The sequence below is a fragment of the Arachis ipaensis genome, chromosome B10 (genome assembly GCF_059453495.1).
Source record: "Arachis ipaensis isolate K30076 ecotype BB chromosome B10, ASM5945349v1, whole genome shotgun sequence".
Classification (NCBI taxonomy): domain Eukaryota; kingdom Viridiplantae; phylum Streptophyta; class Magnoliopsida; order Fabales; family Fabaceae; genus Arachis; species Arachis ipaensis.
In genome coordinates this window covers 131,129,835-131,201,718 of record NC_142435.1, presented here as the reverse complement: position 1 = coordinate 131,201,718, position 71,884 = coordinate 131,129,835, and the positions used below count along the sequence as shown (strand labels likewise).

The 71,884-nt window shown below is 35.7% G+C and overlaps 5 protein-coding genes, 1 long non-coding RNA gene and 1 pseudogene across 12 annotated transcripts; 2 read left to right on the top strand and 5 right to left on the bottom strand.

Moving 5' to 3' along the window:
- Positions 1-638: 638 nt before the first annotated feature.
- LOC107621084 (peroxidase 47-like) lies at positions 639-3,475 on the bottom strand. Its single transcript, XM_016323131.3, has 4 exons — positions 3,227-3,475; positions 2,270-2,458; positions 2,036-2,198; positions 639-1,000 (listed from the first exon to the last, which is right to left on the bottom strand). The coding sequence occupies exons 1-4, from the start codon at positions 3,473-3,475 to the stop codon at positions 639-641; spliced, it is 963 nt and encodes a 320-aa protein (XP_016178617.1).
- Positions 3,476-5,375: 1,900 nt separating this feature from the next.
- On the top strand, positions 5,376-7,637 carry LOC148581745 (uncharacterized). Of its 2 annotated transcripts, none has more exons than XR_015892130.1 (4): positions 5,376-5,554; positions 5,646-5,700; positions 5,789-5,917; positions 7,342-7,637. It is a non-coding gene; the product is annotated as an uncharacterized LOC148581745 (long non-coding RNA). The 2 variants fall into 2 exon arrangements; XR_015892134.1 differs by lacking the exon at positions 7,342-7,637 and adding an exon at positions 6,841-6,938 and having other exon boundaries at positions 5,379-5,554.
- A 524-nt stretch (positions 7,638-8,161) lies between these two features.
- On the top strand, positions 8,162-10,050 carry LOC148581744 (uncharacterized; annotated as a pseudogene).
- Positions 10,051-29,421: 19,371 nt separating this feature from the next.
- On the bottom strand, positions 29,422-29,877 carry LOC148581743 (uncharacterized). Its single transcript, XM_088493439.1, has one exon. It carries the CDS (start codon positions 29,875-29,877, stop codon positions 29,422-29,424), a length of 456 nt encoding a protein of 151 aa, XP_088349565.1.
- A 10,658-nt stretch (positions 29,878-40,535) lies between these two features.
- Positions 40,536-41,292, bottom strand: LOC107621085 (peroxidase 47-like). The gene is made up of 2 exons (XM_088493165.1): positions 41,171-41,292; positions 40,536-40,907 (listed from the first exon to the last, which is right to left on the bottom strand). The coding sequence occupies exons 1-2, from the start codon at positions 41,262-41,264 to the stop codon at positions 40,540-40,542; spliced, it is 462 nt and encodes a 153-aa protein (XP_088349291.1). The 5' UTR covers positions 41,265-41,292; the 3' UTR covers positions 40,536-40,539.
- An 18,076-nt stretch (positions 41,293-59,368) lies between these two features.
- LOC107623831 (protease Do-like 9) lies at positions 59,369-63,734 on the bottom strand. 6 transcript variants are annotated; one of them, XM_088483065.1, is made up of 9 exons: positions 63,594-63,734; positions 63,154-63,308; positions 63,010-63,060; positions 62,806-62,910; positions 61,719-61,808; positions 61,510-61,609; positions 61,348-61,386; positions 60,558-60,720; positions 60,052-60,216 (listed from the first exon to the last, which is right to left on the bottom strand). In XM_088483065.1, the coding sequence occupies exons 2-5, from the start codon at positions 63,193-63,195 to the stop codon at positions 61,779-61,781; spliced, it is 228 nt and encodes a 75-aa protein (XP_088339191.1). In that variant the 5' UTR covers positions 63,196-63,308; positions 63,594-63,734; the 3' UTR covers positions 60,052-60,216; positions 60,558-60,720; positions 61,348-61,386; positions 61,510-61,609; positions 61,719-61,778. The 6 variants fall into 6 exon arrangements, with proteins under 6 accessions (XP_088339185.1, XP_088339197.1, XP_088339194.1 ...); XM_088483059.1 differs by having other exon boundaries at positions 59,369-60,216; positions 60,558-61,386; positions 61,999-62,910; XM_088483071.1 differs by having other exon boundaries at positions 59,369-60,216; positions 60,558-61,386; positions 61,510-61,613.
- Positions 63,405-64,028, bottom strand: LOC148581742 (uncharacterized). Its single transcript, XM_088483052.1, has one exon. The coding sequence runs from the start codon at positions 63,878-63,880 to the stop codon at positions 63,551-63,553; it is 330 nt and encodes a 109-aa protein (XP_088339178.1). The 5' UTR covers positions 63,881-64,028; the 3' UTR covers positions 63,405-63,550.
- Positions 64,029-71,884: the final 7,856 nt, after the last annotated feature.

Below are 71,884 nucleotides of genomic sequence, written 5' to 3'. Positions count from 1 at the left end.
GATTGCATGGTGGCTCTTGAGATTATTCATGACGATGCCGGAGACTTCCCGGAATTCGCAGACATTGTGGAAGAAATTCATCAGTTCATGCTTCTTGAGTGGGATGTCACTATCTACCATGTCATGAGAGAAGCAAATTCGTGTGCTGATTTTTTGGCAAAGATTGGCTCTTCTTCGAGTTATGCGTTTTCTCTTATGAATAGGCCTCCGCCGGAACTCACACACCTTCTTCTTGCAGACTCCAAGGGTGTTCTTTATTCTAGAGCTTAATTGTACGAGGTTATAAAAATTCTTGAGCTCTTTTTTTATTATTCCTTAAATTATGCATGGTTGATGTACTCTTTTTCCTCTATTGGATTTTTTCCTAAGCTCCAGAGGTTTGGTTCATAGGGGTTTTTTAAGGAGGCATAACCTACATAGGCCAAGTATCCATATAGTCTATATCAATCTTGGTGGAACAATGTACTATTCAAATGTATCATATTCAACTTTAATGAAATTACAAAATTTCTGGAGAAATTATTGAATTCTATATTAATAATTGTCAATTATATTCATCATTGCAAATGTAATATTTATCAAACCATAGACATATAAATACATGGATCATATAATAAGGCATAGCTAGATCCTCCAATTCAGTTTATTTCATGACCCTTGGAACCTTCTTTAATATCAAGCAAGCTCATTTTGACTATGGCTTGTTGGAAATCCAAGAAGAACAAGGCTTGGTTCTGTGCATAAGAGTTGACAAAATTCCTAGTTCTTAGACTAGTGAACAATGTTTTATCAGATGCGAGAACCCCGTTGTTAGAGACCAAAGCGTCGATGTATAAGTTGTCGAAATCATCCCATGTTTCGTCGAAGGGCTGCTCAGCATTGTCACCATCACTGCATGTTCTGAACAGTGTCTTTGCAAATTCTGAGTTCAAATTTGGATCCACTTTTGTCAGCCTGTTCTTGAAAGAAGAACACCTAGCTACTCCTATTGTATGATCCCCTAAAAATTCAAAACCACAAAACAGCATTAAAAATGTTTCCTTGTTGCATAATCTCTATCAACTATTGTATTTGAAAATTATATGCATTTATAGTTTAGTATATAGGCATTTTTTAACAGAAGAATGACACAGTGAAAGCTAGTAATTATGAATTTAGAAGCCTTTGTCAAAAAGTTTCACTTAATTATGATATTCATTATTCGTCAACAAGCATGTATAGATAGAAATAGAAGCATAGGGACCAGTGGCGGAACTTGAAACAAAATTTTGGGGGGGCCAAATAGAAAATAATTGTCAAAATATTTTTTTATATAGATCTCATTTAAGATAAGCTCGTCTAATCTCATCTCTTTGATTTGGGTGATACTGTCAAATTTAAAGCCTTTTTTCAAGATTTCGTTCCAAAAAGTTAAAGTTAAAGTCAACAGATATAACTTTTTGAACTTTTGAAGGTTATATCTCACTTTTTTCGTGATTCATTAAAGTAGAAGAACTATCTACATGTGTTGATATTGTAAAAGTTATATGTTCTCCTTCTTAAATATTAGCCTTCCTCTTAAAAAATGTATCAATTCTTTGATTTTTCATTATTATTTTATATAAAAATTTGAATATATATCCTGTAAAATATATAAAGAAGAAGTTAGAAGGATAAATATTAAAATTTATAATATTTATTGAATTTTTTTATCAATTTATACAAATTCAATAATATTAATACTTATTGAATATTCTATTATTTTTTATCATATAAAAAATTAAATTAAATAAATAGTAAAATATAAAATAATATTAAATTAAATAAATAAAAGATATCTAATTTTTTATATTTGAACCTAAAGATAGAGAGAGTGTTGTTTATTGAACTTATTAGATACTTTAAATCATAGTAAAGTATTTAAGTCAAGTGAACTATTTTTTATCTTTTGAAAAAATACTACTAAATTTTTTATAAAAAATTTGGGGGGGCCATGGCCACCCCTTGTCTGAACTAAGCTCCACCACTGATAGGGACATATATGTATATTAATTACCAGAGAGAGCCACCATCTCTTGTGCTGAAAAGCCATGTTGGCCAAACATCTTGATGAGATGAGAAGCATTGAAGTTGGGAGATGGTAGATTCATGGTATCCTCAATTTTGGACCTTGTTCCATCTTTTCTTCCCTTTGGTATATCATAAACTGGCCCCCCTGCCTGCTCATTGTGCCATTCATTAGTATAAAATTAATGGTAAGTAGAAAAATATATAAGTAGGTTGATCTTACAAAAAAAACTGCACCTCTAGCAGCTAAAGCAAGAATATCAGCACATGAAACTACTCCAGGGCATTGTCTTTCAAGCTCTTCTTTGATGTCATCTATGATTTCATGGCCTCTCAAACTCAAATTTTCTGGTGAATCCTTTTCTGCCTTGTTACCCTCTGTGGAATCAATCAAAATTGATCCATCACATCCCTAGTAGCAGATCACACAACCATACATATTTGTTAGAATATTTATAATCTGCAATATATGCTCAATTTTATGGCGGAAAAATGGATATAACATGCATGACATTTTTTTAGTGAGTTACTTATTTACTATACCAATTAATAAGAATGACACTTTTTTTGTGCATTATGTATATAACTACCTCTATTCTTATCAGTTATCAGTACTTTTTTTATTTCTGCACTCTGTCTTTCATTGTTTTAGAACATTCAACTTCTTGTTCACTCATTCCATTCAATTCTCAAAGAAAATTAAAACATGTTAGTATATTAAGTTTCTCAATTAAAATGATAACATATGTTCGTTTTTTTTTTAAATATATAATTTATTGATCACTTACACTCACAAAAAAAGAAGCATGTTTGTTTTGGAGTAAAAAGCCCCCTCAAAAAACCATAATTTATATTGATATTGAGAAGGAAATATTTCTAATTTTTACAACACATTTGATATTTATTCCAAAATTATTTATAATTACTAAGTTATTAACGTTATTTTTCAACATTAAAAAAATAAAAAATTATAAATACTTTTAAAATAAAACGCACATTAAATATGTTTTAAAAACATGCAAGTATTTCATTCTCATTTAATATATTATTCACAGAAACTCCAAAACAAAATCTCCGAACATGATACTGACACCTACTCATCTGAATATTTTCGCCATACAACAACACGATCATTATTAATTACCAAAAACTTGATTAAAATATAAATGAAATTAAGAACCTGAATGAAACAATCATGGAAGTGCATTCTAAGAAGAGGAGCAGCAAGTGAAGGATCATCTTCCAATGCCCTATTGACAATGTCCTTAACAACAGATTCAACAAAAGGGCAACTAAACAAATAGTAGTTCATGTTCAAACCATCTGCTCCAATTCTGAAACCACTCACTATAATTCCCATCACAACAAACACTGTCACCAAATTAGCCATCACTATCTTCAAACACTTCAATGGCCTTTTGTACACCATATTAATCAATGATACAACACAACTACTATACAGATTGAAGTGGTATAGAGAGAAAATATAAATTCTTTTTATAGTTATTTTGTATTATTTTATTGTTATTCAAAATGTAGGTACTACCTTTATCAATATATCTTTCATCCTATTAAAGAAAACATCTGTAAACTTACATCTTTACCATATAATTCACCGATATATAAATATATATATGTGTGTAGCACTAAATTATAGAACACACTTTACTTAGTGGGAAAAAGCTGGCAGAACAATACATTCATTGTAGAATGGGGAAACTGCAATATGTATATGTGTGCTATATATAATGATTGAAAATATACAAAATAAGCACAAAATTAGATTAAGATAAGATTGAAAGGATAAAAAAATTAAATATCTGGATAGTGGTTTATCGTTTACTTTTGTTTTCTAAATTTCTTGAATCCTACGTAATCATATTGGTCAATATGAATGCTATATATGGATGCATGGTGATTGGATTTGCATGTAAGTTGACACGTAATAAGGGTGTTCACCTATGTATAATTTTATTGAGTTTAATTTTGATGTAAGTAAATAATTTTATAATTATTTAATTATAATAAAATTTATTTTGAAAATTGGTTATTTCGTTATAATTACTGTTATTGTGTGAGTTAGTATAGTGGTTATTCATAACTTTGAATTAGAATCTAGTTTATATATATGAGTAAGGATCAAATAACGTAATTTATTCAAGATATATGCATGATAATTAATATAATATATATATTCAAAATATAAATAAAACAAGAATTTTTTATTATATGCTTATTAATGTCTATTTCCATAAAATTTGGTATAAATATTATTCACCATATATTATTATGATTCAAGGGTTAGATATCTACTCATAAGTTTATGGTATAATTTTTTGGCATTTTTTCAAGGTGTCTAAATTGCGATGGTAATAAAAGAAAAATGAAGAACTGATTAATGTTAACTCCAATACAAAGCAAATATAAAATATATATATATATATATATATATATCACTTAACATTTTCTCAAATTTTATTTGAACTTTAAGTGCCATTATCCAACCAGAATAGAGATGTAAATTCCAAGATGGTCCCATCTTCAAATCATTGGCCAACAATTGTGTCAAGTGTCATTGTCATTCAAACATATGCATGTCGCATTTAAAAACAAGAACATACGACAAATTTAAAAAAGATTATCACTTCTATTATGTGTAAACATCATAAAAATCATTTGCGCTAAAAGTCACAATTATTGTTTTAGTTTCACACTTATTAAAGCATCAATGGATTTGTTCTTACATTCCAAGATCATCAAATTACATGTTATCCCAAGTTCTGTACATCCAGCTCATAATCCATAAATTTTGCCAAATAATGTCTCAGTGGAAACAACAAAATTTAACACTAAAAATGGATCTCCACAAATTCAACAAAAATGAATACAAAAATACATGCTAAGCACAACACTGATGTGCCTCCTCTTTATTGACATAAGCCTGCTTGCATTCACTATAGGAAACCCCCTCATATTTCATCACAAATTTTAAGATTCTTTGAATCAAAGAACTAATGGATACAAAAAATAAAGAAAAATCATAGACTTGATACAACAATTGTGCAAATCCAAGGTAAGGTTACAAGATGTACAATGTAAACCCCGGTTAAATTAGTTAATAAATTAGTTTTTAATAAGGAGGATTAGAAATGTAAATATTATATCAAAATAGGGTAGAGCTCATCAAAACGAGAATTTTGACACTAATTTTGAAGAAAACGGTCCAAAATTGGATCGAAAGGACCGAACCAGTTGAACCGGACCCGAACTGGGCTGTCGGTTCAACCGGACCAGCCCTATTAAATGAACCCAGCTTTGTCTTCTCCCTCATTACTGCAGCAACGAAGCTTTCAGCTTCCAGGGAGAAGAGAAACGAGAAACATTCCCGTAACCCTCACGTTAATTTCCGATCCCCGTAACTTCTCCGTCCGAGCTCCAATCGCCGCACCGTTTGCGGCCACGCATTCACCGCGTCGAGCTCTACATTTCTACCAGAACAATTTCATAGGTAACTTATTTAATCACTCTCAGCTTCATCTTCCCCCAATTTTTGAATTTTAAGTGGGAATATTGAATTTCTTTGATTTCTGATGTTTTAGGATCCAATTAGCTTGAGAAAAACGTTCACTCTTGCTTATGTGAAGCTTGGGTAAGGTGAGGATACGATAATTCTATTTTATTTTCATTAAATTTGAGCTTTGAGTATTAAATTGGGTATATATGTATTATGAATGTGTATTAGGTTGAAAATAAATAATTGGAGCTTGAAATTGTGAATACTGGAACTTGGAGGAAGCAGATTAGTTGAGTTTTGAGGGGTTGTCTTGGTTTTGAATAAATAGCTTTGGTCGTTACGTGGAAATCGGCTAAGGTATGGTTTATGTTTCTTGCATTTAATATATAATGTTCTGTGAAAACTTAGGCTAGACGGCCATAGGATAAGTTGGAATGCAGGTGTATGTTTAATGTTTAGTAATTTGTCGATGAATATATTTGGTTGAAGTTTATTGGATAATTAGTTATTAATCTTGGATGGTGAATGTTATTGTTGATGAACATGGTTGGTTTAGTGCTAATGATTTGGTGAATTATTGATTTGAGATATTTTGTGTTAGAAGCCTAGGATTAGTGAACTATGATCCTTAGTTGAATTTTGGTTGTTGGATTTGAATATTGTATGAATATAATTGTTAATCTGAAGTAGATTTATTGTGGTGACTGTTATGATGATGAGGAAGGGTATGTTGAATTGAAAAGAAAGCAGGTTTGGACCCGAAAAGGGTGGCAAAGTCCGAGTTTTAGAGGAGATGCTGCTGAAATTTTATAAAAAAAATTAGAGATTTTGTTTATATGATTATTTAAAAAGATTTATATTCAAAGGTTATATGGTTTGATTTTGAGTTATTAAGAAAATGAGCATGTTTTAAGTTTGATTCATTTAGAAAAGAATGAATTATGTTTTGAATTGGAACTATTGATGGACGGAATGGGAGGTGTGATAATGAAGGATAAGGATTGAATATGATTGATGTATGATGATGAATGAAATGTGATTGAGAATGATGTTGATGTTGATGAATTATAATTGAATTATTTATATGGCTTATGAATTTGAATAATCTGAGATACGAGATTCCCTGGATTAAGTGCCGTGGCTTGCCACCACGTGTACCAGGTTGAAAACTCGATACTCTGTTGACCCTACGACGTAAGTGTGACCGGGCACTATATAAATTCCCGGGAATGTTACCCCCATTGAGCAATATTGATTCTTTGAGAAAAATCTATGCATAGACTCTTGGGGATGCACGTCGGGGGACAGTCTAAGGACAATTCAGACTTGTCGGGTTGGCTGGATAACCGACAGATGAGCCTCATCAGCCATAGGACAGGTATGCATCATATGCATATTACTTGAATTTCTTGCTTGTGCTCTAATTGGGTGTGCCTACCTGTATTTGCCATGCTAAATGTGTATTTGTTACCTGCAGTAGTTGTAACCTTCTTGTGTTTGCCTTTATCTGTCTATTTGTCTATGAAAATGCATGATGGAGTTGGAGGTATGGAGGAATGGCAGTATAGGACTTAGATTTAAAGTTAAGTTAAGTTATAATTAAATATTTTTAGGAAACTACCTTTTATGGCTTCTGTTTAATACTTTAAGCTCTATAATCTGAGTGTCGGTGTTCTAGGATTGCCTCTGGCATTCCCAGGACCTTATATATTATGTGTGTGGCACCTTTATCATACTGAGAACCTCCGGTTCTCATTCCATACTATGTTGTTATTTTTCAGATGCAGGTCGAGAGGCATCTCGTTAGGCGTCTGGACTCTTGAAGCGGAGTGGTTACTGGGATATTTTGTTATGCTATGATGTATATATATGTACTTAGTTTTCTCTCCGCATGACTTATTCTTTTTTATCCTCTTAGAGGTTTATGGAGAGGCAGGATTGTGTATATGTACTTTTGGGTTTTGGATATGTATGTATATATGTGTAAATATTCTCCGGCCAGTCTTGACTTCGCAGGCTGAGTTAGGAGCTTGATATTTTGTATCTTTGGCACTCTATTCCCACTTCTGTTAGCTTATGTTTGATAGTTATGGTTTTCTTAGCACGTAAGTTAACTCGTTCCTTGAGCGTTGCGCCTTTATTGTGCAATTTTTATTTTCCCCTTTTCTTCAAGGCTCCTAGCATATTATAATTCTTCTGCTATTATATGTACTCATTTTATTTTAGAGGTTGTAATACCACACCACATTCGTTTTACAACTTAAGCGTAAAGCTTAGTGTGGTAGGGTGTTACATTATGGTATCAGAGCAGTTCGTTCCTATAGAGCCTGAAAGACGGACTGATTGTGCTTCTGTGCATTCTCTGTATATGTGTGTATGTGCTATTTGGATATCTGATTGATATATATGGCATAAACGTTTGTGAGCATGCATTTGGAACTTAAAGCATTAGACCTGCGATATTGAGACTGATCAACTTAATATCACTTGTTTGGTGTGTATAGGGACCAGATGTCGACTTGCGGACGCGGTCGCGGGCGAGGTAGAGGTAGGACAGGCACCGTTACTCCTGTACCCACAGGAACTGATCCAGTAGACTTTATGGCTGCCTTGGGAAATATGGCTGCAGCTATGCAGGCAACAGCTGAGGCACTGGGTAATCAGATAAATCAGGGTAATCATGGGAACAATAATGATGAGGACGGTCCTATGACACTTGCTACATTTCTGAAAGTTTGCCCTCCGACTTTTAGGGGAACCTCAAATCCCACTGATGCAGATAATTGGATTCAGGCTATGGAAAGGGCGTTACAGGCACAACAGGTTCCTGAAGAGCAATGGGTTGAATTTGGAACTTATCAGTTGCAAGGTGAAGCTCAGTATTGGTGGCAGGGAACACGACGTATCCTGCAGCCTGATGGTGCTGCGATTCCTTGGGAGGTTTTCCGGACAGAGTTCTATAAGAAATACTTTCCTAATTCAGCTAGAAATGCCAAGGAACTTGAATTAATGCAGTTAAAGCAGGGACAAATGACTGTTGCTGAGTATACCAGTAAATTTGAGAAGTTATGTCGCTTTTCTCGTATCTGTCAAGGTGCACCTGAAGATTTTGCTGAATAGAAGTGTATTAAATATGAGGGAGGTCTTCGGAGCGATATTCTGAGCTTCGTTGCCCCAATGGAGATCAGGGTGTTTTCTGAATTGGTGAATAAGAGTAGGGTGGCTGAGGATTGTGTGAGGAAGGCGGCAGCAGAGAAAGGGAGTTTGAGGATGCCTTTTCAGAGGCCTTCAGGGAGGAACTTTGCTCCGAGAGGTAGGAATTTCAAGCGTGGAGGCTTTGTTCCGCAGCAGACTCAGGGTCAGGGTAATTATAGAAGGCCGAATATTACTGCTAATCAAGGAAAAAGGTTTGGGAAGCAGCCACAGCAGGATCTGAATTGTCAGAAGTGTGGAAAATATCATCCTGGAGTTCCGTGTAGATTAGGACTTGGAGTGTGCTATTCCTGTGGACAGCCCGGGCATATAGCCAGTAATTGCCCTGAGAAGAAGAAGTATGAGACTGGTAGGGTGCAACAGCCGGGGAGAGTATACACTACTTCTACCATTGGTGCTGAGGGATCTGAGACACTTATTAGAGGTAATTGTGAAATGGCTGGTAAAATCTTAAATGCTTTATTTGATTCAGGTGCAAGTCATTCATTTATTACATTTGAAAAGGCCTATGAATTAGGATTGAGAATGGTGGTTTTAGGTTATGATTTGAAAGTATATAATGCTACTCATGAAGCTATGGTGACTAGGATAGGATGTCCACAAGTTCCCTTTCGAGTACAACAGCGTGAATTTGTGCATGATTTGATTTGTTTGCCTATGACTAGTCTTGATCTCATTTTGGGATTGGATTGGTTATCCAAGAATCATGTTTTGCTTGATTGTTCTGAGAAGTCAGTACAGTTTATGCCAGAAGGGTCAGAAGCACCGGTTGTGGTGAATAGTTACTATTTGAACTCTATGATAGTAAACTGTTTTGGAACCGAATGTCAGGGTATTATGTTATTAACTGCGGGAGTATCAGGTGATGATCAGATTTTAGAGCAAATTCTGGTTGTATGTGAATTTCCAGATGTGGTTTCGGATGATATTAATGAATTCCCACCTAACCGAGAGGTTGAATTTGCAATTGAGTTGGTACCTAGATCCGGTCCAATTTCAATTACTCCTTATAGGATGTCGCCTTTAGAAATGGCTGAACTGAAAGCTCAGCTGGAAGATCTGTTGGGTAAGCATTTTATCCGACCAAGTGTTTCTCCGTGGGGAGCGCCAGTGTTACTGGTAAAGAAGAAGGATGGGAGTATGCGGTGATGAGTTTGGAAAACTCTAAACTAAATTGATGATGATCAAACATTATTAACAACAAAATTATTAATCTAATCATGTGTTAATTAAGTCAATTTTGCTGTGCAGAATTTTTCTATTGGGCCGGAAAATAAAATTGTTGCAAGCCCAAATTAAAAATCAGCCGAGCTATATGTTTCCTATCAAATGGCTGAATTAATTATTGGGCCAAATTCAATGTTATTATAAGCCCATATCTAGTTTTGATAAATGCTTCCTATGCTTGATCCGCTACACAACTCATCAGGAAAGCAAATGTTAACCAAATGGGCCAGTTTTAATTTTAATGTTACAAGCCCAAATTCTATTAAGTGATGAATGGTTTCTACCTTGGTCCGAAACCAAAGAAAAGTGAAAGCAAAGTGCTTCCAACGGAACCAAGTCTTAACCATGTGATGGATTTCAAAATCTATTACATTGTTAATTAATGCATGGGGAACATGAGAGAGAAAAGTTCATCTGAATTGATTGATGGGTGTAATGACTACACGCCACTCTAAGCTAGGGAAGTAAAAGCAACTTTCACCAACTAATTGGTTTATTACAATTGAATTGCTTTTGCTTCAAGCTGTTTATTTTCTCTCATCTCTCTCTTCTTTTCGGTCAATATCCAGAAAACAAAGAAAGCCATGGAAGCTACATGGAGCTACCGAAATGAAGTTGCATGCATCAAGACCATCAAGCTAATGATGGCAAGAAAACATACTAAAATAAAAATGAGCTGTGGCTAAGATACTTACCAAATGTGGTCAGATTTGGTGAGGTTATCTTGAGCTTTGCATGCTCAAAAAGGAAGAAGAAGATCTCGGCCAGCAAGGGAGATTCTTGAAGCATGGCTTGTCTTTGATTCTGCTCAACCACCACAGGGAGTAGCTAGAGTGGCGAAGTGATGGTTGAAGGCAGAGATTGAAGCAGATGAAGTCATCATCATCATGAAGCATCAAGGGCCAGAATTCCATCTTGGAGAGCAAGCCAAGGATGGAGAGCTCGGATTGATGAAGGGTGATGATCAAGAAAGGACTAGAGGTAATTGCATGTTGGTTAATGCATGGTTATCTCTTCTCTCTCTTTGTGGCCGAACCGGTTTTGTTGAAGGAGGAAGAAGTTGGTTCGGTTTTGGCTTCAATAAGTGGAGGCTCCCCTCTTCTATATTAAGGGTGGACAGCCACTGTTTGAAGCAAGGAGAAAATTTGAGAGTGCAAGGCACAGTGTTCTCAGAGCTACCTGAGCTAACAGTTTTCTCTTCTCCTTCAAAGTATTCTGTTTTGTATTTTTCTATTTAATTTTGTCATGTCTTGAGTCTCATGGTAAAAGGCAAACAGTGAGGTTTGTAATGAAAAAGCCATAGAGCGGAAAAAGGCAGAGAGTGCAAAATTAAAAGAAAAAGCCATAGATGTCTTAGAGTTCCTTTGTTCATCTATGTTGTGTTTCATGATTCTGTGGAATCCCCTTGTAAGTTGGGTTAGCACTTTACAAGTTGTAATCAGATTGATTATAGTGAAATTCCATCATGTTTGTGATGGAGACTGGATGTAGGCTGCACTGCACTTAGCAGCTGAACCAGGATATATCTGGGTGTAATCTTCAACTCTTCTCTCCTGCATTTCTATTTCTACTGCACAGGAGAAAAAACTAATATTATCTCATGCCAAGTGACGAGACAAAAAGAAAAGTCTCGTGGCTAGAGACGAGACAAAACAAAATTGCTCGTGTCTAGTGACGAGCAAAAACAGAAAAGTCTCCTCTGAGTTCAGCAAGTGTTAGCAACGTAAAAAGGGGGCTAAGATTCAATCCCCCCTTCTCTTAGCCACTGAAACCATCAATTGGTATCAGAGCTTAGTCTCAAAGAGATCAAGCTTTGCAGCTTGGAGTAAAGATTCTCATGGCAGAAAACAGTGGCGCAAATGTGGTGTCCTATAATCTAACTGAAGGTCAATCAAGCAACAGACCTCCTCTTTTCAATGGGAAAAACTATACCTATTGGAAGGAGAGGATGAAGATATTCGTACAAGCAGTGGATTACAGACTTTGGAAGATTATTCTCGAAGGGCCTCAATTTCCAACTATCACAAGTGCAGAAGGAGTTGTTTCTCTCAAACCAGAAGCAAGATGGACCGAGGAAGATAGGAAGAAGGTGGAGTTAAATGCCAAGGCAATAAATCTGCTCAATTGTGCTATCAGCTTCGAGGAGTACCGACGGGTATCAAGATGCACAACGGCAAAGGAAATCTGGGACAAATTGCAAATCACCCATGAAGGAACCACCATTGTCAAGAAGACTCGGACAGATATGCTAAATAGAGAATATGAAATGTTTGCAATGAAGGAAGGAGAGTCCATTGATGAACTGTTCGAACGGTTCAATGCTATCATTGTTGGCTTAGATGCTCTGGGAATTACACATTCTGATTCTGTGCTAGTGAGAAGAGTGTTGAGATGTCTCACAAAAGAGTGGAAAACTAAGGCTTTAATTATTTCTGAGAGCAGTAGCTTAGACTCCATGACACTTGATGATTTGAGAGGAAATCTTCTTGCTTTTGAAAATACCTATTTGAAAAAAGATACAAAAAAGAAAGGAATTGCATTTTCTTCTGTGACTAACCCTCTGGATGATGAATCCAGTGATAACTCTTCTGAAAATGAGTTTGTTTTATTTGCAAAAAAATTCAGAAAAATGGCAAAGCTCAAAGGCAAAGGCAGCAGCTCAAGGAGGATGAAGAAAGACTTGAGCAAAGTAATTTGTTACAATTGCAAGGAAATGGGGCATTTCAAATCTGATTGTCCCAAGCTGAAAAAGGAGGAAAAGCCGAAAAGAGGAAAGAAGAAAGGACTGATGGCCACATGGGAAGACTTGGAGAATGACTCTGATGATGATGATGAAGAAACCGAGACCAAGTCACAAACATGTCTCATGGCAGACCACATAGATCAGGTAGTCTTTCATAACCCTAATACTGAAGATCTCCATCTTATGATAGACCACCTTTCTGAAAAAATAAGACGTTTTCTGCTGGAAAATCAAGAACTTGAACAGCAAATTACCATTCTTAAGGCCGAAAACAGTTTTCTAAAAGAAAAAGTGAGAGAGGCCGAAACTGCTTGTGATCTTGTTGAAGAAAATAAGCAGTTAAGAGCCCAAGTTAGGAGCTGTGAAAGTAACCATTGTGTTCTTGCATATGTGGACTGTTTTAAACAAAATGAAGAGTTGCTTAAAAAGGTTAAAAGACTTGAGGAAGACTTGGCCAAATTTACACAAAGTTCTGAAAGTTTAAATCACATCTTGGCTAGTCAAAAACCTCTTTATGATAAGGCTGGGTTGGGGTTTCATAAATCTGAAAATTCACACTTTGAAAATATTGCTTCATCTTCTAATGACACAAGATTTCAAGATCCCACCTACTTTAACAAAAAGGCAACTCCAAGGTTTTGTAGATTATGCAATCGGAATGGACACTTTCCCATTCAATGCTTTTTCGGTGAAAGAATGGTTGGTGACAAAGTTTATAAAATTGTTTTTGATTACAATGGCTTAGGACATAGAAGATGGTTTAACGTAAAAGGATCCAAAAAGATTTGGATACCTAAGGTTACTTAAGCATTGTTTTGTAGGTGTGCCTAGCATCCAAAAGGAAGGAAAATGTGTGGTATATGGACAGCGGATGCTCTAGGCATATGACCGGAAAGGCAAATTTCTTCATAAAGCTTGATGACTATGATGGAGGACTTGTCACTTTCGGTGATGATGCAAAAGGAAAAATTGTGGCTGTTGGGAAAGTTGGTAAAAACTTTTCTTCTTGTATAAATGATGTTCTCCTTGTACATGGCTTGAAACATAATTTGCTTAGTGTTAGTCAACTTTGTGATTTGGGTTTTGAAGTTATCTTTAAAAAATCTGTTTGTTTAGTTGTGTGTGAAAAAACTGGGAATGTTCTTCTTGAAGCTAAAAGATGCAACAATGTGTATGGATTAACTTTTGAGGATTTAAAGGAACAAAATGTAACATGCTTCACATCTTTTGAATCTGAAAAATGGCTTTGGCATAGAAAGTTGGGACATGCTAGCATGTATCAAATTTCTAAGCTAGTCAAAAGAAATTTGGTTAGAGGGATCCCAAACATCAAGTTTGATAAGGATCTTACTTGTGACGCTTGTCAATTAGGCAAACAAGTAAAATCCTCTTTTAAATCAAAAGATGGAATCTCTACCAAAAGGCCATTGGAAATGTTACATATTGATCTTTTTGGTCCTACTAGAACTCAAAGTTTAGGAGGTAAACGTTATGGTCTTGTGGTGGTAGATGATTACTCTAGATTTGGTTGGGTACTTTTCCTTGCTCATAAGAATGATGCTTTTCATGCTTTTTCCACCCTTTGTAAGAAAATTCAAAATGAAAAGGATTTGAAAATTGGCCATTTAAGAAGTGATCATGGAAGAGAATTTGAAAATCAAGATTTTGAAAAATTCTGTGATGACTTAGGGATTTCTCATAATTTTTCATGTCCTAGAACCCCCCAACAAAATGGGGTGGTTGAAAGAAGGAATAGAAGCCTTCAAGAAATGACTAGGGCTATGTTATGTGAGAGTGAAATTCCTAAATTCTTATGGGTTGAGGCTGTGAACACAGCATGTTATATTTTGAATAGAACAATCATTAGAAAAGGATTAAAGAAAACACCTTATGAGCTATGGAAAGGAACCCCTCCAAATCTTAAGTATTTTCATATTTTTGGATGCAAATGTTTTGTGCTTAATAATAAGGAAAACCTTGGAAAGTTTGATCCAAAATCATATGAAGGAATGTTTGTTGGATATTCCACCACAAGCAAGGCCTATAGAGTTTATCTCAAGGAGCATAGGACAATAGAGGAATCCATACATGTTACTTTTTGTGATTCTAACTTAATTCCCAGTATTGTGAAGGATATTGATTCAGATTGTGAAGAGGCTGCAACAAGTAAAGAAAATCCCAAATTTGTGCAAAATGAAGAATCTGTCAGCCCGATTTTATCTCGTCAGATTGTAGGAGAAACTTTCATTTTATCTCCTGAGCAGACACGAGAAACTGAAACAGTGAGACCACCAGAAGTTCATCAAAGTTCAACACCTGGCCGAAAACCTAGAGAATGGAAGTCTATGAGGGGTTATCCTCATGACTTCATCATTGGTGATCCCTCTCATGGTATAACAACAAGATCCTCCACCAAAAGGCAAACCGAACCTAGCAACTTTGCTCTCTTGTCACAAATGGAGCCCAACAATGTCAAACAAGCTCTTGAAGATCCATCATGGGTCAAGGCCATGCAAGAGGAGCTAGCTCAATTTGACAAGAATGAGGTTTGGACATTAGTACCTTATTCGGATGGTATGAAGGTAACGGATACTAAGTGGGTCTTTAAAAATAAACTTGGTGAGGATGGACAAGTTGTTCGTAACAAGGCTAGATTAGTGGCCCAAGGTTACGATCAAGAAGAGGGTATAGATTTTGATGAGTCTTTTGCTCCGGTAGCTAGAATGGAAGCAATTCGGTTGCTTCTTGCCTATGCCGCCCATAAAGGTTTCAAAATGTTTCAAATGGATGTTAAGTGTGCTTTTCTTAATGGCTTTATTGATAGAGAAGTGTATGTGGCACAACCCCCCGGTTTTGAACATAAAGAGTTTTCAAATCATGTTTTTAAATTATCTAAGGCTCTTTATGGGCTTAGACAAGCTCCAAGAGCTTGGTATGAAAGGCTTAGTGCCTTCTTGTTGGCAAATGAATTTCAAAGGGGTACCACCGACACTACTTTATTCATTAAAGCATCTAATGATGATATACTTCTTGTTCAAGTTTATGTTGATGACATTGTATTTGGTTCGGCCAACATTTCCTTGTGTGAAGAGTTTGGAAAACTCATGACTAGTGAGTTTGAAATGAGTTTAATGGGAGAGCTTACTTTCTTTCTTGGCCTCCAAATTAAACAAACTCCTAGTGGTACTTTTATTTACCAAGGAAAATATGCAAAAGAACTTATTAAAAAGTTTGGCCTAGAAAATTCCAAAGCAATGGGCACTCCAATGCATCCTAATACAAAACTTGAAAAAGATGACGATGGCCAAGATGTGGATGAAACAAGGTATAGAGGAATGATAGGTTCACTCATGTACCTTACCTCCTCTAGACCGGATATTGTTCAAAGTGTGGGTGTATGTTCAAGATTTCAATCTCACCCAAAAGAATCCCATCTTACGGCTGTTAAACGCATCATTAGATACATTAAGGGAACTTGTGATTATGGCTTGTGGTATCCTAAATCTGATGAATTTTGTGCAGTAGGGTTTTGTGATGCAGATTATGCGGGAGATAGAGTGGATAGAAGAAGCACATCCGGCATGTGTTGCTTCCTTGGAAGCTCACTCAACATGTGGTCAAGCAAGAAACAAGCCACAGTGGCTTTATCCACCGCTGAAGCAGAATATATTTCCGCATCTGCATGTTGCACTCAATTAATTTGGTTAAAAACACAATTGGAAGATTATAAATTAAAAATCAATAGTATACCCCTATTTTGTGATAATATGAGTGCACTAAATATTTCAAAAAATCTTGTTTTGCACTCAAGAACCAAGCACATTGAGATAAAGTATCATTTTATTAGGGAACATGTACAAAAGGGTACTATTGATATTCAATTTGTAAAATCAGAAGACCAAATTGCTGATATTTTTACAAAACCCCTCTGTGAAGACAGATTCTATACCTTGAGAAAAAGTTTGGGAATGTTTGATTTAAGTTTCATTGAAAATTTGTGAATATTTGACTCTGCTCAGTTTATGCTCGTAGGTTTGGACGAGAAACAATAAATGGCAGAATGGAAGAGCTATGGTCAAGGGGGAGGCAACGCAGAATTCGAATTTTATGGGCCCCACCAAAAATTCCTTGACCCCACCAAGACAGTTTTGTTAGTTTCATTTCTTTTGAAAAATTAAATCAACAAAATCCCTTGGTTGTCTCATCAAATCTTGTTGGAAGAAGCATGTTGTCAAATCAAATCTTTCCCTCCAACTAATCTCTTGATTTAGGGAAACCTCTTTTCAGTTTTTGAAATCCCCCATGGATAATAACCGCTCTCTTAATGGGTAATAACTTCTCTCATTCTCTCTCCAATTAAGCATTTAATGCTTCTCTAACCTCCCATCACTCACCTCACTATTCGGCCACCCTTTCATCTCCAACTTCCATCTCCATTGATCTCTTTCATTATGAAAAAGAAAACAGCCCCAAGGAAGAGTGAGAGAATTCGCCAATCTCAAAAACCTTTTACACCCCAATCACACACCCACATTCACATCCATTCCACCTCCTCCTCTTCTCTTTCACCCCCCTCCAAGAGAACCGAGACTATGAGGCGCAAAGTTATTGCTCAAAAATCTTCTGGAAGAAGGAAGAGCGAGAAGGCGAAGGAGCCCAGCATTGAAGAGGAAGTAGAGGAGTCTCATACCTCACCTTCTCCATCATCGCCGAAAAGAACTTCTCCACATGCATCCGGAAAGAGTTCCAAGAAGACGAAGGGTTTCGAGTTCCATGAGACTAGAGAACCCGCAAACCTTGGGTCAATGGAGTTCAAGAACAAGTTTCACAAACAACACTCACATTTCGATCCTTCCAGGTTCTCTACGTGTACTGCTTTTGAATTCCACAATGACGTCCTAGAGAAACGGCATTTGTGTCTCTCTTATCTAGTGAATCTAAAATCTCTGGTATCCAAAGGACTCGATTTACAGCCCATGTTTGAAGGTCTTAAATGGTCACCTCAGCTTCATATTCATAAAATGGTGTACCCAGGGCTGGTTAGGCAGTTCTATGCAAATCTAAGGTTTATTGATGACAGCCTTCACTCTTATGTGAAACGGGTTCAAATCATATTGGATTCTGAAATAATCTCTTCTGCCCTTGGATACATTGATGAAGGGCCAAAGGTTTATATGAGTGATAAATGGGACTCACATGTAGGAGTTACATACAAGCAAGTGATTCATCAAATCTGTGAAAATCTGTCTGGCCTAGATGGAACTGTTCCGACTCATAAGGCTTTGGGTCCAACTAACTCTCTGCTGCACCGCATCATAACTCACATTCTCACTCCTCAAAGTGGTTCTCACAACAGGGTAACTGTATCTGATTGTCTCATAATATTTGCTTTAGTTACTTCAACTCCTATTTCATTTAGCTATATTATGATTCGTCACATGTGGGAGTCTGTGAAAAGTACCAAAAAGGCCAATCTACCTTATGGAATGTTTCTTACATGCATTTTTGAGTACTTTAAGGTAGATTTAACCAATGAGGATGTAGAGAACCGTGTTTCCATGATTAGAGCAGGCGGAGCTGCAAAAAGAGGAAAGAAATCTGATGATGACTTTGAAGGCCGCCCAGAATCCTCAAAGACGATTGGTTCCCTCAAAGAGATTCTCACAGAATTCACCAATATGTCCGATCTCATGGTTCAATTTCACAAGTCTGCCCGCAAACTTGCTTATGAGAATGAATTGGCATGGAAGAAATGTCAAGAGAGGGTCGGTCTAATGTTGGAAAGCCTTGAAAAAGAAGCTGGCAGTGATGGCGCCGAGGAGGAACCTTACTTTAATCTTTTCGATGATTAACTCTCTGGTTACTATTTGATATTGGCACAATTTGGCTCAATTAGCTCTTTTGTTTTTTGTTAGGGTTGCAATTGACAATAGCTACCTAGGTGATACTTTGATGACACCATTTGGTTATGTTTTGGACTGTTATATGGCATATTCTGTTTTCTATAACAATGTTTTGTACAGGTGCCCCCATGATGACAAAAGGGGGAGGAATTTAAGGTTCCAAAATTGAAATTGGAACGAAACAGGGGCTGGAGGAAAACAGGGGAACAGGGGATGAAAATTTCAAAATTGAAAATTCATGATCACCCTTGTTCAAAGAATGCATGTTGTTATTGCATTCACTATGGTTGCTGCTTAGTTTATCATGATGCATTCACTATGGTCGCTGCTTAGTTTATCAGGATTAATTAATGATCATTTGGCATTTGGTTTATAATGATGGTTGAATTATGCCTGATTACTGATTCATCATTGATAAACTTTTTGGATTAAAAACTTATTTTTGGCAGTTCCTTTAAACTATGTAATAAAACTGCCCTGTTTGTTTGCTCAAATACTTTTCCATCATGTTGTTTTGCTCTGATATTTTTAACAGGAAAGGATTTGAAAAACTTTTTGATAATTTTTGTATGAAATCGTTTGAGCAGTAAATCAGTTTATGATATCAAATAAGTTTTTTGATTATCAATTAAAACTGCTCATAAATCAAGCATTTAGCATCATAAAATATGCTAAATAACATTACTACTTGAAGCTTGATTTAAAAATGTTACAGGTTGAGTGCTTCCCTTGGTAACATAAGCATACATCAAGGGGGAGCATTGTGACATTTTGAAAGGGGGAGAAATTCAAATCAAAGGGAGTATTCTTTACTCATTCTCTAAATTTTTTCCATTTCAATTTTAATAATGTTTGTCATCAAGGGGGAGATTGATGAGTTTGGAAAACTCTAAACTAAATTGATGATGATCAAACATTATTAACAGCAAAATTATTAATCTAATCATGTGTTAATTAAGTCAATTTTGCTGTGCAGGATTTTTCTATTGGGCCGGAAAATAAAATTGTTGCAAGCCCAAATTAAAAATCAGCCGAGCTATATGTTTCCTATCAAATGGCTGAATTAATTATTGGGCCAAATTCAATGTTATTATAAGCCCATATCTAGTTTTGATAAATGCTTCCTATGCTTGATCCGCTACACAACTCATCAGGAAAGCAAATGTTAACCAAATGAGCCAGTTTTAATTTTAATGTTACAAGCCCAAATTCTATTAAGTGATGAATGGTTTCTACCTTGGTCCGAAACCAAAGAAAAGTGAAAGCAAAGTGCTTCCAACGGAACCAAGTCTTAACCATGTGATGGATTTCAAAATCTATTACATTGTTAATTAATGCATGGGGAACATGAGAGAGAAAAGTTCATCTGAATTGATTGATGGGTGTAATGACTACACGCCACTCTAAGCTAGGGAAGTAAAAGCAACTTTCACCAACTAATTGGTTTATTACAATTGAATTGCTTTTGCTTCAAGCTGTTTATTTTCTCTCATCTCTCTCTTCTTTTCGGTCAATATCCAAAAAACAAAGAAAGCCATGGAAGCTACATGGAGCTACCGAAATGAAGTTGCATGCATCAAGACCATCAAGCTAATGATGGCAAGAAAACATACTAAAATAAAAATGAGCTGTGGCTAAGATACTTACCAAATGTGGTCAGATTTGGTGAGGTTATCTTGAGCTTTGCATGCTCAAAAAGGAAGAAGAAGATCTCGGCCAGCAAGGGAGATTCTTGAAGCATGGCTTGTCTTTGATTCTGCTCAACCACCACAGGGAGTAGCTAGAGTGGCGAAGTGATGGTTGAAGGCAGAGATTGAAGCAGATGAAGTCATCATCATCATGAAGCATCAAGGGCCAGAATTCCATCTTGGAGAGCAAGCCAAGGATGGAGAGCTCGGATTGATGAAGGGTGATGATCAAGAAAGGACTAGAGGTAATTGCATGTTGGTTAATGCATGGTTATCTCTTCTCTCTCTTTGTGGCCGAACTGGTTTTGTTGAAGGAGGAAGAAGTTGGTTCGGTTTTGGCTTCAATAAGTGGAGGCTCCCCTCTTCTATATTAAGGGTGGACAACCACTGTTTGAAGCAAGGAGAAAATTTGAGAGTGCAAGGCACAGTGTTCTCAGAGCTACCTGAGCTAACAGTTTTCTCTTCTCCTTCAAAGTATTCTGTTTTGTATTTTTCTGTTTAATTTTGTCATGTCTTGAGTCTCATGGTAAAAGGCAAACAGTGAGGTTTGTAATGAAAAAGCCATAGAGCGGAAAAAGGCAGAGAGTGCAAAATTAAAAGAAAAAGCTATAGATGTCTTAGAGTTCCTTTGTTCATCTATGTTGTGTTTCATGATTCTGTGGAATCCCCTTGTAAGTTGGGTTAGCACTTTACAAGTTGTAATCAGATTGATTATAGTGAAATTCCATCATGTTTGTGATGGAGACTGGATGTAGGCTGCACTGCACTTAGCAGCTGAACCAGGATATATCTGGGTGTAATCTTCAACTCTTCTCTCCTACATTTCTATTTCTACTGCACAGGAGCAAAAACTAATATTATCTCGTGCCAAGTGACGAGACAAAAAGAAAAGTCTCGTGGCTAGAGACGAGACAAAACAAAATTGCTCGTGTCCAGTGACGAGCAAAAACAGAAAAGTCTCCTCTGAGTTCAGCAAGTGTTAGCAACGTAAAAAGGGGGCTAAGATTCAACCCCCCCTTCTCTTAGCCACTGAAACCATCATGCGGCTGTGTGTCGATTATCGGCAATTGAATAAGATCACTGTGAAGAATAAATATCCGTTGCCTAGAATCGATGATCTAATGGATCAGTTACAGGGTGCCGGTGTGTTTTCTAAGATTGACCTGCGATCCGGATATCATCAGATAAGGGTTAGAGACGAGGATATTCCGAAAACTGCTTTCAGAACCCGTTATGGTCATTATGAGTATACAGTGATGTCTTTCGGGTTAACTAATGCCCCGGCAGTATTTATGGATTATATGAACAGGATTTTTCGACCGTATCTGGACAAGTTTGTTATTGTCTTCATTGATGACATTCTTGTTTATTCTAAGACTGAAGAGGAGCATGCTGATCACTTGCGAACTGTGCTGCAAATTCTGAGAGATAGGAAGTTATATGCTAAGTTATCTAAATGTGAGTTCTGGAAGAGTGAAGTAAAGTTTCTCGGCCACGTGGTGAGTAAGCAGGGGATAGCTGTGGATCCTGCTAAGGTGGAAGCAGTGATGAATTGGGAGCGACCAACTTCAATGACAGAGATCACGAGTTTCTTAGGTTTGGCGGGGTATTATCGCAGATTCATTAAGGGATTTTCACAGCTCGCCTTACCTTTAACTAAGTTGACTAGGAAGGATACACCTTTTATCTGGACTCCGGAATGTGAAGAGAGTTTCCAGGTATTGAAGCACAGGTTGACTACTGCACCTGTATTGGTATTACTTGAACCAAGTGAATCGTTTGAAGTGTATTGTGATGCATCTCTGAAAGGGTTGGGGTGTGTTTTGATGCAACACCAGAATGTTGTAGCATACGCCTCACGGCAGTTAAGGCCGCATGAGATGAACTACCTGACACATGATTTAGAACTTGCTGCTGTTGTGTTTGCTTTAAAGATTTGGAGGCACTACCTCTATGGCATTAAGTTTCATGTTTTCTCAGACCATAAGAGTTTGAAGTATCTTTTTGAGCAGAAAGAGTTGAATATGCGTCAGAGGAGGTGGATGGAGCTTCTGAAAGATTATGATTTTGAATTGAATTATCATCCAGGAAAAGCGAACGTTGTGGCGGACGCTTTGAGTCGAAAGTCTTTATATGCAGCTTGGATGATGCTACGGGAGGAAGAGTTACTGAAGGCATTCCAAGGTTTGAATTTGGGAGTTAGAGAAGAATCTGGAATCCTGTGTTTGAGTCAGTTACAAATTTTTAGTGATTTTAAATCAGAACTTCTGAAAGCTCATCGAGACAGTGAAGCATTACGTAAGGTATTACCAGCAGTCGAACAGGGGAAACAGTGGAGAGTGTCAGAAGGACAGGATGGTTTGTGGAGGTTTAAGAACCGGATTATTGTGCCAGATATTGGAGACCTGCGACAAAGAATCTTGAAGGAAGCTCATAAGAGCGGGTTTTCAATTCACCCAGGGAGCACTAAAATGTATCAGGATCTGAAAGCGATGTTCTGGTGGCCAGGTATGAAGAATGATGTGGCATTGCATGTATCTAAATGTTTAACGTGTCAGAAGGTTAAGATTGAGCATCAGAGACCATCAGGGACCCTTCAGCCTTTAGAGATTCCACAATGGAAATGGGAGAGTATCGCAATGGATTTTGTGATAGGGTTGCCTAGAACCCGATCAGGTTATGACGCTATTTGTGTGGTTGTAGATCGATTGACGAAATCAGCTCACTTTCTTCCTATCCGAATAAGTTGCACAATGGAGGAATTGGCTCGAATGTATATCAAAGAGATTGTCAGATTACATGGTGTGCCCTCTACTATTATATCTGATAGAGATCCCCGTTTTACATCAAGGTTCTGGGGAGCTTTTCAGCGTGCATTTGGGACTCAATTAAGCTTGAGTACTGCGTATCACCCTCAGACAGATGGTCAGTCAGAAAGAACTATTCAGACCTTGGAGGATATGCTAAGGGCTTGTGTTTTGGATCAGCCGGTAAGCTGGGACCGGTATATGCCATTAGTAGAGTTTGCTTATAATAATAGCTATCATGCGAGCATCGGAATGGCTCCATATGAGGCTCTGTATGGCAGGAAATGTCAGTCTCCGTTGTGTTGGTATGAGACTGGAGAAAAGAGTTTATTAGGGCCTGAGATGATAGCCGAAACGAATGAACAGATAAAGAAGATTCGTAGTCGAATGCTTATAGCCCAGAGCCTCCAGAAGAGCTATGCTGATCAGAGGCGAAAGCCTTTGGAATTCGAAGAAGGAGAACATGTCTTTCTGAAAGTTACACCAACCACTGGAGTGGGAAGAGCTATTAAGACCAAGAAACTGAATCCTCGTTATATTGGACCGTTTGAGATTCTGAAAAGAATTGGACCAGTGGCTTATAGAATTGCCTTACCGCCGTACCTTTCGAATTTGCACGATGTATTTCATGTATCACAGCTTCGGAAGTATACTCCTGATGCAAGTCATGTTCTAGAACCAGAACCAATCCAAGTGAGAGAAGATCTAACACTTCCAGTAGCCCCGGTAAGAATTGATGACACCAGTGTTAAACGATTATGAGGAAGGGAAGTATCATTGGTAAAAATAGCTTGGAGGCGAGCTGGTATCGAGGAACATACCTGGGAGCTCGAATCAGATATGCGAAAGGACTATCCAAATCTCTTTTCAGATAACTAGATTTGAATTTTGAGGGCAAAATTCTTTATTAGGTGGGTAGGATGTAAACCCCGGTTAAATTAGTTAATAAATTAGTTTTTAATAAGGAGGATTAGAAATGTAAATATTATATCAAAATAGGGTAGAGCTCATCAAAACGAGAATTTTGACACTAATTTTGAAGAAAACGGTCCAAGATTGGACCGAAAGGACTGAACCGGTTGAACCGGACCCGAACTGGGCTGTCGGTTCAACCGGACCAGCCCTATTAAATGAACCCAGCTTTGTCTTCTCCCTCATTACTGCAGCAACGAAGCTTTCAGCTTCCAGGGAGAAGAGAAACGAGAAACATTCCCGTAACCCTCACGTTAATTTCCGATCCCCGTAACTTCTCCGTCCGAGCTCCAATCGCCGCATCGTTTACGGCCACGCGTTCACCGCGTCGAGCTCTACATTTCTATCGGAACAATTTCATAGGTAACTTATTTAATCACTCTCAGCTTCATCTTCCCCCAATTTTCGAATTTTAAGTGGGAATATTGAATTTCTTTGATTTCTGATGTTTTAGGATCCAATTAGCTTGAGAGAAACGTTCACTCTTGCTTATGTGAAGCTTGGGTAAGGTGAGGATATGATAATTCTATTTTATTTTCATTAAATTTGAGCTTTGAGTATTAAATTGGGTATATATGTATTATGAATGTGTATTAGTTTGAAAATAAATAATTGGAGCTTGAAATTGTGAATACTGGTACTTAGAGGAAGCGGATTAGTTGAGTTTTGAGGGGTTATCTTGGTTTTGAATAAATAGCTTTGGTCGTTACGTGGAAATCGGCTAAGGTATGGTTTAGGTTTCTTGCATTTAATATATAATGTTCTGTGAAAACTTAGGCTAGACGGCCATAGGATAAGTTGGAATGCAGGTGTATGTTTAATGTTTAGTAATTTGTCGATGAATATATTTGGTTGAAGTTTATTGGATAATTAGTTATTAATCTTGGATGGTGAATGTTATTGTTGATGAACATGGTTGGTTTAGTGCTAATGATTTGGTGAATTATTGATTTGAGATATTTTGTGTTAGAAGCCTAGGATTAGTGAACTATGATCCTTAGTTGAATTTTGGTTGTTGGATTTGAATATTGTATGAATATAATTGTTAATCTGAAGTAGATTTATTGTGGTGACTGTTATGATGATGAGGAAGGGTATGTTGAATTGAAAAGAAAGCAGGTTTGGACCCGAAAAGGGTGGCAAAGTCCGAGTTTTAGAGGAGATGCTGCTGAAATTTTATAAAAAAAATTAGAGATTTTGTTTATATGATTATTTAAAAAGATTTAGATTCAAAGGTTATATGGTTTGATTTTGAGTTATTAAGAAAATGAGCATGTTTTAAGTTTGATTCATTTAGAAAAGAATGAATTATGTTTTGAATTGGAACTATTGATGGACGGAATGGGAGGTGTGATAATGAAGGATAAGGATTGAATATGATTGATGTATGATGATGAATGAAATGTGATTGAGAATGATGTTGATGTTGATGAATTATAATTGAATTATTTATATGGCTTATGAATTTGAATAATCTGAGATACGAGATTCCCTGGATTAAGTGCCGTGGCTTGCCACCACGTGTACCAGGTTGAAAACTCGATACTCTGTTGACCCTACGACGTAAGTGTGACCGGGCACTATATAAATTCCCGGGAATGTTACCCCCATTGAGCAATATTGATTATTTGAGAAAAATCTATGCATAGACTCTTGGGGATGCACGTCGGGGGACAGTCTAAGGACAATTCAGACTTGTCGGGTTGGCTGGATAACCGACAGATGAGCCTCATCAGCCATAGGACAGGCATGCATCATATGCATATTACTTGAATTTCTTGCTTGTGCTCTAATTGGGTGTGCCTACCTGTATTTGCCATGCTAAATGTGTATTTGTTACCTGCAGTAGTTGTAACCTTCTTGTGTTTGCCTTTATCTGTCTATTTGTCTATGAAAATGCATGATGGAGTTGGAGGTATGGAGGAATGGCAGTATAGGACTTAGATTTAAGGTTAAGTTAAGTTATAATTAAATATTTTTAGGAAACCACCTTTTATGGCTTCTGTTTAATACTTTAAGCTCTATAATCTGAGTGTCGGTGTTCTAGGATTGCCTCTGGCATTCCCAGGACCTTATATATTATGTGTGTGGCACCTTTACCATACTGAGAACCTCCGGTTCTCATTCCATACTATGTTATTATTTTTCAGATGCAGGTCGAGAGGCATCTCGTTAGGCGTCTGGACTCTTGAAGCGGAGTGGTTACTGGGATATTTTGTTATGCTATGATGTATATATATGTACTTAGTTTTCTCTCCGCATGACTTATTCTTTTTGATCCTCTTAGAGGTTTATGGAGAGGCATGATTGTGTATATGTACTTTTGGGTTTTGGATATGTATGTATATATGTGTAAATATTCTCCGGCCAGTCTTGACTTCGCAGGCTGAGTTAGGAGCTTGATATTTTGTATCTTTGGCACTCTATTCCCACTTCTGTTAGCTTATGTTTGATAGTTATGGTTTTCTTAGCACGTAAGTTAACTCGTTCCTTGAGCGTTGCGCCTTTATTGTGCAATTTTTATTTTCCCCTTTTCTTCAAGGCTCCTAGCATATTATAATTCTTCTGCTATTATATGTACTCATTTTATTTTAGAGGTTGTAATACCACACCACATTCGTTTTACGACTTAAGCGTAAAGCTTAGTGTGGTAGGGTGTTACATACAATCAAGATTTGCAGAGACACAAAATATCTCTAGTAGTAACACAACAATCTTCTAGGTTGGCATGATACATCTTGTTCAGATGGAAACCAAAACAGCTTATTAATTCCTTCAATCAGAAACAATGATCTAGTCTAGGTATTAAGCTTTCTATCAGAATGAATTTTCAGAGCCTCAGCAACTCCAAAGAATTATGTACATGAAATGAAAGAATAAGGCCTCCATTTTCACTAGTTTTCACCTACACACCTGAAACAGAGTTATAGCAATCTTAGGAGGAATTTGGCTTAGGAAATGTGTGGTGTTCTGTTCAAATGGTTTTCATTTTCCCAATTTAGCAGAAATAAGTAAGGAATAACTGAAATTAACTTAATTCCCTTCACATGCTTTTCCCTATTTATATATATAAAAATAAATGAAAATACAGAGGGCATAGCTATAGCCCTATTTCTTGTATCCTACAATGACAAGAAAATTATCGCAGCAGGAACAATGACATTAATCGCAATTCTGTTAGCTTAGAATCCTCATCTAGAACGGAAAATACTGCTCATCAAAGCATGCATTCAAGGTGGGTTGGGTAAAATTAGCTTTCACTAAGCACACACTAACAATTATGTTTGGTAAAATTGTTTTTAAAACTTAAAATGACTTTAATAATTAATATACATAAAAGTAAATGTAATAAAGAGTAAGCATAAATCTAGAAAATCATTAATATATAATAAGATTATATTAGACTTCTTAATTTTGAAAAGAATAAGCTAGCTTTAAAAAATATCTTTATAGGTACTTTCAAAAGCACCTATTACTTTTAAAAACTAAAAACACAAGTACACGATCTTTTTGAATTATCAAACACATTAAGTTTTATCAAACCCACCCTCAATGTGAAGAACATCCTTCAAAAGTAGCTAAGGGAGACAAATAAAAAAAAACATAGTAATCAACGCCTAAGGCATCAATCTATCATAACAAGCACATAATCAGGAAGAAACACTACTAGTGTCACAGAGATAAATACTGAAAAAATACTAACAAGGAAGTAAGTGGTAGTGCAGCACTCAAAAGTAATTGTGTCACAAACTTGTGAGTTCCGAATCTTCTTTGGACATGTCAAAAATTTCAACACAGCCATCTTCAAAAAGGATCTGCAAAAAATTTATTGATACATCAGCACAACGTTGATCTAAGCCTTTAAAGCCCAACCAAAGTTTCTCTCACCAAGTGTTTTCGGGAATATTTGTTAAACCACTTAATAATCCCAAACCTGTAACATAATAAGAATACATAAGAGTTGGAGTTGAATTCTTCACATAATGTGGATAAAGTGAACTTGTTGATTAAATACATGAATATCAAAAGCATATAATTCAGAGGCAGAGTATCTAGTAAAATAGACAATTTTAATGTACCTCACATGTTAAAGGTGTTTTATCCTAATAACTTCCCCAATGCAAACTTTTAAGCTTTTGGATTGCGCAAAAACTTGAGAACTGCCTGAAATTCAAGCACAAAAGGAAAACTAAATGGATATGACAGCTAATTTTAAGCATAAATCAAATAGTATTTTAACGTTTGGTTTACCAAAGAGAGGGAGATTCAAACCCGCGACTTCTTAAATGAGTATAGGAAGATGATGCCATTTAAGATATAGTTCATTAATTCATTAGCTTTCGTTTTTTCTTTTAAAGAAAAGAAGATTTGTGAATTTATGTTTTATTAAAAAAAAACCCTACCTTTTCCTAATTAAATATGCCCTCCCTCTACCTTTTCTGCTATGGCGACAGGCTCCACCGATTTCAGTCCACTAGCGAGCATCTGTACCTTCCCTGCACTATAATTCTATCTTTATTTAATTAGTGATGTATTTGATGTATTTAATTTCCTAAAATTTTTTAATATATCTCTAATTTTGTTGTTCCTAATTTATGTTAGACGTTTTATTAGATTTATGTTAGACTCTATCTGCTAGTACACAGCACAAGGGAAATTAGTAATTATAAGGGGGACACATTTTGTAATGATTTCGTCTGTCACGGCCTTGGACACACTCCAACGCTACCGTGTCGGCACTCGGACTCACTCAACCTCTTGAGCTAAGACCAAGTCAGCCTAACCTTCAATACTTAACAAGAAAGCTAAGAATACAAGAGAACACAAGAGAAAGAAAGCTTTGGTGGAAGAACACTTTATTGCTCAAGTGTGGTTACAAATGATTCACACATACCCAAACTCTAACTCTCACCCCTATTTATAGCCATCCACCTCCTCAATGGATGGTTAGGATTAAATCTAATCAACGGTCCAGATTAATCATCCAGAACCTTCTTTACAAATATTTATCCTACCACAACTCTCTAAATGTTTCTAGATTATTCCATATCACTCTTTATACTTCTATATACATCTACACTCTTCTAGAATACTCTATGACCTTCCAGAGTCTTCTAGAACCTTCTAGGGTATTCCGGGACCTTCTAGGACATTCTAGAACGTTCTGGAACCATCTAGAGTATTCTCAAACACTCCAGAAAACTATACAAACACTGTTAAATCTAATCTTCTAAAATTTACCGTGACATTCTCCCCCACCTAATGCGCAGACGTCCTCGTCGCGTTCTGTTCATGAGCGCTCTAGGTGTTATTGAAATTGCCACAGATCTTCGCGAGTTTCCCAGCTAGCTTCGGTTATCGGGAGCCCTTTCCACTTGATCAAGTATTGGATACTTGGTGGCACCCCTCTTCGTCGCACGATGCGATTAGCTAAGATCTCTTCGATTTCTTTATCAAAGGATCTAATTACCACGGGCGGAGCGCGACTTGAGTCACCTCTATTCGGTTCGTCTTGGTCTCCATGATATGGTTTAAGCATACTCACATGGAAGACCGGGTGGATCTTCATAGAGGGAGGGAGTTGTACTTTGTAAGCAACCTCCCCAACACGTCCAATGATCTCAAATGGCCCTTCGTATTTGCGGATTAAGCCCTTATGAACCTTGCGAAAGGCTTTGAATTGTTGTGGAAGAAGTTTGATCATTACCTTGTCTCCCACTTGATAGCTTGTATGCCTCCTCTTCTTATCTGCCCATTTCTTCATCCTCTTGGCAGCTTTGTCGAGGTAAGAACGAGTGACATCTGCTTGTTCTTCCCATGACTTAATCATATGATAAGCTCCAGGGCTCTTCCCTGAGTAAGAGGAAGAAAGAGAGTGAGGTGTAAGCGGCTGTTGTCCAGTCACAATCACGAATGGGCTCTTCCCTGTAGACTCACTCCTTTGCAGATTGTATGAGAATTGAGCAATGTCTAGGAGTTTTGTCCAATCCTTCTGATTAGCGCTTACAAAATGCCTCAAGTAACACTCAAGTAAGGCATTCACTCTCTCAGTCTACCCATCGGTTTGAGGATGAAAGCTTGTTGAGAAATGAAGCTCCGACCCAAGGAGTTTGAACAGTTCTGTCCATAGTCGTCCTGTGAAGCGTGGATCTCGATCACTAATGATGCTCTTAGGCAATCCCCAGTACTTCACCACATTCTTGAAGAATAGTCGTGCTGCTTCCTCTACAGTGCAGTCAGTAGGGGCAGGTATAAAGGTAGCATACTTCGAAAATCGATCCACTACCACGAGAATAGATCCAAACCCCTCGGACTTCGGTAAGACAGAGGTGAAATCTAGAGAGACACTTTCCTACGGTCGCTCTGATGGAGGCAAAGGTTCCAACAACCCGCTTGGTGTCTTGTTTTCAATCTTATCTTGTTGGCACACAAGACAAGTCTTCACATAGCTCTCCGCTTCATCTCTCATTTGAGGCCAATAATAAGAAGATTCAATGAGTGCCAAGGTCCTTCGCTGACCTTGGTGACCAGCCCACTTGGTGTTGTGGCATTCCCTCACTAATTTTCTTCTTAGATTTTCCCATTTAGGGACGTATAGTCTTCTCCCTTTAGTGTAGAGAAGGTCATTTTCTAACCAAAATCTTTTGGTCTTACCTTCTCTAGCCAACTCCACCAACTTCTTAGCTAATGGATCGTGATGCAACCCTTCCTTGATGATATGCATAATATCTCCTTCAACCACAGAAATGGCCGCTAACTCAACCTTGCGACTCAGCGTATCTGCTACCACATTAGTCTTGCCTGACTTGTATTCGAATTTGAAATCAAACTCAGCCAAGAAGTCTTGCCACCTAGCTTGTTTGGGGCTTAACTTCTTTTGAGTTTGGAAGTAGCTTGTAGCCACATTGTCTGTCTTGACGATGAAGTGTGAACCAAGCGAGTAGTGACGCCAAGTTCTCAGACAATGCACCACCGCTGTCATCTCCTTCTCTTGGACAGTGTATCGCCTCTCTGTATCATTTAACTTGCGACTCTCAAAGGCAATAGGATGTCCTTCTTGCATCAGAACTCCTCCAATAGCGTAGTCAGAAGCATCAGTGTGGACTTCAAACACCTTTGAGTAGTCGGGTAGTGCTAGTACTGGTCCTTCTGTGATAGCAGCCTTCAACTCATCAAAAACCTTTTGACACTCCTTTGACCATTCCCAAGAGTGGTTCTTCTTGAGAAGATCAGTTAATGGTGCAGCCTTGGCAGAGTATCCCTTGATAAACCTCCGATAGTAATTAGCCAACCCAAAGAATGACCTCAATTCAGATACCTTGTTTGGAGGTTTCCACTCTTTGATAGCCTTCACTTTTCCTTGATCCATGCAGAGAGTTCCATCTTTAATGATGTGTCCCAAGAAGTGGACTTAGTCCCTTGCAAAGGAACACTTTTCCTTCTTCACATATAGGTTATTCTCTCGCAAGATCTTGAACACGGTTCGTAAGTGTTCTACATGTTCCTCCAAAGTATTGCTATAGACAACAATGTCATCCAAGTAGACCACTACAAACCGATCAAGGTAAGGTCAAAAAATCTCGTTCATCAAGGTACAGAAGGTCGCAGGAGCATTGGTCAAGCCAAAAGGCATCATCAACCACTCATACAATCCATACCTCGTGACACACGTGGTCTTAGGTTCATCACCATCGACAATTCTCACTTGGTGGTATCCTGACCTCAAATCTAGCTTTGAGAACCACTTAGCTCTACCAAGTTGATCAAACAAATAGGCTATCAAAGGAATGGGGTATTTGTTCTTGATGGTTACCTTGTTAAGTGCTCGATAGTCGATGCATAGTCTCAATGAACCATCATACTTCTTTTGGAACAAGACTGGTGCGCCATAAGGTGCCTTCGATGGACGGATGAACCCAGCATCTAGCAAATCCTTGAGTTGCTTCTTCAACTCATCGAGTTCTGGCGGTGCCATCCTATAAGGTGTTGAGGCGGGCGGCTTTGCTCCTAACTCCAATTCAATCTTGTGGTCCACCTTCCTCCTAGGTGGTAGTTGTTTTGACAACTCGGGAGGCATCACATCCTTATTTTCTTCAAGGACTTCCTTGATTTTGGGAGGAACATCTTCTCTTTCGGATGTTGACTCCTCTTGTAATAGATCCAAATATATAGTCTCTCCCTTCTTGAACCCTTTCTTGAGTTGTATGGCAGACAGTATTGGTGGTCTGCCAACTTTAGAGACTGTAGGGACCATGCATGGAGACCCTTTCTCCATGACGCATACTACGTCGTAGTATGGCATAGGTATTATATTTGCTTTCCTTTGCAAATCGAGTCCAATGACTATTTTAAAACCGTCCATGGGTGCTACTGAGAAATCCACAAGGCCCTTCCAAGAACCAAGAGTCATCTCAACCCCTTTTGCTACTCCCTTAAGGGGTTCACCCTTGGTATTCACGGGTTTGAACCAGCCATTCTTTTCGGTGATCTTCAACCCAAGCCTCTTTGCTTCATCAGGCGTGATGAAGTTGTGTGTAGCACCAGTGTCGATCATAGCCATGACGGGTTTTTCATTGATAAAGGCTTTGACATACATCAAGCCTTTCTTTTCTGTAGTGCTTGCCTCTTTGCCCTTCACAGCATTCATGTGTTGGATAGATCCAACACACTCAGTTACTTGAGTTTGAGCTTCTCGTTCCTCGGCGATAGATGCCAAAGTCCCTAGCTTGGGACAATCCTTCATTTGGTGTGGTCCCTTGCACACGAAGCATCCTCCTTTGGGCACGAAAGCCTTTTTCTTTTCTTCGTACTCTTTCTTTGAAGAGTATTTTCCTTCCTTCTTGGTTGAGAAACTCTTTCCCTTGTCTCCCCCACCTTTAGTAGAACTAGGCTTGGAGGATGACTTGGGTTTAGAGTCTCCCCTATGATACTCAATGAGTGATTCGGCCACCACGATGGCCTCATCGATATCCTTAACATTCCTTCTTTGTAGTTCTTGCTTTGCCCAAGGTTGGAGTCCATCAATGAAGAAGAACAATGCATCCTCTGATGCTAAGTTGGGGATTTGAAGCGTGAGAGTAGTGAACTCCTTTACGTAGTCGCTAATTGTACTATTGTGCTTCAACTCCCTCAACTTCTTCCTTGCTTCATAAACCACATTCTCAGGGAAGAATTGTCTTTTCAACTCCCTTTTGAAATCTTCCCATGTGGCTATGTTGCGAGTACCCTTTTCCATATCTACGCACTTTCTCCTCCACCACAAAGTAGCATTATCAAAAAGGTAGAGAGCTGCAGTGCGTACCTTTATTGCTTCTTCAACCACCCCTTGACCTTCGAAGTACCTCTCCATTTGCCATAGGAAGTTCTCCACCTCGCGAGCGTCCCTTACGCCCTTGAAATCCTTTGGTTTGGGGAGATCAATCTTTATCGTATCCCTTATAATGGTTGGTCGAGATTTTGCCTCCTCGAACCAAACTCGAACTTCCTCAAATAGCTTTAAGGAATTTTCAAGCTTCTCTTCGATTTGGAGCATGCTTTCTTTGAAAGCATCTAGTTCTCCTAACACGTGAGCCTCGAGGGTCTCCTTATCATGTTCTATCCTTTGGAAACGCTCATCCATAGAGGATAGAACATTCTCCAACACAGAAACTCTCTCTTCTAGTAAGTTAGAGTCCTTACCTCTAGGCTCACTTGAAGAACGGACCTTCTTGCCTCCCCATTGAGAAGGAATAGCATTCCTTCCCCTTTGAAACTCAATATGCTCCATGGTGATACTAGAAGCCATACCCACAAATCACTTGTACTCCCTCTCGAACCTTACTCTGATACCAAATTGTCACGGCCTTGGACACACTCCAATGCTACCGTGCCGGCACTCGGACTTACTCAACCTCTTGAGCTAAGACCAAGTCAGCCTAACCCTCAATACTTAGCAAGAAAGCTAAGAATACAAGAGAACACAAGAGAAAGGAAGCTTTGGTGGAAGAACACTTTATTGCTCTGGTTACAAATGATTCACACACACCCAAACTCTAACTCTCACCCCTATTTATAGCCATCCACCTCCTCAATGGATGGTTAGAATTAAATCTAATCAAGGGTCCAGATTAATCATCCAGAACCTTCTTTACAAATATCTATCCTACCACAACTCTCTAAATGTTTCTAGATTATTCCATACCACTCTTTATACTTCTATATACATCTACACTCTTCTAGAATACTCTATGACCTTCCAGAGTCTTCTAGAACCTTCTAGGGTATTCCGGGACCTTCTAGGACATTCTAGAACGTTCTGAAACCATCTAGAGTATTCTCAAACACTCCAGAAAACTATACAAACACTGTTAAATCTAACCTTCTAAAATTTACTATGACACGTCGCTCAAATTACGTAACGGAAATATATATTGCCAAAAAAAATATACCTCTTCAAAATGGAGATTCAGTCAGTAACTCAGTATATGAATTTCTATACTAGACATATAAATAAAATAACTTGAGAGTCAGCAGTTAGTTACACGTGAGAGTTCAGTTAGTTACTCTGTGCTATTTAAGCAATGCATGTCAAGCAGTTGTTGAACAAATATAATTACAATAAGCTCACACTCTCAACTCATCTCAAATCCCTCTTTCCCTCATTCTCTCCAACTGAGGCCTCGTACCTTTCACTGAAAACAATATAAGACGCCACAAATCATTTCATTTCAAGGAATCTCTTTAAATTTGAACAAAAATAATTGACCATTTCATTCACTTACAGTTATACCATCAACCCACAACCCACTCAAGTTCTAGTTCTTGTTTTTGTTCATCACATCATTCTATTCCTCTCAATCAGTGATCCAACCCAGTCTGAAATCAAGTAAATAATCTCTTTATTACTACTTAATATTTTTATTTTGGCTACAAATTAAACATATATCATTTTATATAAAAAATGTTTCACATATGTATGATCAAGTTCGTTCCAAATTAAAACCCTGTGGTTTGGTGCCCACATGTTTTTCTCTTTGCCATTGGTATTCCTTAGCTATGTACACAGTACAAAATCGTTGCAATATTATAATAGCATCTTTGAATAGTGCAACGAAGATCAGACATAGTTGTGTTTAGTTTGACAATTTACTATGTTTGTATGCAAAGGATACTAGTTCGCTGGGTTCCACCGTCTGAAGGGTCTATCAAACTCAACGTGGGTGGAAGTTCAAGAGGAAATCCAGGAAGAGCCGGATGTGGTGGCTTGCTTAGAGATCAAGATGGCAAATGCATTGCCGGTGTTAGAGAATCATTAGAGAATCATTAGAATCATTTTAGATCAGTTAGTATCATTTATATTTATATAACATATCTGTATATTAATTGTAGGATTCTATACTTTTATTACTTTGATTCTTCTGGCACCTATATATACCCCGTGTACATTGTACTTTTGAATAGACTGAACAATACACACAAATATTTTCTTTAGTTTAGTCTCTTGATTCTAACATGGTATCAAGAGTTTAGGTTATTTTTTTCAGAAACAATTGGTTTCTAGTCCTTTTATTTTGTTTCCTTCGACAGTACTTTATGCTCTCTTTTCGACTCCTTCCCACGCTTTGGTTCGTCAACGCCATCACCCTAGCCTTCTCCTCATTGCGATGTTTCCAACGCCACCGGAATCACCACCGTACGCCGCCGGATGCGCCGCCATGCGCCGGTCAAAGTTGGCTGTCCAGTTGAAGCAACCCTCCCCCCAGACGCCTCCAGCGCCATTGGATCAGCGCCTAGATCAACGACTCCAAGACGTGCCACGTGTCACCAAGCAGCCAGACGGATCCGCGCTTCGCCCGCGTGCACGACCCGAACCGCTCTTCAACCTGCGTGTTCGCCCCACCCAGTCAGCGCCTCCCTGTCATTTGTCTCCAATCATGCAGCGCCACGTGGCACACAGTGATACCCTCCCTAAGGTTTTTTGGTGAGCTCTTTTCGATTTTGCCCTCCGTTTTCTCGTTTTTGCCTCCCAAGTTGCAGTTTTTCTATCCTCTCCGTGATCTTTGTATTTGCTATTATGGAAAAGTCAGCTGTTTTTACTACCACACACAGAAAGGATATATTCTGTCGAAATTGTAACCGTTTTGGGCACCTTTTCTCCGTCTGCCCCTCTGTTGAATGTCGCACATGCCACCAGAAAGGTCATATTAGCTACCATTATTCACAAATGTTCTGCTGTTATTGTAAGCTCTCTGAGCATTTGATTACTACCTGTCCTACTCGCCCACCACGTCCTAAGCCTGCTTCTGCTTTTGATGCTACTCTTGAATCTACTACCTCTGCACCTCTCAACCCGTCTCCTATCTCTTTATCTGATATTGCATCTCTTCTTCAGCATCTTCTCTCCCTTTCTGGTAATACCCCTGCTGCTCTTTCAACTCCTCCAGGTGATTCTACATGGTATTTTGACTCGGGATGCTTTAATCACATGTCTCCTTTGCGTAATCTCTTCTCGTCTCTGTTTACCACTACAAATGCACCTTCTGTCAATACTGCTAATGGTTCCCTTTTGCACGCAACACACAAGGGTTCTATCTCCCAGTCGACTCTTAATCTTCCTGATACTTATTTTATTCCCAACTTAAACTTTAATCTTATTTCTGTTGGTCAACTTGTTGATCTGGATTTTGATGTCACTTTTTCTATCTCTGGTTGTCGTGTACAGGATCGTCGGACGGGACAAGTCATCAAGACTAGACGTAAGGTTGGAAGGTTGTTTGAAGTTGAGAATCTTCATATTCCTCATGTACCGAATCTCTGTGCTGCTTCTTCTCCATCTACCCTTCACTTATGGCATTAACGTCTTGCCCACAGCTCCTTAGAAAAATTGCGTCATCTTGTGTCTCAAAGTGTTTTGGGTCAGGTTCCTAATGAATCTTTTGATTGCATTTCTTATCAAACTGCCAAACAACCTGCTTTATCTTTTCACAATAGTTTCTCTCTTGCTTGCTCTCCTTTTGATCTAATTCACTCTGATGTTTGGGGTCCCGCTCCTACCGCTTCTATGGAAGGAGCTCGATACTTTGTTGTCTTCATTGATGATTATTCACGCTTTACTTGGGTTTATTTGATGGCCAATCGCCATGAGTTACCTCAGATTTATATTAACTTTGCCACTATGATTAAAACTCAGTTTTCCAAGGTCATTAAGGTTTTTCGCCGTGATAATGCTATGGAATACCGTGATTCCAAACTCTTAACCTTTCTTGCAGAACAGGGTACCTTGTCTGAGTTTTCTTGCCCTGGTACGTCTCAACAAAATGGCCGAGCTGAACGCAAACACCGTCACATTCTTGACTCTGTTCGTGCAATGCTTCTTTCTTCTTCGTGTCCTGAGCGTACTTGGGTGAAGCTGTTCTTACTATTGTTCACGTTATCAATAGACTTCCTTCTTCTGTTCTTGGTAATGTTACTCCCTTTGAGCGTCTTTATCGTACCTCCCCAGATTATAGTTCTCTTCGAGTTTTTGGTTGTGTCTGTTTTGTTCTTCTTCAGCCTCATGAACATAGCAAACATGAACCTCGGGCTCGTATGTGTTGTTTCCTTGGTTATGGCACTGAACACAAGGGTTATCGTTGTTGGGATCCTCTCTCTAAACGTATTTGTATATCTTGTCATGTTGTCTTCTGGGAGCATCATATGTTTTCTCGTTTCTCCTCCTTTGAGTTTATTCCTCCTACTTAGTCACCTTTTTTCTCTAACCCCAATGTTGATCTTTTTTCTAGTGATGATTCTAAAGGTTCTGTCTCGATTCACCCTCCACAGCCTCCTGTTCTTCCGCCTTCTCCATCTCCCGATGATTCTGAACCGGACGACGCTCTTACTACTACCGTCATGCCTCCTCCTTCCACTCGCTGTTCCAGGGTGAGAAATCCACCTCCTCATCTTATTGATTATCATTGTTTTTCTACTATTCTTCATCAACATAAACCTAAGTCATTCAAAGAAGCCTCTACAAATCCAAATTGGCAACAAGCAATGTAGGAAGAAATACAGGCACTTGAAAAAGCACACACTTGGAACTTGGTTGATTCTCCTTCTAATCAGGAAGTTGTGGGAACCAGATGGTATACAAGATCAAGACTCGCTCTGATAGTTCTATTTACCGTCATAAGGCACGATTGGTTGCTCAGGGTTGCACGCAAGAGTATGGTATTGACTATTAAGAGACTTTTGCTCCTGTTGCTCGTCTCACATCTGTTCGAGCTCTTCTTGCCATTGCTGCGGTCAAAAAATGGTCTCTCAGTCAGATGGATGTGAAGAATACATTTCTTAATGGAGATTTGAAACAGAAGGTCTATATGAAACACCCTCCAGGTTATCCTTGTCCTTCTGGCAAAGTTTGTCTCCTTCGCAAGGCACTCTATGGGCTTAAGCAAGCTCCTCGTGAATGGTTTGACAAGTTCAACACTACCATATGCAGTCTTGGTTTCACTTGCAGTCCTCATGAGAATGCTCTCTTTATTCATAAAAGTGAACATGGAGTTATTCTTCTACTTCTGTATGTTGATGACATGATCATTACTGGAGCCGATGCTGATGGTATCTCTGATCTCAAGGTGTCCCTTCAGCATATTTTTGAGATGAAAGATCTTGGTTCTCTCAGCTATTTTCTTGGTCTAGAAGTCATATCCACCGATGATGGCATCTATATCTCTCAGGCTAAATATGCTTCAGATCTTCTTGCTCGAGCCGAAATTACAAATAGTCGCACTAAGTCTACTCTTGAGCCTAATGTTCGATTTACTCCTATGGATGGCACTGTTTTGGATAATCCTACTCTCTATCGACAGCTAGTTGGAGGACTCGTCTACTTAACTGTCACCCGACCAGACATCGCCTATCTAGTTCATGTACTTAGCCAGTTCTTGTCAGCTCCTCGTACTAGTCACTATGCGGAAGTTCTTTGCATTCTTCGCTACATCAAAGGCACTCTATTTCATGGCCTTTATTTTTCTGCCCATTCCTCTTTGTCCCTTCAGGAATACTCTGATGCTGATTGGGCTAGTGATCCTACTGATCGTCGTTCTACTACTGGTTACTGTTTGTTTCTTGGCAACGCTCTCATTTCTTGGTGTTCTAAGAAGCAAACGTTCACTGCTCGATCAAGCACAGAAGCTAAGTACCGTGCCCTCGCTGACACCACTGCTGAGGTTATCTCGATTCGTTGGCTTCTCGAAGATTTGGGTGCTCCTTAGTCGTCCCCTACTGATGTTTTTTGTGACAATCGCATTGCTATTCAGATTGCACATAATAATGTCTTTCATGAACGCACTAAACACATTGAGATTGATTGTCACTTTGTTCGGAACGTATCCTTATTGATGCTGTTCGTCTCATTGTTGTTGGAACACTGGATCAGACTGCTGATATCTTCACGAAAGCTTATCACCCGACTCGTTTCTGGACTTTGTTATCCAAACTCAAGATGGTATCCTTAGCTCCCACTTGAGTTTGAGTGGGGATGTTAGAGAATCATTAGAGAATCATTAGAATCATTTTAGATCAGTTAGTATCGTTTATATTTATATAGTATATTTGTATATTAATTGTAAGATTCTATGGTTTTATTACTTTGATTCTTCTGGCACCTATATATACCATTGTACATTGTACTTTTGAGTAGACTGAACAATACACAAAAACATTTTCTTTAGTTTAGTCTCTTGTTTCTAACAGGCGGATTCGTCAGTCATATTGGTTTTGCCGGCAGCGTCGCAGCGGAACTAGTAGCTATTCACCATGGCCAAAGACTTCCCGGAATTCGCAGACATTGTGGAAGAAATTCATCAGTTCATGCTTCTTGAGTGGGATGTCACTATCTACCATGCCATGAGAGAAGCAAATTCGTGTGCTGATTTTCTGGCAAAGATTAGCTCTTCTTCAAGTTCTGCGTTTTCTCTTCTGAATTAGCCTCTGCCGAAACTCACTCACCTTCTTCTTGCCGCCTCCAAGGGTGTTCTTTATTCTAGAGCTTACTTATATGAGGTTATAAAAATTATTGAACTTTTTTTTTTCATTATTCCTTAAATTATGCATAGTTGATGTACTCTTTTTCTTCTATTGGATTTTTTTCCAAGCTCCAGGGGTTTGGTCCATAGGGGTTTTTAAAGGAGGCATAACCTGCATAGGCCGAGTATCCATATAGTCGATACCAATCTTGGTGGAACAATTACTATTCAAAAGTATGTATCATATTCAATTTATTGGTACAATTACTATTCAAAAGTATGTATCATATTCAATTTCAATGAAGTTACAAAATTTCTGAAGAAATTATTGAATTCTATAATTATCAGTACTAATGTAATATTTATCAAACCATAGACATATAAATACATAGATCATATATTAATTTTAAATAAGGCATAGATAGATGCTCCAATTCAGTTTATTTTGCGGCAGTTATCTCTAACTTGACCCTTGTAACTTCTTTGATATCAAGCAAGCTCATTTTGGCTTGTTGGAAATCCAAGAAGAACAAGGCTTGGTTCTGTGCATAAGAGTTGACAAAGTTCCTAGTTCTTGGACTAGTGAACAATGTTTGATCAGATGTGAGAACCCCATTGCTGGAAACCAAAGCGTCGAAGTACAAGTTGTCGAAATCATTCCTTGTTTCATCGAAGGGATGCTCAGCATTGTTACCATCACTGCATGTTCTGGACAGTGTCTTTGCAAATTCTGAGTTCAAATTTGAATCCACTTTTGTTAGCCTATTCTTAAAAGAAGAACACCTAGCTACTCCTATTGTATGATCCCCTGAAAATTCAAAACCACAGCACATTATTAAAAATGTTTCCTTGTTGCATAATCTCTATGAACTATTCTATTTGAAAATTATATGCATTTATAGTTTAATATATAGATATTTTGTAACAGGAGGAATGACACGGTGAAAGCTAGTAATTATGAATTTAGAAGCCTTTGTCAAAAAGTTTCACTTAATTATGATATTCATTATTCGTCAACAAGCATGTATATATAGAAATAGAAGCATAGGGACATATATGTATATTAATTACCAGAGAGAGCCACCATCTCTTGTGCTGAAAAGCCATGTTGGCCAAACATCTTGATGAGATGAGAAGCATTGAAGTTGGGAGATGACAGATTCATGGTATCCTCAATTTTGGACCTTGTTCCATCTTTTCTTCCCTTTGGTATGTCCGCCTGCTCATTGCGCCATGCATAATATATATTTCTAATAGAAAGTTTTGGTAGAAAGAATATTTTATTTCTCAAATGTTTGTTACAAATAACTCACACACTAATTTTCACCTCCTATTTATAGCTATCCACCTCTTTAATAGATGGTTAGGATTAAATTTAATTAACGTTCCAAATTAATCATTTAGAACTTTCATTACAAATATCTATCCTAGTATCCTACCACAACTTTTTAAATACTTCTAGATTATTCCATACTACTCTTCATACTTCTAAATATATCAAGACTCTTTTATAATACTCTATGACCTTCTAGAGTCTTCTAGAACTTTTTAAGGTATTTTGGAAACTTCTAGGAGATTTGCATTCTCAAACAATCTAAAAAATTATACAAACACCGTTAAATCTAACATTCTAAAATTTACCGTGACATAGTGCATCAATCCAATTGCACAGACATGACACAAAAATAATAAAAAAATATTAAATATATCATATATGTTAATTAAAATTATAAGGCATAGAATTAGTATTCAATTAACTTAAATAATGAAAAACTATTAAGTATTAACTAATACATATAAATATATATAATATATAATAATTAATTTTTAGAATACAAAATAATTTTTTACAATAGCATCACTCTAATTTTAGAACTGGTTCAGTCTGTGATAGTTTCTTAGGTTGTATTTGTTTATAAGCATAACACTGAGATACGGACACAAAGTCACAAAATCGTGTTTGATAAATGAGACATGGACAGAGACATTGTGTCCATAGACACTGAATTAATGTATTTTGTGTCTATCCTGACAAGAAGAATATCGAGACACTAACAAAGAACACGACTTATTTTTTTATTTTTCTTTTATTATTCTTATTAATTTTTCATAATTATAATTTTATTATTATTATATTTTTCTTCTCAATTTTTTTGAATAAAAAAATGAGAATAAATTATATTTTCATAATTTGTTCTGATTTATCACCAAACAGAATATAAAAACACAAAATTTATATATTCTCAGTGTCTTTTCTTATCTTACTCTCAAAAATAAACGTAGTTCTAGTGTTCATGTCCTTCATGCACACCTTACCATTTTTTCTCTAAAATCGTTAACATTAAGCGCACCGTTACATTATGTCATTTTCCTTAATAAATTACATTCTCGTAGCATCTAATGCATTCGTTTCTCTTTCAGAACCAGTTCAATCCCAATCTATTTTAATTTGGCTTTGAATTTTCTATTACGTTTGGCCACAATGCATAGATTCTGAAATATATGCTTGGGCTAATTGTTTTGTTCTTCAAAAACTGCATCTTCCAGTTTACATATTTTTTGGCTTTTGAATTTATCCATTCAATTATATTCTTGTTATCTAACACCAGCTTCAAATCATTAATTTTGACATGTACAACATTTACCAATCAATTTACATTATATCTCCATTAATTTTTTTTGTACCATTTTTTTCGTCATGCAAACTACTTTACCTTTTTAGACTACTTATTTTCATTGGCATGATCCTTTTAACATCTAATAGTGCAAAATATTTAAATCAAGACATGAAACAACGTGCTATTTCATTAAAACCATCTATAATAATTATTGTAGGGAGCCGAAAATAAAAAATGTAGAGGAAAAAAAGTAAAATAAAGAGAGAAACTTATTTTGTATGCCATCAAAAATACTAAATAATGAAAAGAAAAAGAAATCAAAATTGAGTAACAATAGTTAACAATAATAAAAAAAATTATTTTAAACTTATATCAATTGTAAAATTTCAATGGTCATACTGTCTTCTAAAACTCCTTTTTTCATCTATAGGAATCACTGCATACTTGAAATTCACTGGTGATTCCTCAGTTGAGCAAAGCATAAAACCAACCATTGCACTAACATGAAAAATTAAAATAAAATAAAACAGTTATTATAAGATAAAGATATATTACTCGAAATTAATCCTTTTTTTTATACAATTCAAAATATATTTAATCCCAAATTATCAAAATTATACTCAAACTCAACTACATCCATAATTTAAATTTATCTAAAAATTCGGGTGCTAAGCAATTTCAAATATTTTAGCAATGAATTAAATAATAATAAAAAAATTTGAAAATAAAAAAATAAATAAAAATAAGGGTGATGGGTTAAAAGATTCTATAATAGTTTTCTAAAAGAAGAAAAAGAAAAAGGTTAAAACCAATAATAATATACAGTACTATCTAAATTATAATAAATCTAGAAAAAATAAAAGAAATAAAAATATCAAATTTAGAAAATAAATGAATGAATGCCTAGATCATATGTATTTACTAATGGTTGTAGCAACCAAAGACATGTAACACGGTAAGCTAAATTGAGAACAAATTAAAAAAAATCATATGCTATATATAGTAAAGCAGATTTAGAACAGATAAAAAGTAATAAAGCAGATTCAAGAGTAACAAAAAATATAGGGTTAAATATTTTTTTCGTCCCTAAGATCTTGACTCAAAATCAAAATCGTCTCCGACCTTTTTTCGTTATTAAAATCATCCTCAACATTACAAAACGTTATAAAATCATCCTTTTGTAATGAACAATATTTTTGGAAAATTTTATCCTTAAACAAAAATTAAAAAAAAAACATGTAACCAAACGCAGATCCCTCTTCTCTTCCTTTCTCATTCACAACAACAATCCTTCGTCTTCTTCTTCTCATAACAACCCTTCTTCTCATATCTTCTTTCTTCTTCCTTTTTCATCATCTTCTTCTTCTTCTCATTCACAACAACAATAAATAGTTTAGGAACATATGTGACCTTCATATTGAACAACTCGTGGTGGAATCCCAGGAAAGGAATCTTCACCCACCTCCCATCTCACGGTAACCTTGATTTTGTACCATCTGCATGATAGAAATAAGAATTAAAGGTCAAATTCATCATAAACATGAATAAATAAATAATGAAGCTTCAAGAAATTGGAGCTTACCCTTGTTAAAAAAGGTCAAGATTATGAAACCTATGAATGTAAACAACAACTTCATGAACAGCATCTAACACAGGGAGCTGGCTTGGCCTTTCAGATCCAGGTTGCTGCTCAACATTGCCCAACCTCTTTGTTGACAAATTCTTCTGATTCAGACCCACAAACCATCTCAGTCTCCGAAACATATGTAGTCACTAGCAACAGTAACAGATAAAATAATGAGCTCAATTACAAGACCGATGATCATTCATCTGTTATCCTTCTAACCTTTCAATTGAACTAGATCAAAACCCCGCTACTACAACAGAACCCAAAAAAGGATCCAACTTTCTCTCACCCACCTCGATTTCAACCCAATCCACACCCATTTGAGCTACCCATCAATCTGAATAATGTCAAAACTTTATGTGCTAGTTGAAGGTTACTACAAGAAAAACACCCATTCAGGTACACTTGAAAAGTGTAGCCAAAAGTGAAAAAAAATGATGCCTTAGGCTACGGCTACGCTTTTTGGGCTACGGCTACGCTTTTTGGGGTGATTCCTATTCGCCCGTTGCCTATTCTCAAAGGCTACGCTTTTCTGCACCAAGGGCTACGCTTTTGGCGTTTGGGAATAGGCTACGCTTTTCAAGTGATGCTGTCCAGGACCAAAGGCTACGCTTTTCAGCTTTCATTCTTCCAGAATAGGCTACGCTTTTCAACGCTACTACATCACTTGTAAAGCGTAACCACATTGTATACCATAGCTACTTTTTATAAGCGTAGCCCTAGGTCCCTCTTTTTTTTTCTGTATAACCATAGCTACTCTATATTAGTGTAGCCTTAGGTCTCTCATTATTTTTTTTATTTTTTTTAATTTTCTATATATATATATATATATATATATATATATATATATATATATATATATATATAATATTCTAATAATTTTTTTATACAACATAATATTTAATAATATTATTACATATATAATTTTACATTTTTAATTAAATGAGTTAAATATTATAAAATAAAATTAAACAAATAATTATACTAAATAATTTTTTTAAATAATAAAAATTATCCTTACACAATTCAAAGACATAATCTTAAGAAGCAATTAACAATCAAAATATAACTTAAGATAATTTAAGTCACATGAAACTTGTATCACATATCAATTAAAATGCAAAGTTTGCACTCTATATCCAAAAAGAATTTAACAAACAAAAAATCGTTAATCTTCTAATCTTGGCATAATGACTAAAAAATGTTTTGAAGCACCTTCAAATTCTTCTCAAACACATCTTTTTCATGCTGATCTTCATCACCATCAAGAAAACTCCTGGCCTTAACAATTGTATCAGTGTTCGTTCCCTTGTTCATTCTCTTGTTCATTCCCAGCAAGAACTAATTTCCAAGCAGTTACTGCCCTGCTTACAGCTGCAAATTATCATAATTCAAAAAGAGAAGCATGTAAGGATTTTGCATACTGATTCACCACCATACGCAATCAATACAAGATTATGTTGAAGGAAATGACCGGGCTACTTACAAATATTCTTTTGACCAGTCTCGCGACACATGAAGAAAACAAAATTATAGAACCAAATGAATTCTGAAAAGTATCCCTGGCAAGAGCAACAAATAAAGCACATGTTCCAATTGCAAGTATCAGATTAAAGATGAAAAATACAAGAAAACAAACTTGTTGCTTTTTTATTATTCTCATTAAAGATGAATGCTAAATTCACAAAATCATGCCAATCAGTTTAATTTCTAGTGCAAAAGGGAAAAACGGCGTTGTTTCAAAGAGTAAAGTGAGAATCATCAACCTAAATTGTAAAATTAAAAATGAATTGAGACAGATATATCAATTTTGCACCAATATCCCAAATGCAAAAGGAAAAACCATAAAATAAATAAAATTGTGCTCTTTCCACTGTTATTTAATCATGTCACTCAATCAAACACAACACAACAAAACAAAACAAAACAAAATTTTGGGGGTACCAATAATGGTAGGAAAAACCATGGAAGCTGGAAAATAACAAAACTAAGGGTAAATCAAATAAATAAAGAAAGAAAAGAAAAGAACATTGCTCACAAAAGCTAAACAAAATTGAGGTTGTATTATTGAAAAGATATACGTATAGTTAACTAGTCTAGCCATTTAAAAAATAAATAAAAAACAATCTTTTAAATAAAAGCTAAGAATCCCAATTCTAGAGTCCTAGATTGCATTGAAGCCATGTGAAAAATTGGTCAATTACCTTGATAAAGGACATCATCATCAGCATCATCATCTACTTGAAAGTTATCAGTTTTGCACTTGATATTGAACCACTTATTGACCAATGTCTTGGGCCATGAAAGCTTCACTAAATAAAGGAGAGTAAGCAATGGCTATGGCAAAATGCAATTGCCAATGAAGCTTGGAAGCACAAATGTCATTTATTTTAAATCGAGCATTGCTTTTCTTGGAAGCACAAATGCCATTTAACAAATCCTGTTAGTCACATTGATCACTTCAATTTCATAATTCAACACATACAAATTAAGAATACGCACTATAACAAATAACAAGTATTGTAGTAGGAAGTAGTCAAATGCAACATATTTCAAGTCTTAATTTAGCACTAATTAAAAAGAATGCAATGTTGGATGAGAAACGAACCACGTGTCTGTGTTGCTCGAACCTTTCACGGAGGTTAGCTACCTGAAAAAGATGATAAGAACAAGAAAAATGGTTAAATAATTAAAGTTAGGGACCCAAAGTAAAAAAAAAAATTAATCAGAAGGGTGAAAGACCCGGTAATATCAATGTATATCAATTTAGCTTAGCTTGTGAAGGTGGGAAGTGTGAGAACTCATCATCAAACAGAAAATTATTGAACAAAAAGGAAATGTCAAGAATAATACATAAAATCATAATTAGTTTTCTATTTCAAAATTCAAAACAAAACTGAATACAATGCTATAAGGGAATCACAAATACAGGGAGAATTTTACACATGTATCAGCACACTGGATTAGTGATGGCAACATCAGGAACATAAGCTAGCACCAAGATGATAGGGTATGATGAAGGGTCTTGCGAGAAAGCAGAGGAAAAAAGATAAACAAATAAACGGGTAATAGACAAAGATAAACAAATGCACAAATCCAGGCACAAATTCAAAAGTGCAAAAAAACAAGAATTCTAGCAAAGAGAAGTGCACAAAACTAGAATTACAACAACCAGAATTGCCCAAATAATTTTCAGCCATAACAACACAACTTCAAGTGTTAAAGTGTCAATAAAGCCAACAACATATGATTTTCAGCCATAGCAATTAACTTAACCATATGCAAATATAAGAGGCATAACATATTATACATATACCTAATATATTATACATATAAAAAAAAGGGGACAAAAGAAATCCTAATATATTATTATTTATTTTAAATAAGAATCCTAAAGTGTACTTTGGTTTTGGTTTTGCAACTGCGTTCTAAGAATTTAATTTTATATGATTTTTTAAAAATCGGCTACTGATTTAGTACACTTCAGAAAAACAGCAAGCAGTAACCAATTTAGAAAAATTATATAAAATTCATCTATGGTTGGATTCTCCTAAAGTTTGGTGTGATTGAACTAGACTTACCCATCTTTCACCCAGTTTAAGTCCCAGAGTATTTTCACTTCTCTAGAAAAAGTTATGCCTCTCGAAATATGGTTTTGTTTTAAGGAAAGGGTGCTGTCGCAGCAGTGAACAGCCCTGCTTCCAGAAGACACAACTTTCTCTATAAAATTCAAATTGTCCTGAAATTTGGACATAAAATATTAGACATCCTAATATTTCATTCATCTTTAGTTTCACCTCCAAAGAGTTTCAGAGTATTGAGATATGTAGTTTTGAAGTTGCTGTTCCAGAATTCGTACAGCATTGTTTCTGCAGAAAATGACCATTTTCTAAAAATCATATCTCCCAAACCACACATCGGAAAATTCTGAAATTTTAGAAAAATAATCTAGACATCTTAAGGTTTCATAGAAAAATTATTTCACTCATTTTTAGTGGCTAGATTGCTCCCAGTTTTGTTCACAAATTGCTGCCCCAAACTGCATAATTCTGCAACATGTAACCTCGGGTTTTGAGAGGTCAAAAATTGATTCCTAGCTTTTCACTCACTCTAACCTTCCATTCTAACTTTCTTTATCTATTGTAACTTGTTGAAAAGATTAAATCAGCTCCAAGTGTTCAGGATTAATAAATCACCATTTTTTGTCACTTTTTACATTTAAGCGTACTCATATGAAATCAACAATTTCTGCATTACTCAACGTAACATAGCAATCCAGCCACAAATCACTCAAACAATTCACATATATTATCATCAATTTACTGCATCATATATAACAAATAGACCAGCATCATCTCAAATAATCATTAGCATGTATCATCAATTAATTCAATCATGAAACTTGGCTTCTAGCCTTTCAACAAATTCTGCATTCTAACAAACTTAGATTTTACATGTATAAGCCTATTGCGCATTTCATCAAACAGCTCAAGTGCAAAATCACCCGAAGGAGCACACAATCAATAAGCTCATAAATCAAACCAGCAACATTATTAACAAAACGCGCAGGCTTCCTATCTCTATCTCAGCATGCATATTTCTTACCATAACAAAACAGATCATCCAACATTCAAAAACAAAAACAAGTCTTTATATAGATAAACAAAAATCAATACATTCAAATAAAGCATCAATACCTTTATATAGATATTTTACCTCTCGAAAGTTATAAGCTGATATAGTTAGGTGAGTGCAGTAATTAACTACCACTTTTCAACAAAAAATCAGCAACTTCAGCTAATTACTTTCCACTAAGATTTCTAGGAACGTAGAACTATATATAATAAGAAAACATCACATCAAATTAATTAAGATTAAGAAGAGAACTAGATGAAATTAGTGTTGTTGGTTGGGTTAGTTGCAGCCTGATTTTTATATTGGAAATTAATCATGATGAATTGAAAAAAAACATACCTTAGCTGCTCTTGTTCTTGCCCTTGCCCACCTTGACACAGCAGATTCTTGTTTCTCCACATCAAAGAATGAAACTGAACTCCTTTTAAGAGTAGCAAAATCCAATGTCTTCCACCTTCATCATTCAAAAACATTTAATTATTTACATGTATAAGATAGAAATTTAATCAAACATCTAGGGCGCACCAATAAAAAAAGGCATGTTTTCATGAAAAACTAACCATAGTTCCTCCACTACCACAGCACAATCTGCCAAGTTTCTTCTGGTACGGTAACTCTTATAAACCTTCTGCAGCTTGGTGGCAGCTGCATCAAGCTCGCTTTGGAGAAAAAGAAATTAACAAAAACACAAAAAATGCTTGACAATTAGTACTGTAGTAGTAATCGTAGGCAAGGAATCAAATTTTTGGATGCTTTGGTGGAATCAAATTAGTACTGTAGTAGTAATCGTAGGCAAAGAATTTATACAGCTGTTTTTATCCATATGTAATGTAATTGACTCAAAACTCGGCTAATAAAACTCTTATTTCCAGTGTGCTTCATCAAATAACAGTATTATACATTCTAGAACCAAGTTTTTTCCTTTTTCCCATTTGCTGTTATTTTTTTGACACATTTTAATTGGCTATTATCACTAAAATTCAAAGCATCTATGAAAAATAACCAAAAAAAGCATTTGAAAAGCATCAGAGAGGAATATAACTTGAAGCTAGAAATTGAAAGCAACCACTATATTAAGGAATGCGTATGAACCAAGACATAAATCAAAATATTTCAGTGTGAAACCTGTTCTTTTCACTAATTTTTCCTTAAGATGCTAAACTAATTGAAAACCTAAAATTCGAACCCAAAACCCCCAAAAATTCACAGAACCAATTGAAAATTGATACATACCTTCTCTATCTTAATTAGCCGTTGCAATTCATCATCACTATCAAAACCATACCCACTTTCGAACTGAAAAATGAGAGCGAGTTAGAGAATGAGCGAGAAATGGAGGATACAGAACAGAGAATTTTACCTGGTGACAGAGGATATGACGCTGGTGATGAGCGGCGACGGTGAAGAAGAGATGAGCGGCGACGGTGAAGAAGAGATGAGCGACAACGCAACAGCTTGGTGACAAAGCATGATGGCGGCGAGACATCCCTTCGAGCTCCTCGGCGGCAGCACAGCAGCCCAACGGTGGCAGAACGGCGATGGCAACAAGCCCTAGCAACGGCGATGGAGCTTCAGTGGCGACGGAGCACCCCCTTCTTCTCTCCTCCATCGCGTTTTCTCTTTTCCTCGAGCTCTCTCTCTCTCACTGGCGCTCGACAACGACGGCGGTGGAGCCTTAGCCGGCGTCGTCCTTTCCTTTCTTCCCTCACTATTCTTCTTCTTCCCGTTCTCCCTTTCAGATTTCTTCCCTCTTTCGTGTATGGGTGGAGTGAGGATGAGGGTGTATGTCGCGTGAGTGAGGGTGACTGGGTGAGGGCAAATTTTTGCTGAGTTTATTTGAGGGTGTGTTGTGTGCGAAAGGGTTGGCGAAGGTGAGGGTTATGTGTGAAGGTGAGAATGGCGAAAGGGTGTGCTTCTGGAGGGAAGAGGGTTTCCTATGCGCAAAGTGTCTCGTGGGTGTGTGTTCTTCTGGAGGAAATTGAAAGGGGAACAAAAAATTTACTAAGTGTTAGGGATTTGCCATACATACATTAGGCATAACTTTTAAAAAGCACCCAAAACATAATAAATAAGTTACTTTTTAAAAGCGTTCTCTTTGATACGAAAAGTGAACCCATAGATATCAACCTACGGCTACGCTTTATAAGTGATTTCTATAATACCTAAGGCTACGCTTTTTAAATGATGTCGCATTTGTGTATCCTTTTCTCTTATAAAAAGGCAACACGGAGAAAAGCGTAGCCTATTCTATGAATAGGCTACGCTTTTCAAATGTAGCTTAAAAAAAGTGTGGCTGAATGGGTATTTTTCTTGTCAACGTTGGAAAAATTAGGGACCAAGATTGAAAAGAACAAAAAATCATGCTACCCTTCATCTTCCACTTTCTCTGCTGCCATTGTTGTTTGCCTCAATTATCGAGTCACTGCAATTATATCTAGAAGGAGGCGCGATGTGGCAAGGAGGCAGAACGGAGGCGCAACACTAGAGGAGGCAGAACAGAGGAGCGGCGCTGCGAGAGAGGAAGAACGCAGGTCGGCGCCAAAGGAGAACGTCAGCAACGACGCCCTTTCTCGCCGGCGGCGCCTTCTTCTTCCTCTTCGTTCTCCACCCTTCCCTCCTCTGTGTTTGTGTTGTTGAAGGAAAAACAACAAATGACTGTAAATGATGGATGAAGGGCATTTTTGTCCAAAAATTAGAGAAAGGATGATTTTATAATGTTTTGTAACGTTGGGGATGATATTAATAACGAAAAAAGGTCGGGGACGATTTTGATTTTAACCCAAGACCTTAGAGATGAATAAAGTACTTAACCCCAAAATATACTATTAACAACAAAGAATTAATCTTTTAGGAAGAGAAAGATACTTTCATAAAGTAAAAATCGTTGGTCGGAATATAAAATGGGAAAGTACATATACAAATGATACCTGATGTAATAGAGTTATATATAAATTAGCCATCGAAATCAAACAGCAATAACCTCAACTGTGGCAGAATCATCTGCACCTTTCAAAAATTTGGAAAAAACTGAAACTAAAGAAAAGAAAAAAGGCTAAAAGCCTACTACTAATGCTAAAATTGTATTTAGATAAAACACTTTTAATCTTCAAGCTCAACAAAAATGAGTAACATGCTAAAAAGTATGTTTTAATTTCAACAACATTTTTAAATTTTTGCCAAAGTTGCATAGACATCATAGCATATATGTAAGAATCGACCTAATCGCTTTAGTAAAATAATAATTTTAAGTGCTCGGAGTAGATTCAAAATTTAGAAGTTTTAATTTGAAAATATAAAGGTGAAATTTGATTTCAATGAATTTTTCTGAGTTGAAAAATGTATCTTTTTCGAAAAGTTTTGTAAAAATGCGTACTGGCGATTAAGCCGGCAGTACCGGCTCTAGTCTGTCCAATACCGCGTATTTTGAAAAATAAGATTTTGAAAATTGATTTATTGTTTTGAAAGGACAAAAATAATTTAGAATCGAAAACCGGGCGCTAATCTTAAAGGTTTTGGCCCAAAGTGGGCCAAACGGACCTAAGACGCTAATGGGTTAGACCGGACCCAAGTTGGGCCCAAGCCCAACATATATATGCATCCTTTAATGAGATTTCAGGTTATTTTATCCTAATTAAGAGAGGGGAGGCGCTGATGAGAAGAGAGAAGAGAGGAGATGGGTTTTATTATTCACCTCCATCTTCTAGGAGCCATAACTTGAGCTACGGAACTCCCATTGACAAGCCGTTTGTGGCCACATGAAGCTCTTGTCAAACTCTTCGTTTCTATCTAAGAAAATCTGGTAAGAACTCAAAACTCACACCCCAATTTCTTCTCCTAACTTTCTGCATTTTTGGGGTTTGGTTTTGAGTAAGTTTTGTGGTTTTGGTTGTTTAGGTGATCTCTAGTAGCGGATAATTATTGAATTTTACCCCTAATCACCGTTGGATAAGGTAAGGAACCTCTATATCCTTGTGGTTTAGTGTAGTGTGAGCTTTAGTTGTTAATGCATGATTATGTTGTATGTATGAAGCTTGTTTTTGGAGTTGGTTGTGGCTTTGGTGGTTTGGAGCTTGATGGAAGCTTGTTGGAGCCAAGCTTTTGGTGTTTGCGCATATTGAGAATCGGCCAAGGTATGGTTTCGGTTTTCTTTATGTAATATGTAATATTTCTGGAAATTTAGGCTAGTGGACCATAAGATAGGATTGAATGATGTTGGTGTATGCCTAATTATTTATGAAATTATGTTGTATGATGAAGAAGATTATAGAAAATGTTGGAATGTATAATACATGTTTATGATGCTTGTTGAAGGATATTGATGATTATGATGTGTGATGATATATTATGATGATGATTGTGGGTTTTGAATCTTGTGGTTAGTGATGATATTGAATGGTGTTAATTTTGAGTTAATGTTGCATGAGGATTCATTATTGATGTTGATCTATGATTGATGGTGGATGACTATTATGATGATGATGATGGGTGGTAAGTGAAGTATTTATGTATGAGAAATTGTTGATGTGTAATGTTGTTGTGAAATGTTTGGGAGCTTAATAATTTGATGATGAATGTTGAGAATTATTATGGTTGTTGAGAGTTGTTGGTATTGTTGATGATAGATGATGAATCATGAAAATGTTATTGATGAATGTGGAGAATTAGGAGTGTTTATGATGATTTTAGATGTTAGAGAATAATGATTTTGATGGTGTGGAATAGTGTAAATGGGAGGTTATTAATGGTTAAGTTTGAGGAATAAGTGGTATGGACTTTTGTATTGTTTTGGTAGAAATTGGATTGTGAGTAGTTTGGTTTTGAAATAAGAGTTTTGGTGAAAGTAAGTTTTTAAAGTTTTTGATAAAAATGGGTTTTAGGCCAACTTTAGCGGATCATATCTTAAGCTACAGTTTTTGAAACAGAATGATTTTTATATCAAATTAAAGATAATTCAAAGAGCTTTAAAACGGTATAGATTTTATAGAAATATAAATTTTGTAGAGAAAGATATGATCGTTGAAAGTTTGGCTCAGAAATCTGAATTCTGTGAAGTTACAGAATTTGTGATGTCTGGTTTGTGTGCGCACGCACACTCCTGTGAGCTTTTAAAACTGCGCACACGCACAGCCTTGTGCGCATGCACACACAGGGGAAGGCTTGCTGATGAGAGTGCTAGCACGACCTGTACGCACATACAACCAACGAAGTTTTGCAACCTGTGCGCACGCACACGTTGGAAGGTGCACTCTGTTGAGGGCATTCGCATGCCTTGTGCAGATGAACAGAGTTAAAATTTTTACTACCTGTTCGTAAGCACACCTCTATGCATACGCACACATTTTGAAATTTTTCCTGGGCGTGCGCACGCACACCCTTGTGCGTACGCACATGCCCTGTTTTTCAACTAAAATCTTGTTTTTAACTGTTTCACCTTCCTAACAAGCTTGTAAACTTCTGTGACACCTATTTAAGACATTTTGGCTTGTTTTGGATGTTAACCATAGAGAAGGTCTTGGGTGAAATTATTTGGGTATTACTTTGAAAAGTTAGAGGACGGAAGTTTAGGTTTCTGGTGTACTGGGAATGAGTTTGGTTGAGAGAGAAGGAAGAGTAGTGAACTTGGTGATTATTGACAATGAATTGAGAAACTGATGAACTAACGAGTTTGGAATGGAATTAAGAACTGATGATGGTTATTATGAGCTTGATGGATGTTGGATATGGAAAGTGTGTCAGGCACTATATCCTTGAAATATTGATAATGATAATTGAAGGTAGAATGAGTATGAGTGGAAGTGTGCTATGAGGCGTGGCCTCTGAGATTGAATATGTGATTACGATATGCATTGTTCTCTGTCGTAGGGGCTGAGGCAGTCTCCCGCCTACGCTCGGATGTGAGGCTTGAAGTTGGGTTCTCACTCATATGTATCGCTCAAGAGGAAGGTGGTAGGGCACTATCCCTCGGAATGTCTCCCTCTAAAAGGAGAAGGTGATAGGGCACTCATCCCTCGGAATTTTTCCTCCTGAGCATGGGTTTCTCTCTGGTTGCAAGGAGGTAGGGCACTAACCCACGGAATCATGCGACATCCAGAGGAAGGTGGTAGGGCACTCTCCCTCGGAACGTTTCCCTCTAAAAGGAGAAGGTGGTAGGGCACTTATCCTTCAGAATTGTTCCTCCTGAGTATGCACAACAGAGAGACTAATCCGGGAGTTGTCGTCTGGATTTTCTGTCGGGTTTGGCACAATAACCAATATGTGATATCACAGCCAATAGGATAGACATTTATCTTATGCATCTTCTGTATGTTTGCTTGCTTTGATTACTTGAGCTTGCCTAATTGTATAGAATGCTTACTTGCTTCTTGAATTACATGTTATATATGAATACTATCTGTGTTTTACTTGCGTGCATTAATTGTGATTGTCTGGTGCTGAGGAGGTTAGGTAGGCGGTGGTGATGGGATCGCACGGAGGTTAGGTTGGCGAAGGTTGTGGGATACAGCGGTGTGACTAGTTTTAGTTAGAAATCCCCTAATTTTAGATAACCCTGTATATTGTTTATGGTCTTTATTTATTTATTTGTGTTAAGCTTGAATATCCGTATGCGATGTGAAGTTCTAGAATTGCCTTCGGCGTCCCGGAGCCTTACATCTTACATTATTGGGCATTGTTACCATATTGAGAACCTCCGGTTCTCATTCCATACTTTGTTGTTATTTTTCAGATACATGTCGTAATTCATCTCGGTGAAATTGTGGACATGGTGGCAGAGCGGAGTAGGGTTTCTTCCTGGTTTATTTCTGTTTTATTTTTGTTGTAGTACTTCCTCTCACCCTTTTTGTTTTAGATTTTATGGCCTTAGAGGCTTATTTGAGAGATAAGTTGTATAAGCTGTTTTTAACTCCAAAACTCTGTATTGTTATGTCTGTATACACTAGCCGGCTTAAACTCTGCGAGTTGAGGCTAGTTCCTTATGATTATTATACTCTTATATCTATATATATGTTCTATTCTCTTGCATCTACACCTTGTATCTTATGTGTTAGCTTCGTGTGAACGTTTCGCGTTTTTGTAATTTGCTTTACGGCTAGAGGTAAGGCTTAGGGTAATTAGGGGGTTACAATATACCAATTAATTTATTATATCATATATAGAAAATATAACACACTTTCATGTGTGCAGAATAGGAATGCAGTATTGAACGATGAAATAGATGAAAAAGGAATGGTAAATTATGCATGGGACGTGAATAAATTACTGTAACTATGTTAAATATTGCATTTTGACATTCATTTTCATGTAGCTCACTGGTCTCAAATTCTCATGGTTTTCGAATTTTATCGACTAACATTAGTTTTAAATATAAAATCAACAAAAGAAGCCATTTAGATGAAGAAAAAATTGGTAAAATTATGTGTTCAGACGAAATGAGTTACAGTCATTCTCCTATATTACATTACACATAGAGCATTTTGAAAGCGAGCCATCCCAAAAATATTCATTTTTAAATAAAGTTTAACATGGTAAACTAAATAGGCATGCAAATGAAGTACCTCATAACAGCAATGGATATGAAGTTTCTTTAAATTTCTACAGCCAATAGGTATACCACATATAGCACCATCCCCAAGGTTTGAGTAGTCTACCTGTTGAAGAGTTTGTAGGAACTTACATCCTTCTCCATCCTCAAGAAGACCAACATCAACAATTCTTTGACAGTAAAGTAATGCCAACTCAATTAGACATCTGCCAATAGAAAGCCGAGCTTAGCACCACAAATGAAAAATAAACAGAGAAATAAACACAGCAAGCAATGAAAAACTTGACCAAAGTAAATATAAAGAGGACAAACATGTGTCCCATGCTTCCTTATGTTGCCTATTTATTGAATGGTTAATTCATTCCTTATTTCACATACATACTGACAAGATCTTCCAATGGATTCTAGTCCCAAAGCTCGAATATTGTGACATCCATTGACTTTAAGATGTGTAAGTTCCTTGCATCCAGTAACAATTGCTCCTAAACCCTTGTGACTTAGGAAATCCCTTGTGACTTAGGAAATCACAGTTACTTAGTATTAAATTCCTTAACTTCTTGCATCCATTTTTAATGGCAAACAAACCCCCGAAATTAACCATTATTCAAAGATAGGAGATTACTAACTCTAGCAGGAAAAAAATGATAGAATTCTTGGTAGAATCCAAAATTTAACAATTGGAGACATGAGGAAAGATTGTGCAATTACGTGCAACACTCACTACAAGAAAAATCACTTTTAGTGGCCATTGATGTCAGGATTTTTGCCAGTAAAGAATGTCATAAAAACAGTCGCGTTGTAGATATAGTCTCTAAACCGACAGAAATCCCTTCGTACAAACGTTTTGGTTGTCACAAGTAACAAACCCCTTTAAAATTGATAACCGAGTATTTAAACCTCGGGTCGTCTTCTCAAGGAATTGCAGGGAGGTATGTTCTTATTATTGGTTATGAGTTTGTAAATTGGGGTTCTGGAGTTTGGGCAATGGGTACAGGTATATTTTCAAAGCAATAAAAATAAATAAATAACTGTAAAATAAACTCTTGGCGAGGTATGAGAACTGGAAGTCCTATCCTGGTTATCCTTATCAATTGTAATGAGAATTGGATTTTTCTCCCACTTTGTTAACCTCTAACTATGAAGGTAAGTTAAGTGAATGAATTAATTTTTATTCCTCAGGTCCTAGTCTTTCCTTGGAAAAGGCTAGAGTTATTGGAACTTGAATTAATGAAATGAAGAAATCCAATTTTCAATCAATAATGAGTTTGATAACTCAAGTGTCTCCAATGACTCAATCAAAGCCAAAAGGGAAAAAAGTCTACTTGAATGAAAATAATTTGGATAAACAAAGAGCATTAATAAATTAAAAAGAGCAATCATAAGTCTGAAATACCTCAAATTATATTAATAAAAGCAATCCAATCTAACATGAAAGATTTATGAATCAAATGGGCAACATAAGTAATTAACAAATAAAAGTATTAGAGTATCTAAAAGTAGAAGAGAAATATAAATTGAAGAACATTGAACCTGGGATTGAGAGTCACTCCTAAAACTAAGAGAAATCCTAAATCCTAATCCTAAGAGAGAGGAGAGAACCTCTCTCTCTAAAAACTACATCTACTCCTAAAATTGTGAATTGTGAAAGCTTGTTGATGAATGGATGCGTTCCCCCACTTTATAGCCTCTAATCTATATTTTCTGGGCCGCAAACTGGGTCAGAAACAGCCCAGAATTCGCTGGTTGCGAATTTAAACACGCTGATTTTCGTCACTGCGACGCGGCCGCGTGGGACACGCATTCGCGTCGCCTAGCGTCAGAGAAACTATGGCATATTATATATCAAATCGAAGCCCTGGACGTTAGCTTTCCAACGCAACTGGAACCGCGTCGTTTGGACCTCTGTAGCTAAAGTTATAGTCGTTTGAGTGCGAAGAGGTCAGGCTGGACAGCTTAGCAGTTTCTCCAACTTCTTGTATTCCTTCCACTTTTGCATGCTTTCTTTCCATCCTCTGAGCCATTCCTGCTTTGTAATCTCTGAAAACACTTAACACATATATCAAGGCATCTAATGGTGATAAGAGAGGATTAATATTAGCAATATAAAGGCCAAAGAAGCATATTTTCAATCAAAGCACATAATTAGGAAGGCAAATGTAAAACCATGCAAATAGTATGAATAAGTGGGTAAAGAGTTGATAAAATCCACTCAATTGAGCACAAGATAAACCATAAAATAGTGGTTTATCAGCCATTTATTTTGTTTTTAGCAGCAATGAAAATAGCCGTTAATACATTTACCGGCAATTAGACATTAGTCATCTTATGTTTTGTCGCTAAAAGGTTTTAGCGGTAATTATAACATTTGCCAGTAAAGACTTTTTTAATGGCAGCAAAAAATATATAACCTATTTTACCGACAATTTATATGGCCACTAAAAATAATTCTAAAATTGTAATATTATTCACTTTTACCGGCCATTACTATTGCCGCTAAAATCTTAAGATTTTTTTTAGTTATATTATACTCATTTTCTTAGAAGCCAAAAACTATCTTTTTTTATCAGAATCTCAATTTTTTTGCCAATTATGTATAACGAGAATAAGTGCATTGTTCATAATAATTTGAGTTCACAAGATTACAAGGTGCTAAAAGACTGGTGCAGTGGTACCCTCAATAGTCAATATTTCGAACATACACGTGCTACTTATCATTTTGTTTATGAAAACAATGAAAGGATATAGTAAACAAGAACCACAAATCTCAATATCTCATTCGTAGGTGATTATGAACGAAATCAATGAGACGTGTATATTTTCTTTAGATTTTTGTGATGGTCTTGACAAATGAAACAAAAAGAAACATACTGAAATGCTATTAGTCATTCCGTGGTAATATTACTGTGAATATGTTTCAAATAGGGGTGTCCGCGGATCGGATTGGATCGGATATGGCCAAAATTTCGATCCGATTCGCACTAAAATCATCGGATCGGATCGGATCCAATATCCGCAGTTTTTAAGGTTGGATCCGATCCGATCCGATCCGCAAACTTGCGGATCGGATCGGATCGGATATCGGATATATCCGCAAAACACAAAAATATTTTTAAAAGCTTATTTTTATTAAAAAAATATCAATAAAATTTATTTTTTCTATTCTTTTAAATATGTTTACTCTTAAAATAATATTAAACATACTTTTCTTGAATAATAAATTAAAATAATTTAACATATATGATAATTATTAGTTAAAATAAAACATAAAAAGAATATTTTACTTATTTATTTCTTTATTTTTGCGGATACGCGGATATGCGGATCGGATATGCGGATCGGATACGCGGATACCAACACAAAATCCGCAATCCGATCCGATTAGTGTGTGGATCCGATCCGATCCGATCCGAAAGCCTTGCGGATCGGATCCATATCCGCAATTTTCGGATCGGATTCGGATAAACACCGCGGATATGCGGATCGGATCCGATCCATGGACACCCCTAGTTTCAAAACTGGAGCAGGTTGCAAATTACAATACATAAAACTATTTGCATTCATAGTAATAAAACATTTTGTCCAAGGTACCAAGACTTTGTGCCTTGCTCTTGAGATTAGAAATACATTTCCTGTGGCCATGACCCTTTTTGTGTTGTTCCCATTCATGTAATCCTCTTAGCACCCTGTCTCCACAGGCCTGCCAAAAAGCAAGTACATCATCAAGAAGCAAATTTTTATGAACCACAAAAATTTGATATTGCAAGCAGCACTTGCTTGTGCTTCGCCCATCACTAGTTACATGTTTAACTTATACTGCAATACTTTTGGCATCCGAACATGGATTTTCTGGTAGCTTTATAGTTTATAACCAACTGTTTTCCCAAAAAGCTTTTCTGTAAGTAAATGTTTGAAATTTGTGGTGTACACCAAGAATACAAAAGCAACGTAGAACCAAAATATAAAAAGTAAGCAAACAATGCAGTTTTCAAGAAATTAAAATTAAAAATTGCTACCCGGATTCTAAAAAGCATAACAGACCTTGCATATGTATTGAGTCCAAAGGTCCCTTTGATTAATTTTCACTTGGTGTCATTTGACATGCCACAAGTGGATGACAAGCTTCCATTCTCACACAAGAAGGAACCAACTACCTTTGTAGCTGACTCAACCACTTCGTCAGTCCATACATCCTCTGATTTGCCTAAACAAAAAGTGACCTAATCAATATAAAATGTTATTTTATGGCAATATAAAATGTATGTTCCAACCAAATAGTGTTTGCAGTCTATTGAGCATCCTCTTCTGCAATGATCATAGCTGCTTTATTAATCTGAGGTTTCAAAATTCAATTTTCTTTTAATTCCAGTCATATCAATGTAGAAAGGCAAAGACAAATGTCACATACGAAACATTTGAAATTTGATCCATTATATCAATTTATCTTGAATGAACATTGTTTCTTGCCACAATATGCATTAAATTTAGATGGAACCAAGTACCAACAAGAAAGAAAAATCAACAGCAGCTTTTTGGAACTGCTAAAGCCTATTAAAACACAACCAAATCTTGATATTTTACAAACTTATGCCATGTGAAACAAATCAGAAAAAATCAAACTTTTATATAAGAATCCACTCAAGTATCATGGGGTAATTTTGAATTGCATGGAGTGGGATAAATCAGAAAAATGACCTTTGTTTCCTTACTAGGCCTATATATATATATTCCTGTCAAGAATGCTTATTTAAGTAAGTCACAAAAAAATAACAGACAAGAGTGTAAAAATATAACAGACAAATTTTGAGTCAATAATATTATCAGGAATTACGTCACTGTTGAAGCCAGTGATGCTTTTTGAGTCAGAAACCTGAAAGAAAATTAAGCAATAAGCATTAAGCATAATTTCTTGAAACTTGGATCTACATTGGAATTAACTTCCTTAAAGAAAAGACAAAATAAAAAACAAAGAAAGAAGGGTCTAGGCACATACCGAATTCAAAAGAACAACTACCAAGTTATCTTGATAGTACTCAAACAGATAATAGTGCACTATAGCTTCCCTTGTAGACAGTGGCCATGAAAGCTTCATCCTTTCTTCCAAAATTTAGAGCAATGTAAGAATGACATAAAGCATTTTCTCTTGTCTTCTTTTCTCTATTTTAGGAAAATTAAAAGAAAATGATTGCTGCAAGAACAAACCTTACTAGTGATATTTGTTTCCCAATCTGGATCTTCTGCAGACATTCCACCGCAGTAATTTTAAAGGTTGGAACAATAATATGAGGCCACCTGAGAAATAGAAATTGTGAATAGGATATCAGCTAAAAAGTATGACTCAGATTTTCATAGTGATTCATTACTTAGAATCAAAATAATTTCTGTGGTGTACAGAAACATCCAAGGGCCATTTTTCTGAAAATAGTGATACCTTATACAGAAATTCATGATTCTAAAGCACATATTGTACCATGATTCTTACCATTTGTTATAAAGAGGTGTCTTCCATGAAAGGCATAAACCAGTAACAAAGAAAAGAATTCATCAAAATCCACATGTTGAAATGGCCTTTGGTGTTAAAAATCACAATGCTAACAACTTTGGTTGTTCTTATGGAACTCACAAACATCAACAGGCCCATCTACATAGACTTCAGCTAACAATGAATGAAACAGAGTTCCACATGGTTGATCCAAATCTCTCATCCTTCATACCCAAAGACTAATAAAGACTCTCACACACTCTTGTTTTGACTTTCTTATTGCCACCTTTGTCTCCTTCTTAGCAGTCTTATATTTCTTAAACTTTCTACAATATAGAAACCACTCTTTAAAGCAAACTAACAACAAGGATTTAAATAGACAACTTTTGAAATTTAGTAGACCGAAACCAAAAATCTGAGTATTTTACAGGGACCAAAAACTTATTTAAGCCTATAATCATTTACAAACTAAAGTGTTGCAACATAAATATTACAAGGACTAAAGTGAGTACATTTAATCTTTTACAGGCTAAGTTTTTAAATGAAAATTTTCCTAGGACTAAAGTGTAGTTTTACTTTCAATTTAATTATATAAAAGATACAGAAAGAAAGAACTTCTAATTGATATGACAAATTAAATTTCACGTAAGAAACTAGAAAAATATATGCTTAAACGAAATACGTAAAGAATGGGTAAAGAGAAGAATGGGCAGCTTACTGATACACGAAAGTTAGATTAAATGTTAATTCAGAAAACTTTAGAAAGTCAAAAAAAGAATTCACACGACTGAGTCCATGAGAGAGAACCTGTTGGTATTCCAGATCAAACTTTAGAAACTCATCATCACAGTTCTCAACCATGGTGGCCAAGCTCTTCAGATTCTTCACAGGCTTACCATTGAAAGCAAGAACCTATATGAATCCAAAAAGAGAAGGGGTAAGCATTTCAAATCAACCATTGATTAAGATCTATAACAATTAATAATTTAATATCAATAAATGTTCTCTTACCTGAGTGTTAACTATCTCCTCATATCCAATATTGATGTCAGACACCAGAACCTATATAGTAAAGTTTAAGTAAGAGCAAATGTTAAACAGCAAATCCATTAAAAAAAAGAAAAAATTAAAATAAGGGATAGCATAGGCCAAGACCTGAGAAACAACAAGAAGTTGCTCATCAACAGATTGTGCCATAGCATATAGATATTTCTCTAGGAGCTTCACTGGAGCATCAAACTCATAATCTTGTAGTTAACTTTAAGAAAGCAGAAAATCCACATGTTTGGTTGCATTTCCTGAGATGAAAGCTGAAGAAGGACCAGCACATGTGAAATTATCTTTGACAAAGGAGCATGAGGCTTCAAAGTAAGCATAAACCTCATATTCTAAGTTTTAACTGCTATCTCTATACTTACTTAAATTTCTTACAATCTCATCAATCTCAAATGAACAAAGAGCTTTGAACTCTATTCTAAAAAATAATGAGTGTAACACAAATTGTAACTTTAATATCTTATTGCTTGTACAATGCAAATCTCACTATTAAGTATTAACTAGTGAAGCAAAATGCAAATCGGTAGGATATCAACAACCTGAACGAATAGCTCGAGATCTTTGCCAATGTGATTGCGATCGAAGTGGAAAACGTGAATGTGGCTGCAGCATCGAAGAAGACGGCGTAGAAGCTAGAGGCTCTGTTATCGAGCGAAATCTTGCGGTGCGTGAGGGTGTAGTCTTCGATGGACTCGTTGGAGGAAATGGAAGGCAACACGTAAAGCACAATCGTGACGAGTACCAAAGGAACCGCCACCATCATCAGCGCTCGGCGGAGCTGGTAAGTCTTGTAGGAGGACGACTCGTGCGGCAACCGCAACAGCATTCTTCCGAATCTGAGTTCTGGCAGCTCCACGGAGGAGGACGATGGCGAGGTGGCAGTATGGCCGTCGAGGAGCTCGGTGGAGGATGGTGACCGGTGGCGGATCTTTCCATTGCAGGAAACGGCGGCGATGAGAAGAGTTCGGCGAGGAGGGATGGTAATGGTGGCTGGGTTTAGGGTTGGGTTTCAGAGAGTGAGAGAAAGGGGATGGGGTGGGTCTTGTTCTATTTTCTATTTGTCAATTATCTTAATTATAAATTTTTATGAAAAATATTTTGATAAAAAAATATCAACCATAGTACTATGGCCATTGAGACCATCTCTAGTAGGGAACTCATCTCAATCCCTATTTATACCCCACTTGTCATAAAAAGTAACTCCACATCAGCTTTTGCGTTATAAACAGTAAATAGGAACTCAAAGTATCTTTCTCTTTTCCATTAGGAAGAACTAACTTTAGTCCCTATTATGGTCCCACTTAATTAATTAATTAAAATTAATATAGTTACTATTTTTTTACAATAATATTATTAAAATTTATAAATTTAAAAATAATTTACCATTAAAAAATATTAATATTAAAAAATTAATAACTTCATACATAATAATAATACGCAATATATAATTCAAGATTAAACTAATTTGTAAAATTATATAAAAAAACATAATGCAAATCTATAGTTGACGACAAATATTGTAAAATTGATATATGTGTTCAATCAAGTCTTTTTTTATGTAAATAAATTTAATTAATTCTAATTTAATATAACATTATAAATAATATTTAATATTAATTTAGCATAATTATTTATATTAATTATGATTTAAATAATTAATATAAATTATTAATTAAATAAAAATATAATTATTAATTATATTTAATTTATTAATATAAATCTTTAATTAAATAAAAATATAATTATTTAATATAATTTAATTATTAATTTAATATATATGTTATATATTTTAATTTATTTTTAATTATTTGCCATGTGTCCAAACTTGATTGGAGTGCAAGAGTCCCTCTGAGAAGGGACTCCCCTTCTTGGCCCATGTGAAGGAATTGCATTCATTTTCACTCCAACGCTTCAAGAAGGGACTCCACTTTCATTCCATTGGAGTTGCTCTAAAACTTTTTATTAAAAGTAATTTTTTTATATTTTAGTGGCAATAAAAATAATTGCTATTATAATATATAGTATTAATGACAAATATATAATGCCACAAAAAACATAATTTAAATAAAAAATAGTAATCATTGTATTATTGTCGCTAAAAATTTGTCGCTAAAATTAATTATTTTTTTAGTGACTTAAAGTCATGCAAATGGAACTTAATAATCAATATATCTAAACTTATCTCACTAAATGTGCTTGAACATTATCAAATTAAAGCAGTATCAACATTATAAATAACATATTAAATCATATAATGACTTTCATGATAATAGTTGAAAGACACAAAGTATCATATGGTACATGCAATATGGTTAATAATTTAATAAAAAAATAGCAACATTCATTTACATATATGGTGCATTATTTCTAATTTACAATGTTCGGGATCTGATCATTTTGCTTATAGTTTTATTCTTGACTATCTGGTTAAAAACAAAATAAGAAAACTTGTTGTCTCTACTTTCTTTATATTTTTCATTAGAATAATAACTAAGAATGATAAATTTATGTCAAAGAGCATATATCTTGTAATGATGATAACAGTAACTCATACGTTTTTTATTTTTCTGCAGCTGAACATCCATACAATCAGTGAGATTCTCTGCCAAATCAAAGTCAAGTCACAGCAAGAAAATTATCATCAACTACAAGTCCAATCAATTTGTGAGACTTTAAGTAATAAGCCAAACCAAAAGTGTGATCCATAAATCTTACAATGACAAAAATAAAATACCTATAAAATAGATAATAAATCATCAATAGTTTACCTTATTAGCAAGCTATAAATACGGTATACCCTTGTAAAAATTTCAAATTTATCTGATGCATTTAGTCTTCAATCCATGTCCCTAAAATTTTAAACACATTATATAAAATTAAAAAAAAATGAATCATAAGATAGTACTTACAATAATAATAATAATTTTATTTTATTTACCCACAAAAAAAAAGATTAAATAAAAGTAAGTACTAGTATCCAAGTAAAAAGCAGCTTCACATGAGTAAATATGTTTGGCTCTTTTGGAGCCTATAAGAACAAAAGAACTCCCATTTTGAAACAGAAGTAAGGTGGGTGCTATCCATACAAAAGTAATTTAAATTTATTTAAAGATGAGTGTTAGTGGTCAGCAACTTTTGGTATTTGTAGCCATCAAATAGCTATTAATGATGATTTTAATAGTGTGAGATTGGTGTGAGATTTCATCCAATGGCTTACTTTTCCTTGCTAGTTACATATTGACCAAAATTTAAAAAAGTTGATGGTCCCTATACTTTTCCTTATTTAAATTTGTTTATTTTATTCTGTGTTATATTTATAAAAGTAAAAAACAAAATCAAGTCGGCTTAATCAATTCAAATTTATTTTAATTTGTTTATTTTATTCAAAGCAATTTTCCATATAAAATCAAGTCATACTGATATTGATTTTATTCAGAATATTCATATATAATTGAGTCTTTATTCAAAATCAAATTAAACTGAACCACTAACAACACCAACTTAAACCGAGTTTAGTTTAATAACTTTGATCACGTGACAAAAATTTAATGGATAAAGGAAAATTGTTTTACCATCATTATATTTCCTAATTTATTTTATCTCTCTCTATCAAATTAAAGCTTAAAACATTTTGCTATCATTTATGATTGATTCTTTTAATCTCATACATGTTAAATCTCTTATTATTTTCTTTCTTCATTTAACGTAACCAAATTTTAAATTATTAAAACCTCGTCATTCTCATCAATCATTATCTTACTTCACGGTATCATATCATATATCTTATCTTTTTTAATTTATCTTAATTAGATTTCGTTACCAAAATTTCTTTATCCCATATATAAATATATATGCATGAGAGATTATAACTCTTGTACAAACTGAGTATTTCTCTCTATCAAAGTACATATATACATAATTTATTCCTATAAACAAATTGGTATAATTTACTTCTCTAATTATAATGCCTATGCGTTATGATTGTTTTCGAAAGGCATTTTGGCCGATGATGCTAATACCCTATATGTTCTTCGTTCTGGGGTTTACACTTATAAACATAGGAGGTGGACCTAAATGGAAAGATTTTAATTCTTCTTCTCAATTGATCATTATTGGTTCCGGTTATTTCATATTTGTTGTTGGCTACATCCTATTTATTATAGCAGACAAGTTTTTGCCTATATATTTGAGGGATAGTAGCTCATCGGAGAATAATACTATTGAGATCACAAGAAATATGAGAGTGGTTCCTTGGTTGGATGAAGATGGACATTTTATGATAACGCTTCAAAGTTTTGATTCCCAAGAGACACAAGAACTCACCGAGTTGCCTTTTAGTCGGAGTATGCGGATTGCTAGACTTGTTTTGAAGGCATTGCCGCCGGTTAAGAGCTTCGCTAAGGAGGAGGAGGAGGATGGCGACGGATTAGTCGACCGGAGAATCAATTCTTGTCCTATTTGTATTGAAGAGTTTAAGGATGGAGAGTTAATTCAACCTTTTGGAGTGTGTGTTCATGAGTTTCATGCGGCTTGTATAAACTCTTGGTTACACTCTGGAAAAACTAGTTGTCCGCTTTGTCGTGAAGATTTAGCTACTTTTATGAATTGATTATTAGAAGTAGTTTAGTTGTTAGTACTAATTATTAGTTCAAGTCATTGATGATAATCAAACTTATAATTTTGTGATTATTATGTTTTTTATCAGTTCTATGTGTTTAATAATACTTGCAGTTTTAAGAAATATTGGTTTATGATATTCTTTATCAACTATGTTTATCTAATTAGTAAATTCGAAGGCGCCATCTCTTACATGAGCATGAAAAATTATGTCATTTGAGTTATAATTTATTGGCATTTTTTTTATAGGTGAATGCTATCCAACCCCTTTAAAATAACATGTAAGTTACCCTTCATTATGTGTCACATTGTAATTGGTAACCATAGTTGGGTTATTTTATAATTTATTATCATTTTAAATAAAGTTAGAAAATGGGAGTACTCTCACGCAATCCCCCTTTCTTCCTCCCTTAACGACGTGGTTGAATTTCGTTATCAATAACTTTGCCGTCCTACGTCCTCGCTATCTCCTATCCTCTCACTCGATCCCTCTTTACTAACATAAATAATGTTTAGTTTGGTTATTAAATTTTTTCACTAAAACAAATCTTTATTTAATTACACGATAGAATATATGAATGTAAAATATAATATAATATAATAACTCTATTTAGAGTACTTAAAAGTATAATTAAAATCAGAAAAAACATATTTTTTATCGTACATAAATTATTTAAAAAAAATAATTATTAAAAAATTAATAACACAAGTTTAAAATGATAAAATCTAACTTTCTTACAAGTATTTTTTATAGTATTTTTATTCTTTTAATTTTTAATTTATTCGTATTTTATTATTTAATTAATGATTAAATAATTATTTTTATGAGAAATTATTTTTTTGTATTATCTTAAAAAAAAGACCAATATAACAGTTTAAAAAATAATGTAAAAATAATTTTTAAATAAAAATAGATAATATTAAAATTTTTAAATACAAAAGTAAATTATATAGATAGATATTTAAGAGATAAATATGAAATACATGTCTAAAATAAATAAAACAAATAAAAATAATTCTCTATTTCTCAAGAGTACTCCCATTTTGTCTGTTTTATTTATTTTAGGTATGTATTTTATATTTATCTCTTAAATATTTATACAATTTATTTTTTAAACTGCTATATTGGTCTCTTCTCTAATATAATACAAAAAATAATTTTTCATAAAAATAATTTGTTTAATTATTAATTAAATAATAAAATATTAATAAATTAAAAATTAAAAAATAAAAATACTATAAAAAATACGGTAAGACAGTTGAATTTTATCATTTTAAATTGCTGTTATTAATTTTAATAATATATTTATTTTTTAAATAATATATGTATGATAAAAAAATATGTTTATTTGTTTAGAGTACAAATTTTATTATTATATTTGTATGTTCATTATTTTAATTATACTTTTAAATACTTTGAATAGATTTATTTTATTATATTATATTTTACATATAAATATATGTTCTATCACGTAATTAAATAAAGATATATTTTTTCAATAAAAAAATTAATAACCAAATTAACCATTAATTATGTGGGTAAGCAGTGATCCATGGCAAAAAGAGGCGCTGGCTATACTGGGAAAGATGGTGAAGTACAGGCAACGGAATTCAACGACGTGACTAAGGGATAATGCACTACAGAAAGAGAGATTGCGTGGGAGGGCAGTAAATGGCGACGTCGACGCTTTTTGTCACGAACGCGACAGTGCTTGGAAGGACGGAATTTAGGTGATGAAATGATAAAGAAAGAATGGAGGCGTGGAAATGTGCTTTAATTAACACAGGGTGAAGTTTTGATATTTTAAGAAATTATATCATTTTCAATCTCAAATAATAAATTATAAAATAACCCAACTATGGTTAAGTAAGGACCAATTACAATGTGACACATAATGAAGAGTAATTTACATGTTATTTTAGAGGGGGTTAGGTAGCATTCACCTTTTAATTATAGATTACTGGGTTAAATTATTTTTGATAAATGAGAATACAAGCGGTGCTTGATTCCAAGGTAACCCACATTATTCCTAGATAACTCGGTGCTCATTTACGACACATTTTTATTTTTAATATTGGATTAACAATGGTATTTTTTGAATTGTGAATTACTGTGTTATTTTTAAAAAATGTGGGATAATTTAATTTAAGAAATAAAAATTGGACCGTTCAATTTTTGTACTCGAATTCTTCGATTTGTGTTTAAAAATTAAAAAAAATTGGAATACACAAATCAGACCCGTATTACAAATTTTTTAAATTTTTTAAACACAAATAAGAGGATCCAATTTGTGTAACTTCCATAATTTTAAAAAATACCAAAAATTATAATATTAAAATATATCACTCATTCTGTAAGACCCAGAAATTTCAGAAAAAATCTTATTAAGAATTAATGTTGATTTATTTATTCATTAAGTACCTTAACCTCAGGAATTATTTTATTAAAGAAAAATTAAAACAAATTTTAATTAATTGAGTTTAAAGTAATTTAAGGTTTTATCTGATTTTATAATTATCGAATTATTTTCTATATTTGAATAATAAAGTTTAGCAAATATAAAATAATAAGAATTTTATATGGTTTGGTTTAAGTAATTGAGATTTTGGAATTTAATACTAATATTTTTATAAATAAAGAAAATTAATAATATTACCTTATAATTTTAATTAGAGTATTTGATTTCAAATCAATTAGTATTTTGATACAATAAATGATATTTCACAATAATTTTAGAGATTTAATTAAATTTTAGATGAATACAAAAATCTCCAATTTTATCATAAAATCCTAATTCCCAAATCAAAACCCTAAATTCCCAAAACACAACCCTAACCCCAATTTCCCTAACCTAGCCGCCATACCCTTTTCCCCAAAATAACCCAACACCCACAGCCAAAACCCAACAGCAAGAAAAGAAGAAAGAAAGGGGAAGAGATGAGAGGGGATCCGTGAGACGGAGAGCGTCGGGTAGGAGGGAGGAGCCATCGCACCACCGCCGCGCTGCTCAGGACGCCACATCGCCACCGCGACCAGTCGCCACCGTGCTGCACAGAGAAGGGAGAAAGTGCGAAGAACAGAGGGAAGAGAGAGGAAGAACGCGTGCCAGGGAGCTCAGTTGCGGGGAGAGGAGACGTGTGGCTAACCCGTCGTCGTCGGTCCGTCTAGCTCGACCAGCCGCTGTCGTCGTCTCTGTCCTGGACCGTCGCCAGATTCGCCGCTGTCACCGGGAAAAGGAGCCGATGCAAGGAGAGCCGCGCGTGGAAGGGAGAGAGAGATCCGAGACTGAGCTGGTTCTCCTCACCGCCGATCTGTCCAGCCGCCGTCGTACCCTCCGTCGCCACCGCTGGTGATGGGTGGCCGAGCCTTCGCCGCCGAGAAACGCCACCTCCGTTACCTACGACCACCGTCGGTAAGGGTTTGAGTATTTTCATTTCTTTTAAGTTTTGGAAACGTTACAAGCACTGCTTGTTGGTTTCAGTTGCTGTTGCCGTCGCCGCTGCCGCGTGAGGTGGCTGCCGAGGCTGCCAAACCAGTTCAGAGACCACCGTTATTTCGTTTTCGTACTGCAGTAAGTATTTCTGTTTTGGAGACCCTGCGTTAGTGTTTTGTTACATGTATTAAAGTATTTGCAACATTGATATTTTTAAGAATTAGAAATCGAGTATTGCGTGTCGCGATTGAGGCTGTTCTGTTATTGAGAAAGCAAGCGGAGCTGAGTGTTTGGTCGCGGTTGAATTCAGGCTGAGCGAAAAGAGTTCAGTTGACACGTTTGGGGTTATATGTTTTGACTTATCGAGGTAGGGATTTTCTTAAAATTCATTTTATCTTATAGAGTTGTTATAAATAGATATTAATGTGAGAAACATATGTCTGTGATTATGATTGTCTTATAAATGTGGTTGTTTGTTGGACTGAATGACTGATTGCTTGATTGGTTGAGTAGTTTGTGATTGTTGAAAAGAAATTAGTTTGAAAGGTTATTTAGTTGATTATTATAAAAAGTGACTTTCTTGGTTTTGAAGCTGTTTTTGAGAATGTAAACGAATCGACTTTGGAACTGATTTGAAATATGAAAATGAATTAATTTTAGAAATGGTTTAATTTTGAGTTAATCTAACTTTATAAATGATTTAGTATTTGAGCTGGCTTGATTTTAAAAAGAGATTTATTATTGGCATTGATTCGCTTTGGAAATAATTTGATATTGGA

What these genes read in the sequence shown, in the direction of transcription:
- LOC107621084 (XM_016323131.3), bottom strand. Translation starts at nt 3,475, where the DNA reads ATGGTGTACAAAAGGCCATTGAAGTGTTTGAAGATAGTGATGGCTAAT. An exon ending in TCCATGATTGTTTCATTCAG is followed by an intron (nt 2,459 to 3,226) that starts GTTCTTAATTTC and finishes ATCTGCTACTAG; the next exon opens with GGATGTGATGGATCAATTTT. An exon ending in CTAGAGGTGCAGTTTTTTTT is followed by an intron (nt 2,199 to 2,269) that starts GTAAGATCAACC and finishes CACAATGAGCAG; the next exon opens with GCAGGGGGGCCAGTTTATGA.
- LOC148581743 (XM_088493439.1), bottom strand. Translation starts at nt 29,877, where the DNA reads ATGAAGAAATGGGCAGATAAGAAGAGGAGGCATACAAGCTATCAAGTG.
- LOC107621085 (XM_088493165.1), bottom strand. Translation starts at nt 41,264, where the DNA reads ATGAATCTGTCATCTCCCAACTTCAATGCTTCTCATCTCATCAAGATG. An exon ending in AGAGATGGTGGCTCTCTCTG is followed by an intron (nt 40,908 to 41,170) that starts GTAATTAATATA and finishes TTGAATTTTCAG; the next exon opens with GGGATCATACAATAGGAGTA.
- LOC107623831 (XM_088483059.1), bottom strand. Translation starts at nt 63,195, where the DNA reads ATGGCACAATCTGTTGATGAGCAACTTCTTGTTGTTTCTCAG. An exon ending in AACTTCTTGTTGTTTCTCAG is followed by an intron (nt 63,061 to 63,153) that starts GTCTTGGCCTAT and finishes TTTACTATATAG; the next exon opens with GTTCTGGTGTCTGACATCAA. An exon ending in AGGAGATAGTTAACACTCAG is followed by an intron (nt 62,911 to 63,009) that starts GTAAGAGAACAT and finishes GGATTCATATAG; the next exon opens with GTTCTTGCTTTCAATGGTAA.
- LOC148581742 (XM_088483052.1), bottom strand. Translation starts at nt 63,880, where the DNA reads ATGCTGTTGCGGTTGCCGCACGAGTCGTCCTCCTACAAGACTTACCAG.